General features: G+C 36.8%; 8 protein-coding genes across 10 annotated transcripts; 5 read left to right on the top strand and 3 right to left on the bottom strand.

Moving 5' to 3' along the window:
• Window positions 1-5,798: 5,798 nt before the first annotated feature.
• Window positions 5,799-9,437, bottom strand: LOC114541346 (probable ethanolamine kinase). Its single transcript, XM_028561284.1, has 5 exons — window positions 9,041-9,437; window positions 8,347-8,442; window positions 7,274-7,341; window positions 6,636-6,709; window positions 5,799-6,257 (listed from the first exon to the last, which is right to left on the bottom strand). Exons 2-5 carry the CDS (start codon window positions 8,390-8,392, stop codon window positions 6,197-6,199), a joined length of 249 nt encoding a protein of 82 aa, XP_028417085.1. The 5' UTR covers window positions 8,393-8,442; window positions 9,041-9,437; the 3' UTR covers window positions 5,799-6,196.
• Window positions 9,438-11,139: 1,702 nt separating this feature from the next.
• LOC114541344 (probable ethanolamine kinase) lies at window positions 11,140-19,631 on the bottom strand. Of its 3 annotated transcripts, none has more exons than XM_028561283.1 (4): window positions 19,520-19,631; window positions 18,343-18,420; window positions 17,234-17,376; window positions 11,140-11,735 (listed from the first exon to the last, which is right to left on the bottom strand). In XM_028561283.1, the coding sequence occupies exons 1-4, from the start codon at window positions 19,579-19,581 to the stop codon at window positions 11,632-11,634; spliced, it is 387 nt and encodes a 128-aa protein (XP_028417084.1). In that variant the 5' UTR covers window positions 19,582-19,631; the 3' UTR covers window positions 11,140-11,631. The 3 variants fall into 3 exon arrangements, with proteins under 3 accessions (XP_028417084.1, XP_028417082.1, XP_028417083.1); XM_028561281.1 differs by lacking the exon at window positions 11,140-11,735 and adding an exon at window positions 11,742-15,216; XM_028561282.1 differs by lacking the exons at window positions 11,140-11,735; window positions 18,343-18,420 and adding an exon at window positions 11,742-15,216.
• Window positions 19,626-20,042, bottom strand: LOC114541358 (probable ethanolamine kinase). The gene has a single exon (XM_028561295.1). The coding sequence runs from the start codon at window positions 20,040-20,042 to the stop codon at window positions 19,626-19,628; it is 417 nt and encodes a 138-aa protein (XP_028417096.1).
• Window positions 20,043-23,133: 3,091 nt separating this feature from the next.
• LOC114541357 lies at window positions 23,134-24,839 on the top strand. Its single transcript, XM_028561294.1, has 7 exons — window positions 23,134-23,249; window positions 23,413-23,459; window positions 23,614-23,695; window positions 23,809-23,945; window positions 24,175-24,187; window positions 24,371-24,454; window positions 24,636-24,839. Exons 1-7 carry the CDS (start codon window positions 23,166-23,168, stop codon window positions 24,837-24,839), a joined length of 651 nt encoding a protein of 216 aa, XP_028417095.1. The 5' UTR covers window positions 23,134-23,165.
• Window positions 24,840-29,309: 4,470 nt separating this feature from the next.
• LOC114541355 lies at window positions 29,310-32,217 on the top strand. Its single transcript, XM_028561293.1, has 2 exons — window positions 29,310-29,947; window positions 30,207-32,217. Exons 1-2 carry the CDS (start codon window positions 29,310-29,312, stop codon window positions 32,215-32,217), a joined length of 2,649 nt encoding a protein of 882 aa, XP_028417094.1.
• A 7,800-nt stretch (window positions 32,218-40,017) lies between these two features.
• On the top strand, window positions 40,018-40,969 carry LOC114541354 (putative ankyrin repeat protein RF_0381). Its single transcript, XM_028561292.1, has 2 exons — window positions 40,018-40,098; window positions 40,496-40,969. The coding sequence occupies exons 1-2, from the start codon at window positions 40,018-40,020 to the stop codon at window positions 40,895-40,897; spliced, it is 483 nt and encodes a 160-aa protein (XP_028417093.1). The 3' UTR covers window positions 40,898-40,969.
• Window positions 40,970-41,027: 58 nt separating this feature from the next.
• LOC114541353 lies at window positions 41,028-42,249 on the top strand. The gene is made up of 2 exons (XM_028561291.1): window positions 41,028-41,246; window positions 41,917-42,249. Exons 1-2 carry the CDS (start codon window positions 41,028-41,030, stop codon window positions 42,247-42,249), a joined length of 552 nt encoding a protein of 183 aa, XP_028417092.1.
• Window positions 42,250-58,701: 16,452 nt separating this feature from the next.
• Window positions 58,702-60,560, top strand: LOC114541343 (putative ankyrin repeat protein RF_0381). The gene is made up of 4 exons (XM_028561280.1): window positions 58,702-58,933; window positions 59,485-59,612; window positions 59,704-60,390; window positions 60,465-60,560. The coding sequence occupies exons 1-4, from the start codon at window positions 58,702-58,704 to the stop codon at window positions 60,558-60,560; spliced, it is 1,143 nt and encodes a 380-aa protein (XP_028417081.1).
• The last annotated feature ends 411 nt before the right edge of the window (window positions 60,561-60,971 follow it).

The following is a 60,971-nucleotide window of genomic DNA, read 5'->3' as shown; positions in this document are numbered from 1 at the left end:
ACTATTCTTGGCGCTTTTTTGACATGAAGTTTTTCACATTTACTCGTGCGCAGTCTATTTGGCTGAGTTATGTAAAGTCAACCGAAACTCGACTTTTGTATGTCTGTCTGTATTCCGGGGGGTCACGGCAGTTGCAGGTTGTTCAGACTGGGGGGGACGATGTTAAAATCAAAGGCGCTAGTCCCCTAGAGGGTTCGGGGGCATTCCTCCTGAGAAAATTTTTATTTCTAGGGTCTCTAAAACGCAATTTCCAACATTTTCAGGCAGGTTTTATGACAATCTGAAAGCCACAGATCGGCGATTTTTGTTATAAACCAACAGTTTTAATTCACAATTGCAACTTTCTGTTCTTAGCTTATCTAAATGTGTCAACAAGAGTATCCAACTCAATCGTATCTGCAATATCTCTTCCTATGCTGATATATTATTCTAATGTTATCAGTTTACGTGATCACTGAAAGTAACGTTTAATTCGAAAATTTCTTTATTTACACGGCTGTTGGAAATAAGAATCATTGTACCCCCCCCCCTCACTTTTCTCTTCAGATTTAGAAAAATCTCAAAAGTGGTCTTTAGAGTAACTGGGGAGGACTCGTCCCCAGTTCCCCCTGGCGACGCAACTGGGTCACGGGGGTGTCTCATCCGGGAAACGTACTGCATTTCCGGGGTTCAGATTATTCTTAGGGACATATGTCCCAGCTCTGGGAAGCCTTCGCCCATGTGGATAATGCTTTTCTATGCTTTCTAAAGAGCGAAGCTATGCTATTGGTTGAAACAGAAATGTATTGTGAAGTTTAGCAAAAGCAAATAATTCTTGCGAGGAGCTGCAACACTACCCTATTATTCAGTGAGGGGTTGTACAAGGTAGAGAATGGTAAACATTTAATGGTAAATTGGTAATATTCATATTTGTATTTCGTCAGTTCCAAGATGCGTACTACACAAGCAAGTATATTTTGTTTTTAATGCGGTAACCTCATGGTAAACTGGCATTATTTTATATATCTGCATTTCGTCTATACGAGACACGTTTTCAAATGTGCAGGCTGCTCCCATATAAAATATATATTGAAGTAATATGCGAGGTAATATGTGCACTATAAATATATCGTATCAATCTCATAATTCTCTTGAACTGTTTATATCCTTATTTAAATGAATTAATTAATTTATATGTTTTAGTTAAATGCCATGTAATCATGCTCACTGATTTGTGCTAGTTAGTGCTCGTTTGAACACAAATAAACTTTTAGGGAGCATGATTGAATTAATACGGTTTAAGTTCGCGTAATGTGGCATATTTATCTTCATGTGAGGAAATTTTTTGCATTTTTTTCCTTTGCCAATTTTACCATTGCATGAAACTTTGCATGCAAATATAATCAATACAGCCTTTGGAGGTAGAAATTAAATTCAAATATAGTTTGTTTGTAGGTGATGAAATACCATATGCTATCAACATAATGCTACCCAGTTCTGCATTTCAAAAGTTGATATGGTGAATAACAGCACGTGTCTATAAAAGGGGAACTTTACAAATCCATTGTCTGAATAAAACATCAATGAGCATAGAATATAAGATAAAGTGACAGTAATACCTGCATGATGAAAGCAAAGTTTTTGCCCAGAAATTGTAGATTGTATGCTTAAAATATTTGAAGTGATAATACCATCACATCCCATTATCAATGAGTTTGGCCACCATAACATTTAATTTTTCCAAATGTAATCAGTTCAATGTTAGGCATAATACGACGTCTTTAAATTTTTATTTACTCATTTGCCTTATCTCGTCAGTTTTTATGTTTGCTATTTATTTTAAATCCAGTAATAAATAATTATTCATATTTGCACCACGGCAATTAAGACTTGTGATTAAGAAAAATATGAATACTATATATTTACTATGTGTTACTGATTCTTCATTTTTTGGTTAAATTTTGTTCACTGATCTTTTCTAATGCATTTTGTCTTCAATAATGTCACAATGCTGCATGCAAGAACATTTGAGAAGTTCCTTAAAAATTTTTACAAAAACAACTTGTCTTCAATGAAATTCATTCAGACATTTTAGTAATTAAACTTGCAGAAATGAAGATCTTTGCTTAAGATTCCCAGCAACAATTTCTCCTTCTGATAAGAACTCCTAGTCTGATGAATATTATATTAACTTTGGCGGGCATTGTCGCGGTATATTTTACGAGCTAGAATGATAAATCTGCTGCTGATCTAAGCCAATCAAAAGAATGACTATTTTACCCGTTGCATAATTTAGTTTTTATATTAGAAATACATGCATGCAGCAACCCCTCGCCATTTTAAACGAAGCAAAATATTTCGTGCGCTACCCAGACCTAACTTTCTACGCTAATATTATGAAATAACTCGTGCAAATTTCTCGGAAACAAAGACAGTCGTAAAGGTGAACAGAAATCACCTGTTTGCCCTGCTGCATTACGTTGCAGTTTAAGTGAATATTAAACGTTTCTTTAGCTAAACCTTCAAAGCATCAAAACAGCACAAATAATTATAATAACCATACAAGCACTAAACGTCGAATGTTGTTTTTCGATTATTTATTTTATTCAATGATTTTAGCGACTATATAAGCTGCAAAGTGATATTTGTTTTATCAAAACTCTGAAGTACACTTTTGAGAATTCTTTTTAAAGTTTAAGCGATGATTTAATGCCTTAAACGGTCGGTTAGCTCCTTGTAAAACGACATATACCAAACTCGTACTTGTCAAAATAACAGTGCATTCTTACAGCAAACAATGAATAAGCAAAATATAGACACCTAACACTTCAAAGATTATAAACTAACGCCTGTATTCTAAAAGCTCACTCACACTCAAACTCATTGAGTGGGAGATCCTAATCTTCTCATAACGTTTCCATGGCGGTATTTCCAGCCGAAAAGGGGCTTGATTTTCAGTGATTTACCTTATATCTTTCCATCTATTCAGAAAAAACTTTCTCATTGACCAGCATTAACAAAATTTATATGCCACACTCGATGACTGTGAGTGTGAGTGAGCTTTTTGAATACAGGCGTAAGAGTCTTTCCTATATATTTCACCAACTGTTTCTTTGCGTGATGATCTCTGAATCTTTCATTATTATTTCTATGATTTGACTCCATGATTTCATTTTATATTTTTAAAAAATAGTTTGCAAAATGACGGTTAAAATGCTGACGCTCTCATGCATGCTCTCTTTTTGTCTTAGCCAATCAGCAAGTTGTAGACGACCGTTCTTTCTTCATTCAAATTTCGCGCATGCGCACAACTACCATGACCATTGAACGTCCATGACATTTGGGCAACTTTGGATTCGTCTATGTTCTGTCAGAATACCCGGGTGTAATTCCTAATCTCCGGGCGGGATTAGTACCTTGGGGGACAAAAATTGGCCTTCAAAGTAGCGAGGCAGCATACTATTCTTTACGTGTGCTTGGGGCTTCTCCAGTGTTCGCTCGACCCAGTTTTTTTTTGCGCGACCTATATATTGTCGACATATCGATCTTGCGTCTGTCTATGATGTTTCCATTCTGGGGCAATATTTGAGGGGGGGGGGTGTCAGTGGAATTATTTGTAGTGGGCACGCTAGTAATTGATACAGTTGATATTTTACAGAAGAAGCTTTACAGAAAATATCGGTTGTGGTATGGCTTTTTTATTGTTGCCGATATACAGGGTGTATCAAAAAAAATGTCCCAAATGTAAAATATCCGTTTTTCAGGATATTTTGCAGAATTTGGCAAAATTTTGTGTTCCTAGAGATAGTTAAGACTTATCTGGTATACCTAGGCCAAGTTTGGTTTTTCATTAACAAAATTATGTTACCGGGGGGGTGGTTCCTTTCCACTGATATTGAGAGGGCTTGCGCGCGAAAATGTGAAGCTGAAATTGAGATATTATTTAGCTGTCTAAAAGTAGGAAAGCTTTTTAATAAACTGTCAAAGTTTCAGGAAAAATAATGCATACTGGGAGCAACGCACGACCCCTAAAGGTGACAAATATTTCATTGCGCGCAGTGGATTAAATGCATCGTTGATTTTAGCGTGACCGATCTCAAGGTGGGCAAATGAATAAATTAAAGCGAGAAACTGAACACAAAAACAAAGCGATTTATTCGTGATGTTAATCCTCAGCATGTCCACCATTTCATTCTAAGCAAACTGCGGCTTGTCTGAGCATACTAAACACTGAACAGCGGAACTATTTGTCTGTCCATTCGCCTAGATTTGCCGGTGGTAGCGTAGGCGATTTGCAAGAAAGAATTTCGAACGAAATGGATAATTTGAAACAGGACAGACAAATGTGGTTCGCCGTTCAGTGTTTACCATGCTCAGACGAGCCGCAGTTTGTTTAGAAAGAAATGGTAGAGATGTTGAGGATTGACATCAAGAATAAAAATCTTGTTATTAAATCGCTTCGTCTTCTTGTTCAGTTTCTCGCTTTAATTTATTCATTTGCCCACCTTGTATGAGATCGGTCACGCTAAAATCAACGATGCATTTAATCCACTGCGCCAATGAAATATTTGTCACTTTTAGGGGTCGCGCGTTGCTCCCAGTTTGCACTATTTTTCCTGAAACTTTGACAGTTTATTAAAAAGCTTTCCTACTTTTAGACAGCTAAATAATATCTCAATTTCAGCTTCACATTTTCGCGCGCAAGCCCTCTCAATATCAGTGGAAAGGAACCACCCCCCGGTAACATAATTTTGTTAATGAAAAACCAAACTTGGCCTAGGTATACCAGATAAGTCTTAACTATCTCTAGGAACACAAAAAATTGCCAAATTCTGCAAAATATCCTGAAAAACGGATATTTCACATTTGAGACATTCTTTTTGATACACCCTGTATATACATCAAGGCAATGAACTGTTTAGCGTTCTTTCCAGAGGTGGAGCAATGTGCTTTTATCGGCGCTTTTAACAGCACAAAATATTTCATTATCCGCATGCTCGACAAGTGGATTTAACATATCATAGCATCAAATGTGGTATAAAAACTGCCAAAGTAGACAAAACACTTCTCGACGTTTCGACCTGAGGGCCTTTGTAAGGAGAGTTAAAACATACTAACTCTCCTGACGAAGGCCCTCAGGTCGAAACGTCGAGAAGTGTTTCGTCTATTTTGGCAGTTGTTATACCACATTTGATGCAAGTTGTTTGAAGACGCTGCCACGCTGCTCCCTGGTTATATTAACATATCTTATATGCATAAATGCATGTGTTTTTGGCCGGCTTGAACTCACTAATATTTGATCACTTTTGGAATATTGGATTCGGTTTTCGCGAGATAAAAATGTATAATGTATAATACCGTAATTCAGTGCTTTTCTTGTTTCTATCTCTATAATTATTATGACTCCAAATTAATATTCCCATAAACTCTCTTTAATTTGACTTGAGCAGTTTTTTATCGCCAAATAAGTCAAACGTACAGCGCTATCGCTAGCAGCCACTGCAAATAAAATAGTCCGCTGGTCAAACTCATAAAAGTGCTGGCATGCATTACTTTCACAAGTTCTCGTTGTTGTCTCATACAGACGAGCGATTTTGCTATGGCAAGCTTAAGTACACTTGTTTAAAATCAAGTATATACTTGATTTTGAATAAAGCCTCTTGCAGACGAGCTAGTTTTATATGACAATTTTTTATACGACAAGTTTTAATTGGCAATTGCAGTGTGTATGTACAACAAATTTTCTATTACAATTTTTTTTCTTTGACAATTAAGTTTTTCTTGCTCGTGTGAACGTGCCAACAAGTTTGCTTTGACAATTTAGTTTGCAGTTAGCGATGTAATCGTACTGCGGAAAACATAAGCGCGCTAACAGGCGCCACCAGGCGACAGTCTTTTTCTTGTTTCTATCTCTATATGATTCCGAAATAATATTCCATAAACTCTCTTTTGACGTTAGCACCTTTTATCACCAAACAGTCAAACGTGCAGCGCTAATGCTAGCTGCCACTAAAAAAATACAATAGTCCGCTCATACAAGTGCTCACATTACTATGACAACTTTTCTTTGTTGACTCATTCCCACGATAGAAACGAGCTCGGTTAAAATAGTTCAGTAATAATTTAAACACTCGTAATATGCCGCGTCCCATGTGAATGATGCTATATATATATGAAATGATTGTTAATATGTATGATAATTTTATATCCACCTAATCTATAAATTCAGAAACTCATCTTTCCTACGAAGGTACTCGTAAAAGCGATTTCTGCCGTATCTAAAGAGAAATAAGAGGAGAGAAAGATGCATGTTATTGTATAGGCTCATAAACGCCTAATTTTCGGTTTACGGAAAGCTCCAACGAAGAAGATGGGATTGAAGAACAACCAGTAACAATGGAGCCTGCAGTCATGGTAAATACACAACCCATATAAGGTTGGGTAGATCTCCAGCTTGGTTTGATATTAGCTCAAGCTCCATGAACATTAATTGAACGTCCAACGTCCACGGTCCATGATACAGAATTTGGACAACTTTGGATTCCGCTATGTTCTGTCACAATACCCGGGTGTAATTGCTAATCTCCGAGCGGAATTAGGACCCTTGAGGCGATAGTTTTTAAATATATATACAATATAATAATCAAAACACTTACTCAAGAAAGTCGAAATCAATCATAGAAAAATTTGCCTGAAGTAATGCGTGGACTCCCCAAAACAAATGCGATACCTATAGGTATGTGAAAAACAAATCATTCTAACACAGTGAATCGTTTGTATATACATGCACTGTAATTTTCATGCACTGATTTCTTCTTTTAGATAGATCATAGATGTGAACGAGTAGGCGTTTTTGAACACCATGCAATGTATAAGTTTTATTATTTGCACAGCCGTTACCTATCCGCTCGCTCACATCTATCCAAGAAAAGAAAATCGTCTGGTAAATTGCTGTAGCGAAAATCACAAGGGTAGACGAGATAAGTCAGAGTCATTGTAGATGCAGTTTCAACTTACTCCATTATTAAGCCTACATATACAGGGTGTCCCAAAAAAAAACGCAACCACTTAAATATGCAAAAATATTAATATTGTTCGGGTTTAAGCACCATAGTTCAGCTAAAATGACTTTTAGCACTGTAAATGAAAGATTAAGAGCCATTTTCAATTCCCAGAGGTGCTTATCTATTGCGCTTTAGAGCTGTGTGTTCTGCATATTTAAGTGGTTGCTTTTTTTTTGGGACACCCTGTATAATTTCATTGTGCTGGCTTGATATAGCAGGGAGGCACTTACCAGCGCAAATTGGTTAACATAAACATATAATTTTTGAATTTGTTCTTCAGTGACCACATTTCCTGTACCTAATCAACAATAAACGTCGCTATGTCAGGCTTATTAACAGAAGAATGCCTAATTACTTAAGGAGATGAGTTGTTTCGTAGTCCTATTGCAAAAATGAGCTCAACAGAAGAAGGACGTATCATGAACGAATAATCAGAGAAGTACAACATATATAGATTTTCTTTTCTCCTCTTTTTTTGAACAGCGCGAGCATGGTATGGATACCACAGTAATATTGCAGTACAATTATGTACGGGAATATGGCATATTCATGATTGCTGATAACAATCGTAAACCCTATGATGGATGCATGAGATGCAGAATTAGTTTTTGACAGTGACGTGTTTAAAGGGAGCTATGCATGGTTGTTCTCTCCTAAATCTTCCCTTCCGTTCTGCTCGTTTAAAGAAATTGACCGAATATCAGGGGCCGGTTGTATCAAGCCCGTTTAGCTTAAACGGTGGTTATATAGTTGAAAGCAAAATTGAAAGCAAGTCTATCGTTTTATTCAACAAGCGAACTAAATTTTTTAAATTTTAATAGAGAATACTGGTTACAACTACATACTGTATTCAGTACATAATATTAAAGTTGACTCATTCAAGAGAGATGTGTGTTATTTAATTTTGACTTACCCACCGTTTCAGCTAAAGGGGCTTGATACAACCGGCCATAGAACTTTTTACTATATACATTTTTTGTTCTTGTAAATTAAGGTTATGCATGTAAAGATTTTTGCGATTGTTAAAAAACAAAAAAAACTAATAGATTGGGTATCGCTATAAAAAAATCAAAACAAAAAAGTAACTAATGGTTGAGTACTAACATAATTCAGTATAATATACTATACTATATATTCTCCCTACGTTCTTCAGCACGAAAAGCGAAGAACATGCATTTCGTTCATCTTAGTATGCATGAAGAGATTGCAATATACCCAATCTATTATTGGGTACATAGAAGTCAATTCTCAAATGAAATAATCATATTGAATCTAAAATTTGGTAATTGTGGCGTCTTTTTACCTTGAACTTTTGCTTTCTCCTCCAAATATATTCTCAACCATCTCATCTGAAATTCTTTACCAGGATATAAACTATAATCTGGATCAATGACAACACCTGAAATGATTACGAAAACATTTTGAATATGTGGTGTAAAAGTTGGTCTTTATACACTTCATGTATATTTTAGCGTACAATTTACTACAATCCTGCATGCATGTATTCATTCAACACAAACTGTATAGACAGTAATTTGTAAAGTATATAAAAGGTAATGTAACAACAATGCGCAGCATGATTTTTTTATATTACATCGTCACAACAACTACGAGCATGAAATGTATCGGTATAATCAATGTTTTAAAATGGAAGACGATTCAAGTAACAAAAGAACACCTAAGTTCGGGGGAAAACATTTCTCGTTGAAGGAATGTAGCCTTTTATTAATTGGTAGCCTTTTATTAATTGCGCGTAAATACGTTTAAAAATCATGCGTATAAATTAAAGCTGTATATATAGTTCTTGCAATCTTTATTAAAATATTTTTTTTATACTGGCGCCAAGGCGAAAATTTGCGACTTCATTTTTTCCATGTCATGAAAAATTACGCTTGTTTCCATTTTTGCATTATAGCATCATTATAGCATCATTTTTGCATGAGTAATTCACGAGCAGCAACTTATTCGAACAGAATCCTATATCGCTCCTATCTTACCTCCAAATTCATTAAAGTGGTTTCCAATGTCAAACGCGCTAAAATTATACGCACCATATTCGTAGTCAATAAAAGAAATTTTATCTAAAACAAGAGAAAATTAGTATTAGGGCAGGTTAGGCTGCTGCATGAATCTGATTTTCATCATAAAGTTTTTAATTTTGCATCAGAATTGCATGCAAACTTCAGAACAATGTTTGATTTAGTATGTCTAAATGTAGGTCAATTCAGTAAGTCCATGTATGATTGCCACCTGGCAATATTACAGATGTAGTAGAGAGTTATCGCCGATCGGTTCATATTTTCGCTCAGATCTTCCAACTTTTTGTCAATATCATGCACGTATTGAAGTTTATGAGTTCACGGCAACCAGGTATATAATCCATCGTAATTATCGCTACTCTGGTTTTAGTAAATGAAAGTAATCACCACACAAAGATTAACTTTCACGACCCAACGTTTCGACACTCCGGTCTAGTGTCTTCATCAGGGGTGATCTGATGTTGAAACTCGGTTCCTTATATACTCTCAAAATGACGTCATCTATTAATCAGATGTAAATACTCTTTTGGCAAATAGCTTCCGTCATCCCTATTAAGAGCACAAAGACTCGCATTAATATGCCAGGCTTCCAAACAACGCCTTTGTCCATAACGATCATTAGTGGTAATGACTTTTGAATCGTTCCACCCAATGTTATGGTTAGTTTGACACACGTGTTCCGCCAAGGCTGATTTTGAACTGTTTAAGTTCGATACGGCCTTTTGATGTTCTTTTAAACGTGTGCCGAACTGGCGTTTTGTTTGACCTAGATATTCTTTCTCGCAATCACCACATGGTATAGAGTATACAGCATGAGTTTTCTGTTTAGTCGCTACGCGATCCTTGGGTTTCGCGAAAATATGTCCCAATGTCTGAAAGGGTTTTAAGGCAACTTTTATACCACAATTATTCAGGATCCTCCTGATTGGTTCTGCAATTCCCTGAATGTATGGAACTATAGCAAAACCTGTTTTTGAAGAATCACCCTCTGAGGGATTGCATCTAGTCGAGACAGGGGATTTTAGACAATCATTTAAAAAGTTTCGAGGATAGTTGTTCTCTCTCAGTACACTGAGGACATAATCACGCTCGTTGTCCCTAGCAACGCGATTGGATGGTAATGATTCAGCTCTTTGAAACAAAGTTTTTGCAACAGACTTTTTATGACTTTTTGGATGGTGTGCAAAATTACATGTGCTATGTGAACACATTTTTAAAGTCATAAAAAAGTCTGTTGCAAAAACTTTGTTTCAAAGAGCTGAATCATTACCATCCAATCGCGTTGCTAGGGACAACGAGCGTGATTATGTCCTCAGTGTACTGAGAGAGAACAACTATCCTCGAAACTTTTTAAATGATTGTCTAAAATCCCCTGTTTCGACTAGATGCAATCCCTCAGAGGGTGATTCTTCAAAAACAGGTTTTGCTATAGTTCCATACATTCAGGGAATTGCAGAACCAATCAGGAGGATCCTGAATAATTGTGGTATAAAAGTTGCCTTAAAACCCTTTCAGACATTGGGACGTATTTTCGCGAAACCCAAGGATCGCGTAGCGACTAAACAGAAAACTCATGCTGTATACTCTATACCATGTGGTGATTGCGAGAAAGAATATCTAGGTCAAACAAAACGCCAGTTCGGCACACGTTTAAAAGAACATCAAAAGGCCGTATCGAACTTAAACAGTTCAAAATCAGCCTTGGCGGAACACGTGTGTCAAACTAACCATAACATTGGGTGGAACGATTCAAAAGTCATTACCACTAATGATCGTTATGGACAAAGGCGTTGTTTAGAAGCCTGGCATATTAATGCGAGTCTTTGTGCTCTTAATAGGGATGACGGAAGCTATTTGCCAAAAGAGTATTTACATCTGATTAATAGATGACGTCATTTTGAGAGTATATAAGGAACCGAGTTTCAACATCAGATCACCCCTGATGAAGACACTAGACCGGAGTGTCGGAACGTTGGGTCGTGAAAGTTAATCTTTGTGTGGTGATTACTTTCATTTACTAAAACCAGAGTAGCGATAATTACGATGGATCATGCACGTAGTATTTTATATATACACTCAATCGAGACCACGCGTATCACCAATGTCAGACGATCGTCTTTGCCGACTGGTACGAGCTTAAATTGCAGATATTAATGATCAGATAATTCAGAATGTTGTTGCTGAAACCATGATTTGACAACAGAGGAAGTGGTGGTAAAAATTAATATGGCTTTTATGCAGAAAACGTTGCCTTCTCTTTATTAATCAAGTTGTGGAAGTGTAATCTAAGGATTATATAAAACTTAAACGATTTTATTAAATATTTCCTGTGTATTGTCGTCTCTCATGAAAGGTTACTTCTCAGACTACGTTTACACTACTCCGGAGCGAAAATGTGACGGCAGAATTTGACTGCGTTTACACTTATCCCTTTGAATTCCGGTGCGGTTTCGTGGGCGTTTGTTTACACATAATCGTCATTCACTGTCAACATTCGTGAGTTAACGTTTTCGCAAAAAATTCGCGAAAGGTCGCGTGGTGGCGACATTTTACGATTCTTGCCAGAATATTTCGGGAGAGAGCCCTGCTACGGAAATGATAGACAATGGTATAGAACACGCACCATATTCGTAGTCAATAAAAGAAATTTTATCTAAAACAAGAGAAAATTAGTATTAGGGCAGGTTAGGCTGCTGCATGAATCTGATTTTCATCATAAAGTTTTTAATTTTGCATCAGAATTGCATGCAAACTTCAGAACAATGTTTGATTTAGTATGTCTAAATGTAGGTCAATTCAGTAAGTCCATGTATGATTGCCACCTGGCAATATTACAGATGTAGTAGAGAGTTATCGCCGATCGGTTCATATTTTCGCTCAGATCTTCCAACTTTTTGTCAATATCATGCACGTAGTATTTTATATATACACTCAATCGAGACCACGCGTATCACCAATGTCAGACGATCGTCTTTGCCGACTGGTACGAGCTTAAATTGCAGATATTAATGATCAGATAATTCAGAATGTTGTTGCTGAAACCATGATTTGACAACAGAGGAAGTGGTGGTAAAAATTAATATGGCTTTTATGCAGAAAACGTTGCCTTCTCTTTATTAATCAAGTTGTGGAAGTGTAATCTAAGGATTATATAAAACTTAAACGATTTTATTAAATATTTCCTGTGTATTGTCGTCTCTCATGAAAGGTTACTTCTCAGACTACGTTTACACTACTCCGGAGCGAAAATGTGACGGCAGAATTTGACTGCGTTTACACTTATCCCTTTGAATTCCGGTGCGGTTTCGTGGGCGTTTGTTTACACATAATCGTCATTCACTGTCAACATTCGTGAGTTAACGTCTTCGCGAAAAATTCGCGAAAGGTCGCGTGGTGGCGACATTTTACGATTCTTGCCAGAATATTTCGGGAGAGAGCCCTGCTACGGAAATGATAGACAATGGTATAGAAACATTGGACATCTTGTCGCAGGATCCAGTACATGATAATATAGATGAACGCTACTTGAAAAGAGAAGAAGAGCATGGTGAAGATTATGGCCAAGGGGAAACTGATAAAGAAGCGACTACCACAAATCGTTTGAAAAGAAGAAATTGTGGTTGATCGTATTGACTATTGTAAACGAGCGAAATTCAAAATTATTGAAAAAGTACCTATGGAAAAAAGCATTACTCGATGTGGCTAAAGAGGACATGGCTTTGAAAAGAGAAATATATACGGAAATAAAAAAGTCAGCCAAAGTACAGTGTGATCAAATGAGAATTCTAAATGATATTATCACTGACCCATCGTAAGGGACTGGTAATAAAGTGCAGCGAAATATTAACCGTGCAGTGTTTACACAACGCCATGTAGCGCTCCGTTTTCGTTCAACCACGTTTAGAAAGTGTGGTCGTGGCGCTGCGGCAAAGGTGATGGTTTCGAACAAATCCGCTCCGGTGCGGTGTAAATGCAATCCCGGTTTGATAGTTTTTTGCACCGTTTTCGGACCGATCCGGAGTAGTGTAAACGTAGTATCAATATTCTGCATTTGTTAAAAAGAGACACTGGGTTTGTGTCAAAAACAAATTTTTGACTGTTTCTCGTTGTAACTTTAATTTACAAAAATTAGCAAATTATTGTAATTCCTGTGCATAGTTTTAGATATTCCAAGATAATTACTCTCTAAGTCTGCCTCAAACGTTCAAAAACTCAGAAAACCACCCTTCAAATTTGGCTTCAAAGATAGCGTTTAGCGTCCCATGTTTTAATATCTAGGTTAACAGTAGTCCCCACTGCTTACTTACCAATTTGGAAGGTTAGGTGGAAGCTGTAGTCCGAGGTGGCCCGAGAACGAGGCAAGGTCGCAGGTGGCCTTGAAACTAGCACTGGTACTTGGATTAAAGAAAGATCCATGCCAACCAAAAGATGCTGCAAGCATCACCCATCCAAGTACCGAGCTAGCGAAGCGCGGGCTATGGACGCTGGCCAGAAGATGACATAAACAGATTGACCAGAATAACGCGCTGTTGTTGGATACAAACGACATACCGTACTATCTGCGGGATCGCAAGATAGATTTGCTAAAATAATGCGCTGTCGTTGGATATAAACGACAAACCGTACTACCTGCGGGAACGCAAGATAGATTTGCTAAAATAATGCGCTTTCGTTGAATACAAACGACAAACTGTACTATCTGTGTGAACGCAAGATAGATTTGCTAAAATAATGCGCTGTCGTTGGATACAAACGACAAACCGTACTACCTGCGGGAACGCAAGATAGATTTGTTAAAATAATGCGCTGTCGTTGGAAACGAACGACCACAGGAAGGACAAACGCACACGATATAGGCGCAAAATGGTGTGAGGTGTGAGGCGCTGGCGGCAAAAGAAAACGTCGGGCACGACAACGACCGACGCATACTAACGGAAAAGACGATCGATTAGACAGAATTTCGTTCAATATTTTTTTTCATTTTTAATACCACAATTATTACTATTTACAACTCAAAGAATACATTAACAACAACTAGTGCAGTGCATATATAAAACTTCGTGTTTATGTCAAAAGGTGTTGACAAGGTGCGTGTTAAACTGCCAAACGGGAAGCTACGCCCTCTAGGGTTGCCGCAGGTGCACATGCATATACAATTGATATGCATCACAAATCCAGTGGCCAAGTGTTTTAATCAAATGGTCAGGAATACCAACTGCGGCGGCTGTGGTTGTGGCGCCAATTCGAAAACTATGTCCGGAATAATGTCCGGTTTGACCGATACGTAACATCGCATCTTTGAGCCAAGTACAAAACTTGTCACGCGATAAAGGTTGTCCGTTTGGAAGGGCGAATAAAGGTCCTGGACTATTGCCTCGAAGATGAAGATAACTCATCAGGGCTTGCACGGCGCAAATTTTCGCCCGGGATGCACCAATACGCACAACGTGACCCTTAAAAACTGATCCATTCTGGACACTTTAATATTGATTAATACCACCGTAGGGTTAATGCGCTTATCAACTTGGATATGTCATTCAAGGACAAATTGAGATTAGTATCAAAGCGCGATGAGTGTGTTGTGAACTCGCCGTACCGCAGAAAGCCAAAAAAGCCTGTCAAACAAGCGGCCCAAAATAACGCGTCCATATACTTTGTCTGGTCGATTAGCTGATACAGTTTTCGTAAAACCGAAATCGTAATAGGTAAACGTTTTTGAGTCCCAGTCCCTTGTAATCTCTTTATGCCCCGCAGCACTCGTTCCAGACGAAAGCAGTTCTCTAGGGGGTTTCTGAAACCGTGTTCAATGTGCAAAGACCGAACTCCAGAGTCCAGAGAGATATACTTTAATGGAACTGGCTTTAAGAGAACGAGATAAGTGCGCGGCGAACAACATAAACGTGTGTTCGCTGGCTGGTAGAGGTGAACCGCCGTCGTGAATAAGGCCTGACCAATAGCAAAACTCCAAAAATCTGCGTTGCGATGCTGAATATGTCCGTCAGTAAATTTGGCGAGGCCGTGAAATAGCAAAGAGTTGGTGTAATCCGTTAAATATAGCAGGTCAGCTGTGCTCGCAAACTCACTGGTACCTCCACTGGGGTGGGATGAGCGCCGGGCGCAAGGCGAAAGAACTCCTGCAAGTTAAAACGGGAGAGAAAATCAGCAATCGCATTGGTCTTGCCCGGCACATGCGCTGCACAAACCCGAAAGTTAAAGTGCCTATATCACTTTTGGGTTTTTACGGATTTGAATAGAGCTTGAAAAATTAGTTTATAAGTTCTACAACCCTTTTTGATATAGTTAAATAGTTTCGGAAAGATTTACATATAAACATGACGATTTGCCTAAATTTCCGTCGTGCTCGGGGGCCTGGGACTCAGGAACCGAGTTCTTGTCAAACATAATATAATCAATAATATTTGTAATTTTACTTCGATCTTCCAATAACATAAAATTTTTGAGAAAAACTCGCCCAGTTGCTACAGCCATACACAACGCACCGTTCCCGCATTTTTTTCCTGAAAAGCGCAAACTATATCGCCAGTGAAACTCTTCATGTTTACATTATAAAGACGGCGTGTTTGCAAATCATTCATGGTCCCAGTCCCCCAACCGATATTTTCAAAACTATTTAATTCTATCAAAAAGGTTGTAGAACTTATAAACAAATTTTTCAAGCCCTGTTCGAATCCGTAAAGATCCCACAAGTGATATAGGCACTTTAATATGGCTAAATTGATCTATTGTATATACTGTATTTATACTTTTAATACAATACAGAATAGTTCATCTCATGCAGAAATATTTTTGTATTTGTAAATTTAAACCAGAAATATAGGCATTTTAAATTTTGCGGAGACCAGAAAAAGGGCACGAACCAAGTGCATGATGTTGTTATCTTTAGACGTGCCTAACTATAGTATGTGCACCACGCTCTGGTTATCACACCAGAATTTTATGCGCGTATTGGCCCATGCTGGCCCCCATATGTGACATGCAACGAGCTCTTTGTACGCCATGCCCAACGGTTGTTGTGCGGGTAGCTAGTGTTGGCAAAACCAAGCGCCATTATTGAATACCCCAAAGCCCTGCTTTCCCGACGCGTCGCTGGACAGTTCAAAATCGGGCAGGGGAGCCCAATCAGGGAGGTCAAAAAAATAAATGCCATTCCAGCAGGATGGTAGGAATTCCGACCACCATTTTAAGTCTAGTTGGCAATCTCGGGGTATGCGAATAGACCTCCAATAACGTTTGGAGTCTCGAAGTAGGTTGATGAGGCGGCGCAAAAATGTTCGGCCCGCCGGGACAACGTAGCAGGCATGATTGAGTTTGCCGATCAGAGATTATAGCTCTTTGCGCTTGCAATACGTTATTTCTGCCCACTGCCGAATAAGCGTGAGCAAATCAGACAGCTTGTCCGGAGGTAAGCGGGCTGTCATTCGTAGGGAATCGAGTTCGATTCCTAAGAAGACCAAACACGTCGTAGGACCCTCGATCTTGTCTGGGGCCAGGGGGATGCCCGTTGAATAGCTTGTAACGAGTTAGCACAGATGGGTGACGCCGAGGGGCCTAATGTAAAATAATCGTCCAGGTAATGCAAGAGATCACGAACTAGGTAATTAGTAATAAGAATCCACTCAAACAAGTCCGCCAAACTGGAAAAAAGGTAAGGGGCAGAGCGAAGCCTGGCGAGGTTCTCCGGGAGAAGATCGCCCATTTCGAGGAATTTGTTCTGAAGAATTTTTGTGACCAGCTTCGGAGGAATTGGCGCACGGCCGGGGCCCAAGCTAAAGGCTTTCTCAGGACCGAGGTGGGGAGTCATCGACATGTTAGTGGCATGGAGAGAAGAGAGAGTAGGGGGCACGCAATATAACATGTGGGATGACGCAGCGCACCTGGACAGGAACACCTAACTTCCGATCGAATCACGCGTGGTTTCCCGATCGCTATTAACTTTGGTTTGGTTATTGAATAACCTCATTTATCGGTTTGCCCAACCTTGGCGCGCCGCAACCCGATCCCAAAAAGAGCGCGAAAATAAAATAAACAAAAATGGCTCATTACTACTTTAGACTATTGTAGTTCACATTTACATATAATTGTATTGTGTATAATAATATTGTATATAATTGTATATAAATAATACTGTACCTTCATCCTTGTTGTATACGATATTCTTGACTAGTAAATCATTATGACTGTAACTAAGTGGCACATCAGCTTCACTAAGCAGGTCTTTGAGAAGTTTCAGTTCATCCACCACATTTATCTTATTGAGAATTTCCTTTTCATACCTGCAATAAAAGGTATTTAATTTTTGTCATTCATGTAGAATATGTTTGAATCAGAGCCACTAGGTATTCAGTAAAATACATATAAAAAACAACAGTATAAATCCAAAAATATATTTTCAAATTTCAGATTTATTTCTAGCATTTGAATGCGATGTAGTCAATCACCATGGACACCACCAGGTATATGTTTTTTGATATAGCAGGCTGGTTCTTATTATATAGTATTGTGATTTTCCATACATATGTAGATTGTTACTTTGTACATGCAATAAAGTATTATATTAGTATGATAATCAAAGAATGCAATATTTACAAATTACTAACCTATATTATGAATATAGTAATCATTTTGCTCAATATTGTTATTAAATAGCCTGCTATAGTTACAAAAAACATTCCAGATGATGACTAAACTTTAGTTGATCATCTAGTTGTTGAACTATGCATGTAAAATATAATATTGTGTTCAATACTAGAGTATATTTATAGGCTGAATTATACCAATTAGCCTTGCAGGCGTATGCATCCGTCAAATGATTTTAGATATTCCAGTCAGTAGCAGATAATTCTGATGACCAATTAGCTGCAAGATCCCCACTTCATTTGGGTAAAATAGGCACAAGATTGATAAATATGAGGACAATTAATTTAACCAGCCAAAATAGATTTAACTCTTAATTTATTCAATATAGCTGATAAATATTTATTCACATCAATATAATACTTAAAGCAGATAATAGTAAATTGTCTTTGCATTAATGATCGGAAGAAAGAATTGTTCGGATATACCGTTATTCCTAAAAGTTTTATTAAATCAAGGCCTTTGAATGGATAAAATAAAGACTATATGGAAATATATGAGTGAGTGACATACTACCTCAGCCTTCAGTTTCAAGCAGACGCACCCGTTCTTCAAATCATAACTGCCTAAAATTTCAGACTACAAAATGTAAAACATCTACTTACCAAAAATCCTTCGTAATAAGATCAAGTCGAGTCTGGAACGCTCTCTCAAGAGTCTTAAAAATTAGTTCAAAGATGACTCTAAAGAAATTTAAAACGGAATTATTAGATTATTACAAAGTAGCATTAGAGAAAAGTTATAATATTGACGATCCACGAACGTGGAAATCGATTTGCTTAAAATGCAATCAAGCACGAGACCTGACTAGACCGATAACATGTTGTTTTTAGTTTCAGTTGAGTAGTTTTCTTTGTACATACCGGTATATATGTTTAAAATTAGGGAGCGCAGTAATTGGTGTAAGCTGTTGCGTTTCCCTGCCAGTTGTTTGTGTCGTTTACTTATGTTAATTTGTTTGTACCTGGCAAAGTTAAATAATAATAATAAATATACTGATTTGCATCATGGCTTAAGTCAGCTTTTAAGTGAGAGTGTATTGGGAAAGTAGTTGAGCTGCTGTTGCAGATAGTTGCTGATATTTATGTATAGGCATGCAGTCTAAATTTGTGTGTTAACATTAACTTCAGAAGTGTTTCAAAAAGTTTTTCAACATAGTGGAACAGTGGAACTTATGATGGAGTAACAGCAATTAACAAAATCTTTGTCGTACAACTCTGGTATTTCATGGCCATAACCCCAATGTAAAATGTTACAAAATGCTTGAACATGGTGCTAGTGCAGGAAAAGTAACTAAAGAGATGTGTGTGAAAAGTGTTCAACACTCATCATACACAGGCAATGTAATTAAACCTTGTGTATTGTTATAGTGTATTATTATACAATTATATACCTTCTGTGCAAATACTGAAATTCATTGGTTAAGGGGCGTGTGGCACAATTTCATGAGCTTAAATTGTGTTTTAGTATACTTTCCCTTAACACAAGTTGATTACAGAAGGCGTATAATTAATCAGTAATAGAATCAATTAAGTCCTGCAATGGCAAATTAATATTAATGACATTATTAATATATACATTATTTACTTTTTACTAAAAAAGGTCCAGTAAGAGTACCACTACAGTAAAATTTATACATCAAATCGTCAATATTGTCCAAATCTCTTGATGAAGGCCCTCAGGTCGAAACGTCGAGAATGTTTTTCTATTTTAGGCAGTTGTTATACCACATTTAATATGCATATATATACATGTATGCGATTATTATACAATTAAGCTCACCTTTCCTGTTTCAAATCATCTTCGAATCTCTCAGGCAGAACACTAAGAAACTTCCCAATCATTTTAAAAACACAAGGTTCGCTAGTTTCAAAATCGCTTGGCAACTCTATCGCGTGAACGTGGCTAATTTCTTGGCAATCAGTTCACTGAAATGCTTGTCCGACATTTCCTCTGTTTCCAGTGTTCGACCAGGAATGAAGCCACAGCAATATCCGTTCTCAAAGGTGCCATACAATTTAGGAGCATATCCCTGCGAGTGTAGAAACTCCACATTTATTAGCTCTTGCTTTCTATCGATGAATAATTCTGTTTGATTTCCATATAGTCTGAACATTATAAGATCGCTCTCTGAACCATTTTGCAACATGCAGCCAAATAATTTGTTGCTAATGCCTTCGGTAAATTTCGTAAACTTTAGTTTCTTTCCAGACCATTCTGGCTTTATTTCATATAGTATTCTGAGGATCCTTGGTTCGCTGTTTTCAAATGGAATTGCAAATTCAAAGTGTCTTCTTTTACACATTGTTGTAATGGCGACGAAATTTCACTGGAATCATTGATACTGTATCAATATTGTTATAATCTTGATAAATGTATCAAATTACTTGGTTGTTCTGTCAGGTGTCAGCACTTGTAACGAAAATCAAATTAATAATCCAATTGTATTTACCGTGCAACATCAGACCTGCTGTAAGACGATACATATTTCTCCGGGCCTCTCGTTTCCATTGCTTGCTACCTGTCGGAAGGTATACTATGTCATGAAAGATCGAATTACATCACAGTTAATGATGAAGAATTTAAGATGACTGTTTGCCGGGCTGAAAATAGCCTGCATGCTAGGCTGATATCAGCCAAGGTTAACCTGGGTTATTTCAGTATTATATTTTGGCGCAAAATGTTGAAAACTATTCAGGAAACGGCTCCTCTACCCTTAATCATTTTAATCCTTTCCGGGTTTTATATTATTAATGAAATAATTACATTCATTCCTTTGCTTTTTCAGTCCGATTTGGGTGCGTGGAAGGTGCCCCCCCAATTATCGTCTCCCGTACACCACTGAAAATATTAGAGAGGTTAAAGATACCCCGGTTTCGATATACGGGTGCGCGGGGATACGCCATAATTGTTCATTGGAATTTCTTGTCAGTTTGCACGTTTCATGATACAAATCATGCTCACCTCAAGAGGCACCCGTTTCGCCAGAATTCTCCTAGTATATTGTCTAAAAGATTGGTTGCAGGCGGCAGTTTTATAGTAGGCAGGTTACTAACCCCGACCAATCCAGAGAATTGATTCTCTTGTACCAGTCCTAATGGTGCTGGCCGAGAAGATAACAATATGGCGAAAGCTCTAGGAGTGAGGAAAATTTCTCGCTTTAATTTGACCGTTGACTGATCGAGTAAATATAATTTTCTATATATTTTATAAAATTCCATGAATGATATACGTCTGAAGATAATTTAAGATCAAAATATGGGTCGCAAACGAAATATAAAGCGACGTTTACCGGCTATGGAAGTTGTATCGTTTGGTGGTAGTTCGTCGACTTCTCAATCGACCTCAAAAAGACGAGTTACGCTTACAACTCCATGTTTACTTGAGACGGATCATGGAAATGAGACTCCAGAGATAATTTTGCCATTGGAGGACACACTAGACGACCATGACGTTGGAAACGAAGCTGACGATGAAGAGGATGAGGATGAGGCTGATGATCACGATGCGCATGCTGACGAAAATATCAGTCAATATCGCAAAAAGAAACAGCGAGCAGCTAAGGGCTGGGAGAATGTCCGTGATGAAATATTACGGGCAGTAATTGAGTCTGAATGGTTACCAGAGGGTTGTTTATGTACAAACTGCAGAACAGCACCTGCAGTGTTTCGTTGTCTTGGCTGTGGAGCAGGTGTTTTTTACTGTGGTTCATGTGTGTCTGCTGTACATAATAATTACAATGTTTTTCATGTTGTCGAGGAATGGAAGGCAAGTTGACTTTCAGTATTTCATTTATTAAGAACTTTGGTGTTGAAGTTAATGTCTGTTGTTGTTATGTTGGGTCACAGTTCACAAAGGATTTTCTTTTTTGCTATTTTAATATCATCCAACATGGTGCAATTCTTATTGTAGTTTTAAATCCTCTGGGAATAGCTGCACACTGCCTATGTGAAGTGCACTGGGCCATTAATAACCCAAGAAATTGTCTTGCAATTCTCTAAAATGCTCTCCCACTGTCCTGGTCTCCAGTGTTTCTCACATGCTGACATGACATAGTTAATAAGGCAATTACTGGTTAACAGTAGCTATGGGGACAAAATTAATGATAGTACATAATATTTTGGCAAGAAACAGAACATATGCTACCCCAATGTTGTGGTGTATGTAATTATAGAACTATACAGTAAAAGGCCTATTGTATACTTGTGCACCATCCAACACTCAAATGCATTTTGTTAATTGAATGGTTTCTATAAATTTATCAGGATGGAATGTTTCTACCTATCACAATGGTTGGCACTGTGTTAAATCCTCGTCCTTTACACTCATGCCAAATGTTGGAGACAAAAAACATTACCGTAATAAGTGAACATGGTAAGGCAAATGTGCGAGCAAGAATACTGGTATTTGTTAACAGTATTTATGTTGTAGGATGTGAAGTTTGCTTATCAATTGTCACGCAATGCATGTCGACATTAGGCCCCCATAAGTTTGAATAACCAATAGGTCTACACCTTTGCCATTGTTTTGCCAGGAAAGAGTATTTGGTGTAACTAAGGTGTAACTAATTATATCTTTGTGTTAAATGTATTAAAATTATGTGGAGAACAATATACTATTTATTCAAATTGAAATCCAAGAACACCACATTTATATGCTACGTGGGCGCATGTAACTTGAGGCATGCATTCATGATACCTAATTGTATCAGGAATGACATTTGGTTATTATTTATTTTTTCTAAAAAAAGAGATGGGAGATTAGCTGTACACAGTTGCCACATGATTTTTATGACAGTCACATTCAGTATAACCCTAATTAAATATCAACAAAGCAAGTCTAGTAATTAGCAATATACTTAAATATTGTTATGTATGAAATCTTCTTTGGTAATCCTTAAGTATTAATACAAACAGAATGTGATAACAATGATTTATAATTGTTTTAGGATTAAGCTTACAAACTCCATATTTACTAAAACCTATTGTTATAAATGAAGTTTATCTGAATGTGCAGATGCATATCTAAAGTGGCTACACTGTGCTGATGAGCTCCAATTAGAGCGAAACAGTTTTTAACTTGTTGATCAATGCAAAATATGGCCTAATGGCTAGATAAGATAAGATAAGATAATGAACTATTCATTGGCAGCTATATAAATATGCAGTATTTTGTTTCACATATAAACATTATACACGTGATGTATAGTTGCCATTGTCCCTGTTTTTAATATATTGGTCTTGTTATAAAGGCTTATTTCTTAACACAATAGATGTCACAATAAGTATTTTTTGAAGGAACTCAACATCAGATTGGTGTAGTTGCATGCAAGTGTGAACCATTTTCTGTGACCCTCGCAAGATTGCGACTTTGGCCAACCAGCTCTAAACAACCATCATATGCATTGACCTTTGAGCTTCTGGATTGGATGGAGGCAATGTTGTTGGAGTGTCAAGTGTCTTTAAATGACTTTTGCAAGGCATTAAATCATAAACTACCTGCCTATGTTGTTGTAAGTGAAATAATTGCATATTGTGTACCAATGTAGACATCATGATCAATTTTATAATTAAGACACTATAGTTCGCAAAGTTCATTACGAACAGTTTGCTGGGTGCATGCATATCACAAAGATATTAACAATAGGGAATTATAACAAAATCTCGTTTATCTAGAGGAAGAACATATATGCCTTTATCATTGATTGTTTTGAAGAATACAGGTAAAAAACATACTGTACATGTGCATCTACATGCGGAATTACGGACGACTTTTTATATCTGCAGTCAAAGTCTGAGTCAGATTTGGTAGAAAAAGTCATCTGCATGGTTTCCTTTTTCTTTTCTAGCATGGATAAATTTTCGCTTTGTTTTTAGATATTTCAAACATAGATTACGTACCTTACAAAGTGTTTGCGAGGAAAGGGATTATGGCAATGTTTGTCCTGCATGTCCTTCCGTGAGTGTTAAAGTTTTTGAAGAACTTTTCAGTGTTTTACGCTACTGTCAAACTTGAACAACTAACCCTAACCTTCGACATAAATATAAAATATGCTTTATAATTATTTTAAGGATTGCAGTGATTTTAAAGCTGGTAATGTATTACGTTCGACTAGTCAATATAAGGCATTAGATGAAACAGCAGTGTTTGGCAGTGCTTGTAGACATGGTTTCCCGAAGCATTTTCTCAACCTAAAGCATGGGGAAAGGTTTGTGGAAAATATTACCATTATGCGGATTTATTATGCCAAATATTGTTTGCATGTCATGCAACGCCAACGGAACTTCATGTGACTACTGTAGACTCATTGTAATATATAAGATCACTTACTTACTGTGTGAACTTCCAACATTAATTAGTTCTATTGTCGCCCAATTCATTGTTCCAACTCTGGACATTTTTCTGTTTATCAATTACATGTTAAATAACTACTTTAGAATTGGATATGCAGTATGGCTTTTAAAAAATATTGCAAGTGAAAATGAAGGAAAGAACATTGAAATAAAATCATGTATGACATTGCTTGTTTACTTCAGAAGCACTTGAAGGTAAATCGTCTGAAACTATGCAACCATAGTTTATCTTAATACGGTAAGTTACGTATTGTTTTTTTTTACTAATGTATCGATTTAGGCATCAGCTGAAGATGATTTGCTTCAGAGAATAACACTGGCGGTACCTGCATTTCATATATATGGACACAAAGGTTCTTGTCAGGTACATCCATATATATGAACTCCTAATTCTGCGTCATGGCTTATTGGAGCGCTTCACTATATATAGAAACATTTATATAGTCGACAAAACACTCGACTCAATATTATATGCATCTACTGCATGAATAATGTGGAAGTATGTGTGCTTAATGTGTTCATTTAATATCGTCATTTTTATATAGCTTCAATTCAGTCCGAGGCGAGTCAGTGGTTTTGGTTTGACGGATGGAGAGCAACTAGAGCGTTTGTGGTCATATCTTCGCCGGTTTGGTAAAATGACGAAAGAAATGCGACCATCTCATAGAGTAGATGTGTTAAGTGATGCCATTCTTCATTATGCTCAACACTGCAAAGACACCCTGGGTAATCATAGATTTAATGAATGAACTTAGCGAATAACTTGTTGCATCGATGTTTTTCTCATTTACTACAAGCCAGCAGCTTCGATTCAGCACCATTAAAAGTAGATGCATATTATTATACAGTATCTTACACTTTTACAAACTTTTACAGTTCCAAAGTTGATTAAAGGGTAGGGCACAGGTTAGCTAGGGAAATGTTTGCTGTATGTTGAACTTCTTTTCTTCAAAAATGCCACTGCTGATGTTAGAAAGATGCATGCAAATTTAGTCAGAGATATATACTCACTGTTTGCTCCCTAAGTTTTGTAAAAATACTGGATATTTTCTTGCACTTTTGCTGTTCGGTGAGCTGTTCTGGATTGTTTTCTTCCTCTCTTGCCATATCAACATATTTTAATTTATCATCCTGGCTCAGCTCTTTAAACTTGATAGATGCCACCTTGTTAAAAGTTGTGATGCTCTCTTGTAAGTGGCTTTTACCTTCTACATGCAAAAATTGATAATTAATGTTAAATCATTAATGTTACACATTCTGTTCAGTTAAATTTATAAATATAACACAGTATATATATATATATATATATATATATAATTATATATATATATATAATATTATATATATATATATATATATATATATATATATATATATATATATATATATGTATATATATTTATTGCTAGAAACAACATATCTACAAACCATCTGTGGCTGCATATTCTTTTTGAAAAATATTCCAACCACTTATTGTGCGGTCCTTGCGGGGAATACTTCTTGCTGTGCTAATCATGGCGGTATTGACACTACCCGTAAGAAAATTGTAGACCTTTCGAAGACCTAAAAAGGTCTTGACTAGATCTTTAGAATTGTCTGTAAAAGGTCTTGAATAGGTCTAGATATCGATTACGGTAAATGTCTTGAAAAAGTCTCCGCTGTGATGTTAATTTGACAGGTGAAAAGACCTTTTCGAGACCTTTCTGTATTGGGAATATTTTCACGATAAGTATCTCGAAAGGTCTTGAAAGGTCTTGGAATGTCTTAAATCCTCTTGAAAGGTCTAGAAAGATCTACTAAGGCCTTGATAGGTCTATAAATGGTCTAGAAAGGTCTTTTTCGAACCTTGCAGGCTTATATGCATGCACGCGTATGCGCTTCAAAATGCATTAAATGTGTCCAGCATAAGTAATTTAAGAACACAAAGTTAGTTCAATGAATAATCTATTATTTAAAATCATAGGTACATAAAACGACTACAGTAATATCGAATAAAATAATATAATAAGTACAATGAGTATAGATACATTGATTAAAATAACACATCCCTCATATCCATGTCATATATTGCGTACCGCGACTTCCGCGGTAAACTAAAATTATAACAATTAAATCTAAATTGTTCATCCCTACTTGTTTGGCGTCGGTTTAACAAGCCTTTTCTTTAGTTTGGTTTGTGCGCACGTACATTTGTTCGTAAACATTTTGTTTAACTTTGAGCTTTCCAAAGGAGCCACGTTGAATATTTTGGCGGACGCTAATAAGTATCCTGTAATGAAAAATGGGTATATTTTTATTGAAAATGCAATACAGAATACAAATACAATACAAAACACCGCTATTTTATTAGACTATTCTAAAGATATGAGACTATTCCAAAAATATTTGCATTATAAAATGACTACCTTTAATTGCCGAAACGATTTTTGGATCCAGCACTTTTTTCCCCGTTGGAAGAACCCGATTCCCAAACGCAACAGACACGGCAAGCGTTTCCTCTGAGAAAAAGTGATCCATTAAAACATGAAACAACACCTTCAAATCTGACCCTGCTTTGTGATGGCATTCGCGAAGCTTGATCGTTGGAATAAAAACGCCAGACCCTGGACTGAGCTCTTGCTTCCCATTACCTCCCTCAAAATGCGAAACCGCTGGTGTTGTATCCACGACATCGGAAGAACTGTTTTTTGAATCCGTAGTCCTTACAGTTGGAGCCTAAATTTTTAACAAGCAAAATTAGAAGTGTAAAACTGGTGGGCAGTGCCAGATTTCCTCAAGAAAAACAAGAATAATTATCTTCTGAATTTGAAAAACGATTTACGTACCAATGACAGTGGCGGTGTCTCGAATTTCATCGTGTGGAAAAATCTCCATTACTTCGTCACTGGCACTGTAGATCACATCTGAGCTGGCTTTTCGAATTGATTTTGCTAGTGACTCGAGATATGCGGCGGTTCCAGGTGGGGCATTTAGCAAACCTATAAATAAAAGATTCATAATTACTCTCCGAACAAAACGCAAGAATGACATTTCCAAAACTAGTCTGAGCCATTTTCCAACTGTGCGGTTCAATTTTTTTTCTGAAATACCCCGCTGCAAGCCTACCTTTTAACTGAGTGACAGTCGCTTTCAGTTTTCATTCTCTTTTTTTAACTCGTCACAATTGCTGCATTCGAAAGGAACACCATCATCATGACCAAGACTTGCATCAAATGCACTTGTCCAATCGTCATCGCAATCATATGAAAGACGTATGGCACCGCTTATTTCCCGAGAAAGTGGCAAGGGTACTTCAGTCTCACTCTCTTTCACATTCAGTTCTCGGCGTGCTGTTTTGCTGGTTAACGGCGTGAGCTCCGAGTATTTCTTCGTGTTGTTTCGGTATGGTGTAGATGTGGACATGGTTGCCGTGGGATGGGAGAATGGACTGCTGATACAAGAACTTTCAGCTCGATCATTCGTTGGATTTGCAGTAGACCACTTCAAAGACTGTAGGTCATTTGAGGGGGAAGGGGTAGCGGCATGAGAGCTTGGTGGTAAAGGAGCTCTAATGGGCGTCTTTATAGCAGAGTTCAATGACTCCCTGTTGTCAATTGAACCGTTTTCATTTGTGCATGTTTGCTCATTGTCATTCTCCATTGCTTGAAACATTTCGCGCGCCATAAGTTTCGCACTTTCAATTTGCGCATTCTTCAAGCTGCTTTCTTTTTTCTTCACTGCCTTTTTTTCCTTCTTTTCTGGCACAGTTTTTGAAGATTTCCCCGCTTTTTCTTGATCGCTGATCTCTTCCAAGTCTAGCTCTTTCGCTTTAGCTGTCTTTGTTCGTTTTCTTTTTTTCCCCGCCACATTATTCGACTCTATTGCTCTTTTCTCAGCATAACTTTCACAGAGCAACTGAAGAGACTCTTCATTATCTAAATAATCGATAAGTATAACTACTTATAAATACAACGACAGATGCATACGTGAAGAATAATGTATAGAATATACTTGTATATATGTGTATGTATAATGCGGCGTTAAAGTGATTCGAATAAAAGTCGAAATACTAAATGTTCACTACCACTATGAAGTTGGATAAGGACCTGAAAAAACAAAAATGCTTTTACACTTTGAAATAGTAAGGTTAATGATTTTCAACAAAGTGCGTCAGAACATATAGCTATATTAAAAACAGGCGAGGCAATTATACCAATTTTGACGCCAGGATGTTTTTCAAGGCCTTGGCAGGAAACCAACTGTTTGCGATAAGGCGTGCATATGAATCTCGCCCTTGTAGCCATAGGCATATTTATTCTTTAGATATGCCGCGTAGCTTTCTTAACCATTAAACATACAGACAAATACAGGGCAATGTGAATAAAAATAAATTCTTAGCTGACCTAGCTGACTCAAAATAGTTTCTAGTATAATAACCATTAACATATGTCTTTATACAGTTTTATTCCAAATCGAGCAACACAAACCCCCAAAAGATAAATATTTTAAAATAAAAACTTTTAGTAAAAATATCATAGCCTTGATATCTATAATTTATATAACTGAAACGCGGGGGAAAGGATATGGTTAAGGGAGCCTTCTTAGTTTACCTTATACGACAGCCAGCTAGGCACTACAATCGTTCATGAAACCACTAAATAACTGGTTCGTCATTGATTGTCCCCGCATTCGGAATTTCTACATTTGCATGTTTGAGGATTTGAAATATAGACTTACCGGAGATTTGAATTACTTTTGCTTTATACCAGCTCGAGGTGACAAGAACCTTCTTCTTCATCACCCTCCACGCAACAAGTGAAATTGCGCCCAAAATAGGCTCTCCAGATATGTCTTCATACCTTACAACACTGTACTGTTCGTCTTCAATCCAAAATACTAAAGCAAATTTCCTTTCAGCCATATTAAAAAAGATCAGTGAATTGATTTAAAAACACGAGTTTTGTTTTAATCGTTTGCTCAGGCAGTCACGCTACTTTACTTCAGTCGAACGAAAATTTCAACTGCGCGCATCAAAAGGAGACTTGAATTCTACCGCTAACGTGATTGATCAGCCAATCAAAGCGAAGGATTACCAGCACACAGCTGGCAGATCTCCGATTTCAACCAAACCCTTATCAGATCGTGACATGACAGCTATTCTGTAATTGGTATCGAACTTTAATTGTTACTTGAGAGCTTTGAACGCAGGTTGTTTTTAAAAGTTGCAATACTTGGCAAAAATGTCCGATATGGAAGCGCAAGCTAAAAAAAGAAGAAAGACAAGAAACGAGATGGTTAATGAAATAATTATGGAATCGGTAGCTACAGAACAAAACGTCATATCGATTCAGAAGCATTTTGCTGAATCAGTTTTGTCGACGCCGCAGTCAAATCGACCTTTTTCTGAAATTGTACACTCATCCCACGACGCGGACGAAATCCATTCCCTTTCTAGCGAGTCCAGTGGTGAAGAGATTATACAGTGTACAAAAATGGAGCAAACTTTACAGTACATGAAAGAAGCTATAAACGAGGACAACTCCGTGACACCAATGGGATCATGTGAAGCTGAATCATTTTCTCGACTTGAGCCAAATTATGACATTGAAGATAGTAGCAGTTATCATTGTACTTCAAGGAATGATGTACTGTTATCGAACGAGAACGATGTGGATGAAGAAAATGACTGGGTTCTTGACTACTTAGACAAGATACAGGAGGCCCTTCAAGAAGAAATGGACAACATCACGAAAGACGTTAACGAAGAAGTAGATGATGAGGAAGTTTGGTACGACTCGTTGGACGAGATCAGCAACTTTCAAACACAACAAGGTACTGTGGACAACGATTATGAAGAAAATGCTGACTCCAAACCACTGTATGAAAATGCTCCGATCACAGTTGGGGTTAGTGCTTTACTAATTATGACATTTGCTATTAGGCATATGATATCTGGTAAGGCATTACACGACTTGCTAGTGCTAGTAAGTTTGCATTGTGGGTGCCAAACTATTGTTTCAAAACATTATATACATTCAAAAAGTACTTTCAAAATTTAAAGAGCCCGCTCAAATTCCATAACTACTGCTCTAAATGCAACGTATCTATCAGTAAAGAAATGCCACGTGTCCTAACAGCCTATGCCTTCAAGACTTGACCGTCCCAGGAAATATGAGCTTCTTCATAGAAATTTCTATCGAAGATCAAATACGATCATTGTTTGCGAAAACAGGGATTTGGAACTTACTTAACTATCGCTTCTCGCGAGTTAAAAGAGGAATAAATAATATTGAAGATATCTACGATGGGAAACAATATCGAAGATTTTTCGGGAACGGCGGAATACTTGACGATCAAAGGAACATTTCGTTAACTTGGAATACGGATGGAATACCAGTATTTAAATCTTCAAAAGTTGCAATATGGCCTCTATACTTTGTGGTCAACGAACTACCTTACGCGCAAAGAATTTCGAGAAGTAACATGATCGTCGCTGGTTTATGGTTTGGCAGCAGCAAGCCAAATATGCTAACATACTTAAAACCCTTCCACTCCAGTTTGAAAAAATTAGAAACTAATGGAATTCGAGTTGAAAATCCAGAACAAGGATCTTTTGTAAGCCGAGCGATTTTGTTAGCTGGAACATGCGACCTCCCAGCTAAATGTATGGTATGCAACTCAATCCAATTTAATGGTCAATATGGCTGCCTAAAATGCAAGCAAGCGGGGGAAACATTTCGAACTGAAAAGGGAGGGATAGTACATAGCTACCCATTCAAGCAAGATAATCCGAAAGGCCCAGAGCGGACTCATGAAGAAACTCTAGAGCATGCCAAACAAGCAGTTACAGATGGCAAGCCATGCAATGGTATTAAAGGTCCATCATGGCTCGCAGGCCTGAAACACTATGACATTATTAAAGGAACTGGCATAGACTATATGCACGCAGTACTTTTAGGTGTTATGAAATTGCTTTTAAATTTGTGGTTTGGAACGAATCGCAATTTCCCCTTCAGCATATCTCATAAGATAAATCAAGTTGATAAGCGTCTTCTTTCAATTAGGCCACCAGATTGTATATCACGATGCCCACGTTCAATAGAAGCTCATAGAAAGTATTTTAAGGCTTCGGAATTGCGTTCTTTTCTATTGTTTTACGGACCAGCTATACTTCTAACTATTTTACCAACCGAATACTATGATCATTTTCTTCTTCTAAGCGAAGCGATATACGTTTTGTTACAGCAATCTATTACAGTTGATGAGATAGCGCATGCTGAGCGGCTTTTATTCCATTTTTGTGTTATGTTTGAGACATTGTACGGTAAAAGATATCAAACAGCAAATATTCACTGCCTTGTTCACTTGGCAGATAACGTGAGGGAATTAGGACCGTTGTGGACTCACTCCTGTTTCCATTTCGAAGACAAAAACGGTTTTCTCTTAAAAACTATTCACGGTACCCAGCAGATTCATTTTCAGTTGATATCGGCAATTTCTATTTCTAAGCGTATACCAGAACTCGAGAAAGATTTTCTTTTGGATGGGACTCATGAATGCGAATTTTACCACAAACTCACGGGAAAAGTTAAATTAGCTAAAAATGAAGTACAACTTTCAACAGAGTGCTTCGCAATCGGTGGAGCAAGTTGGCGTCAGCTTTCACCGGTCGAATTTGATATGTTTTCAAAAACATTCGGTTCTGTCCCGCCAAATATGAAAGTGCAAACGTTTTCCCGTATTAGAAAAGCGAAGTGTATTTATCACTCAAAAATGTATAAACGTGTTCAAAGCAGAAATAGTTATACAATTAGGTTTGCGGATCAGGACAATGAGAGCGGTTACGGACTTATCGAATATTTTGCTCAGTTTAAGCCGGTGTGTTTGTGTGTTGAAGTAGAATGTAAATGTCCTAATTTCAATTTCGCCGTCGTTTCTACTCTTTCAAAAATCAACATGAGCCTTATTGATGACGATATTACACATGCCACAGTTCCAAACATTATTGTAGTTGCACCAACGGAAACTAATAAAATTCAAATTATTGACATTGCAAAAATACAAAATAAGTGCACATACATGGAGTTTTGTGACTCCCCGCATCACGTATTTCTTGCACAGTTTCCTAACTCAGTCGAGACAGATTAGAATTTAATAGTATTTTATCACTATATTGTACAATATTCATTAAACTATTGGTATAAATAAATGTAAATAAATGTGTAAATAAATTATAGGCTTTTAGCTGTCGTTTAATTATTTTCAAAAATGAAACATATCGTATGAAACAGATCACTGCTTACATTCACAAATTTGCTTTATACATAGCTTTTAATTATAAGATAGGTTTGGCCATATGGTTTGGCTCATTGCTAATAGCTGCTATTAAATTTAACACTTACATCACTCATCACATAGCATGAGAGGTTACTCACAACCTCACAACGCCTACGCATTTCATTGTACGCAAGTTGTTAAATTATACCGCGGACAAGAAAAACTAAGGAAGCATCAATATAAACCGAGATTTTCTAAACTGTTAAACTTACGCCTTTTATATAATGGAATATTCCTTCGAATGAAAATACGGTAAGGCTATGCATGATTTACTCTAAAGTCTAAATATTATATCTGTCTTGATATGACGATCGAGTGTGCATGCGGCTGTGCGCGCATATTATTTAACTTGAAATGATGATAAACCGCATCTATATTCATCATACGTGTTGTATAATACGATAAGATAATTACCTGAAAAGTAGCGATATTTGACTATAGTTCCTCTTACGCATGTAATCAATGAAAATTATACATGTGCGTGTAAAAAATAGCGTATATAAAATCAAATATAGGTCAGCTAGACCTTTCAGCTAGCGCAGTATATGAAAATTGTCTAGTAGACATACTGTAGACCTTTCAAGACCTTTTCTCAAGACAATCTAATAACATTCACAGCGTAAAGGTCTTGCAAGACTTTTGGTAGACTTTTAGTCGCAAGTCGTTGTCTAGGAAAGGTCTATGAAAGCTCTTCAAGACCTTTCATAGACTTTTTAAGATCTAAATAGACCTTTCGTTTTCCTACGGGTAACTGTGTTTGCTGCTGGTTCTCTGCTGGTTGCATTAACCTTCCTTTTATGCACCTGCTTTGTTATCCAGTTCTGTGACAAATGAGAATTAATATATATGTTGTATATAAATATTATAATATTTTAATGATGAAACAATTAAATACAACTGTATTATTTTAAAACAGGCTAGTACTCTACAAATTATGTATGGGAAACATTACTTTCTTATGATATATAACTTCATCTTTACCACACTTAATTAAGTAGCTATTCATCCTGTTAAATAAGTCTAGTGTTTAATATTAGTACATTTATGCAAATACAATGTAGCCTGTCATGAATAAAAAATTAATTATTCATAAGTGCAATAATATAAATGATATTATAATGCTTTTTTATTTTACAAATAGAAATATGCACTGAACATGGTTGACTGACCTTTACTTGCTTTTCACTTAAACCAGTCTCGGCAGAAGTGGCAGAAATTTGGCTAAAGAAATTCCTTCCCACACCAACCATACCATTGTTGAAATAAGCAAGCAAAGTTGCCTTTTGGTTTTCAGTAAAAGACATTATTGAGAACGATCGAGTAAGACTGAGTTAAATCTTTTTATAATTGGTTATCAGATAGGTACTTTTTGAAGTACTTTAATCGCAATTTAGCCACGCGCGTTTTAAAGCTCGCACAAATTCAAGAGAACGGGGGCGAAGAGAATTTATTCATCGATAAAAATATTACAAATTGTTGCAAAAATGATAAAAATCGTAATAGTTATACGATGCTATCGCAGACATATATTGAACAGGGGGATAAAGCACAGTAATAATTTAAAGGGTAATGTTTGTGTACAACCTAATGATCTCTAAATTTTATTGAAAAGTTTTAAAAATGTATTTAAAATATCAATGAACGCACGTGTTACTAAGAATGAATCAATGTTTACATGTGCATTAAAATGTTATGACGCATATGACGCACTTCCTATAAGCAGCCATGTTTCGTAGGCAGATTGGTCGGGGTTAGTAACCTGCCTACTATAAAGACTGCCGCCTGCAACCAATCTTTTAGACAATAAACTAGGAGAATTCTGGCGAACCGCCTGCAAGAGGCTAAAGTCTTCTGGAAAAGAATTGTCGAGTTAATCTTCGAAAAATTTGAGAAACCCTGATGGAAACTTTCATTGAACAAAATAAGGCTATCCGTACCCCTATACACCAAAACCGGGATATCTAGAAGCATTGCATTGATCAAAGCAGTGCACAACCGCCGGTATAGATAAATAAAAATGGGCGCCTTGGTATAGTAAGTAAAAATTACAGCCGCTGAAACTAGGTGGCATATAGTAATGACATATTGGCGGGGTTTTTGTACCCGCTATTGTTTGTGCGCGTGAGCGAAAATTGAGCAATGGTTATGCGCATGCACGGCAAGTGCCTGGAATGTTCAAAATGGCTTGAATTTCTTGGTAAACGTCTGCTTAACCATTTTCAATAATCGAAGCTTCCCTCCGGCGCTATATTATGAACCAGGCATATATGATTTCCTGAGCTCACAATTGCCGGGTGTAATTCCTAATCTCCGGGCGGAATAATTGGTACGCTCGCCGTCTCTGATACGTAATGATGCGATATAGTGTTATGGTTAGGGCTTTTTTAAAGGGTGTCTAAAAGCTGGAGTGGAACATAGCAAGATATAAGGCAAAAGGTATGATATATATATATATATATATATAGATAACAAGAAAGACAAACTGGTTTATTCCATTAAAACTTTATTACTACAAATTTGTTTCGTATGGCAAGCAAAGCTTACCACACTCGTCATATACCTACATGATTTCGAACTCGATATTTGTTATCTTCATACTGATTTATATATATAGATAAATATTAGTTACATGCCGTAAAGATAGATAGTGCGGTACTTCAGTGGTGAAGTATTTGTCATCCTTGTATATAACTCCCATACGTTTCACAATTGCCACAGCGGAAGGGGCGATTTGAAATTAATTCAATAGCGACTGCGTATATAGTTTATGGTCGTATATAGCTCCATATATTATCGTGATCGAACGCTATATATATATTCTCTGTTTCATCTACCTCGCCTTATTTCGTACATGATTAGAAAATGAAAGTAGTGAGCCCTGACTAAAGGCTATTAAAACCTCGATCAGTGTTCTTCCTTTCGAATATAATTGGAATTTCGATATTCCATATTTGATGTGACCTCAGTTGTAAAAGTATTTGACCATATTTTTGAATGATGGCGACAGATTCATTCAATTTAAACTGAGTGAAACCTTTAAACGACTTATCTAGAATTGTTGCTATAATTATAAGCGGCTGGTACATTTCACTATATATATAAGAGTATTTCTCGACTTTAGTGAGACATGACATTTAGTCATGTTTACAATATGCATTACAGTTCTACTTGTATAACTTCCTCCACAGTTTACAAAAGCATTAAAGAAATAGTATTTGAAAGTTAATGGTTTAAACGTCAGCCTTTCAAAGCCAGAATAAGAATTAATCTGTCAAATGTTGAAGCACAGCGGCCATAGACATAGTATAAGCCAGTATAGGACATATTTTATGTAAGGTAATGGCTAGGAACCAACTAATGATTGTTACGGATTTGTGATTCAGATTAATAGATAAATATGTTTTATTGTCTTCAGCAAATTGCATCGTGCTATACGTAGAAACAACATAGTGTATGGTTTTGTCAATGTTTCTTCCGTTTTGACAGCGGTATATACTTCAAGACAGATACAGAACTATCGAGGAGTTGATTATCTATAGAGCGGGCAATTTCAGTATTTACTGATATATGTACTATAACAGCTTGATATCAAATTGCTAGATTTTCATAAAGTTACATATACCGAAATCTGAATCAGTGCTGTGTCGTATTATTCATCATCTACATTATAATAATATCCTCGGTATTTCTTAGCTTTACCTTGTCGATTTACTTTGTTTCAGAGAGCATTTGAATAAATATTTTAAGGGCATTCTCAATTCTCAAGTCAGTTTAACAAAGAACTTTGAAGCTAGGCAATGACAGATCTTTGAACGGATCACGATTTTCGGTTGCTTGTCGACACGAAGTGGTTAAATTAAATTAATAAACAAAATTACCATCAATCACTACAAGTTGTCCCAAAAACTCTCAAACTATTGAAATCATCCACAAAGATGTAATGCATATGGTTAGAGTTTCAATGCCTAAGCACCATGCTGGGACTCAAAAGTGCATGACTGTGTAAATTTTTGACATGAGCATTTTTATGGATGCATGCAACGACAGCAAAATTTGTTTCTACCCGAAAATGATTTTTTTTACTAATATTTACAAATATGGATAGCAGTATTTAAATAAGCCTTCAGGTGTCAGTAAATTGTTAGATCGAACAGAGCGAGGACGCTAAACAAACTTTACTAAATTCTATTCTATTCAAGTTGGTGTGCGCTAACCAAATTTATTCTGCTGTATTGCAAGATCAGGTGTTATTCATGCATGTATGAATTCATGATTATGTAATTTGCGCGCATTCTATAATCTGTGTGATCCCTTTCTAAATTGTGTACTTCGAACCCGTAACTCATAACCCATTAGCTAATTGATATCGCATACCCGCAACCATACCATGTTACGGCTATAAAATGGCACATAAAAACATACCACAATCTAATTACCGAACCTCAATTCCTATCGAGAATCAACCATTGCATCAGCATTGTATCATTTCACTGGTATTAAAGTTACTGTTTATGTGTGATCTGCGTACGGAGTTCGTTATTGCTGTGCATCATACTTGAATCGACTCTTGGACTTTGCACCCGTTAATAATCGAACATGACCAGCGATAAACACAGTTGATTCAATTAATTACATATTTTTTGTAGAATAATTATATTCCCGCACAAAAAAAATTTATTTAGGTTTTGCTTGTTCCATGCATGCGCACAATGCACATTGTTTGCGAGTGTCCAATAATCCTCAAGCTGTTTTAGCCTATTGTAATTTACCCTGCGAAGCTGTTACGCTCCTTAAATTAAATTATACATACAAAAACTAATTTTTATTATTTTTCGTGATTTCCGCCTTTACCCATACCTGAGACTTCACTTGGGCTTTTAGGTAATTTGATTAACAATCGTTTAAGAATTAAAATGCTGCTTAATTGAATAAGAAATGCGTATTATTCTTTTTGTGGACCAAAGATGGCATAGAGAGGGCCAACAATGATTGGATGTTTCAAAAAATTGAGAGAAAATGAGATGAGGTTTTATATGTCGAACGAAAAGTTGGAAACGTTTTGTGAATCCAGTTTGTATGCAATTAAATTAAAATCTGCGTGCATGACCAAGGGCTACTCTTGTAAAGGAAAATGGAAAGAAAGTAGAAGTAAAAACCAGTGGACCGTCCTTAATCAATGGTGGAGTAGAGTTGAAGGTAGGACATAACACAAATTGACACTTTTCTAATCTTTTGTATGACCTCTTCTGCGTTTCAAAACAGATTACACTTTTGTTGGATAGAGTGAACCAGTTTTGTTAACATTACTGATTCAAACCATTGATTAAGCACGGTCCACTGGTTATTGTGGGTAGCCTGTTCGCGGGCTAACCACTATGCTACACGCAAAAAACGATGAGGGATGATGCATGTTTGTCCGCCGAGTTTGTTTATCTACGAAAGAGACTGGGCAGAGCCGAAATTTTGTCAGCCTGATCGGTGTAAACTGGCCTAAACTTTCAGATAAATTAATCGCAGAAATGGTATTTCATTGGTATTTCATTGATTGTTTTTATGTCTACTTTGTTATAACTGTATCCAACTAGCAAACTAGCCCATCTTTGCGCATGGATTAGAACGTAAAACTACGCATCATGCAGTTGATTTCCCCGCCATTATTGCGGCCTGTCATTTGACATTGAACAAAACTTGAAAATCTTTGCCAATGCTTTGGAGGCTACCCACATGTATGCATTGCATACCTATTTTTACTTTTGCTTTCTTTCCATTTTCTTTGTAGGAGTAGCCCTTGGTCTCGCAGATTTTCATTAAATTAAATACAAACCTGATTCATAAAACGTTTCCAACTTTTCGTTCGACACATATAACCTCATCTCAATGGACCTTTTGCATAATAGACCAACTTTTGTTTTAGGCAACAAAAGGAAATTTCTGAAAAGTGCATTCTAATTTTAGTAAAATTACCAAGTTTGGATGCACAATATTGTAAAGGGGGAAAATATAACCATGCGAAGTTGGCAATTTTGTATATTTTTTACTACGGCCTGAAGTGTGTAACTAAATTAGTTAAACGCTTCCGGCAGTAGTAAAAAAGTATACAAAATTGACAAATTCGCATGGCTAAATATTTTCCGTAATACCTGACATTTTGCGCCAAACGCGGCGATTAAACTAATTTTGGTATGCTCCTTTTAGCAGTGGTGATTTATTTCCTTCTTGTTGCCAGATCGTAAGTTGGTTTATCATTCCATTTCCCGCAATATTTCGAGACATCCCAACATTGTTGGCCCTCTTTTGCTATCTTTGGTCCGCATCTCTTATTCAACTAAAATACCACGAGAATTAACGGAAATCTATATAGGATGCATTACTATTATAAAATGCGCAAGTTCATATCAACTCACACGATATCGTTATTGTAAATTATCGTAATATAAGAAAAATTGTCGACTAGACTCAGACTTTTGGTCACCACTTTATGTATCAGTAATATGCTTAATTACAGGTCTTGATACAAACAAAGAAGTAGCTAAGAAAATCAAGTTCAAGATTGGGTTGTTGCAAACACCAAGAAATATCACAGGATGGCAGATCTGCTACCAATTGTTGCTAATGCTGAAAGCAAAACTACTGAAGTCACTGAAAGGTGGACAGTTTTGAATTCTGCTGTGAAACGAGGTGAACTTGACACTTAAAATCTCTAGTGGAAAATGGCGCTGACGTAAATAGCAGGACTGCTGGGAAACGGACAATTCTTCACTCTGCTGCCGAAGGAAGTGAACCTAACATTGTGAAATACCTTGTCGAACATGGTGCTGATGTGAATGGCATGACTATTGATGGTAAAACTGCTCTGCACTCTGCTGCTGAAGGATGTAAACTTGAAATTGTAAATATTTGGTCAACATGGTGCTGATGTGAATGGCGTGACCATCGACGGCAAGACAGTCTACACTCTGCTGCTGAAGTAGGTGAACCGGAGACTGTTAAATATTTAGTGCAACGTGGTGCTGCGGTAAATACAGAGACTCGTAAAAGGTGGTCAGTACTGCACTCTGCTGCTAGCAGTTGTGGACTTGACGTTGTAAAATTTAGTCGAACAAGGTGCAAACGTGACAGGCCGGAGTACTTTTGGGTGGACAGTTCTGCACTCGGCTGTTAATTTGAATGTTGATCCTGATGTTGTGAAATATTTAATCGAACGTGGTGCAAATGTACATGAGGAGAATTCTGAGGGGATGACTGCTTTGCACTTTGCTGCCGAAAAAGATGAACCTAAGATTGTAAAATTTTGGTCGAACGTGGAGCATATGTAAATAGTGTGATGGTGACGGGATGACATTCTACATGTTGCTGCTGAAAAGGTAGATTTGACAATATAAGATATTTAGTAGAACATGGAGCTGATGTTAATGCAAGACTACTGATGGACGGACTGTTCTGAACACAGCTGCTGAAAAAGGCGACTTGACATTGTAAATATTTAATTGAACATGGTTCTGATGTAAAAAGCAAGACTAGTGAGGGTTGGACCGTTTTGCACACTGCTGCTAAGAAAGGTGAAATTGGCATTTTAAAATATTTCGTGGAACACGGAGCTGATGTGAATGCATGACGTCTGAGGGTTGGACAGTTCTTCACGCTGCTGTTGATGGAGCTGAACCAGATATTGTAAAATATTTAGTTGAACAGGTGCTGATGTGAATGGCGTGTCTGCTCGCGGTAAAACATTCTTTACTTTGCTGTTGAAAGGGTGGACCTGATATTGTAAAATATTTAGTCGAACATGGTGCTAACGTGAATGGCATAGCTACTAAAGGAAGACAGTTTTGCACTTTGCTGTCGCAAGGGTGAAACTGAAATTGTAAAATATTTAGTGCAGCATGGTGCTGATGTGAATGGCATGGCTACTGACAAAAGGACAGTGCTGCACTCTGCTGCGGAAGTAGGTACACCTTGAGGCTGTGAAATATTTGGTAGAACACGGGGCTGATGTTAATCGCACGAGTATTGATGGGACGACAATTCTGCATTCAGCTGCTAAAGAGGCGTACTAATCATCGTAAATACCTAGTGAACATGGCGCTGATGTAAGGAAGAAAAAAACCCTGAAGGACAGACAGTTCTGCGTTTTGCTGCTGAAAAAGGTGAACTTGACATGGTGAAATATTTAGTTGAAAATGGTGCTGATGTGAATGGCAAAGATAATGACGGGTGGACAGCCCTACACTCTGGTAGTGAAAGAGGTAAGCTGGACATCGTAAACTATTTGGTCGAAAAAGGGGCTGGTGTAAATGACCGAACTACTAACGGGTGGTCAGTTCTGCACTCTGCTGTTGATGGAGGCGCACTTGACATTGTGAAACACTTAATCGAACGTAGTGCTGATGTCAACAGCAATACGTGTGATAAAAGGGCAGCTTTACATATCGCTGTTGAAAAAGGTGAACTTGAACTTGTAAAATATTTCTCGAACATGGTGCTGATTTAGACGCTAGGAATATTCATGGGCAGACAGTTTTGCACACTGCTATTGCAAGTAGCGTACTTGTCACTCTAAAGCGTTTAACGTAACAGTTCAAAATTTATTCTCTAAAAAAAGCTGAGTGACGAACCTTGAAATGGCTAACAATTCAGTCAACTTAGTTGAAATTTTATTAAAAAAGAAAATCCCTGTGAGGAATCCCAGAACATTTCTTGTTGAAGGAACTCTAATTAGTCTTTTACAGTGGAGTATTCTTTTTGGTCGCAATGAAATGACCAAACTTCTGAAAATGTCCGTAAAACATCACGAAAAATTGCAGGCGTTGAAAACAAGGAATTGCAACCAGCTGGAAACAGTAAGAGGCGATAGCAGTGATTCTGTTAATACCTAATAATTAGCTTTCATCAAAAGCAACAGATAGATTACTTTGTTGCCAACGGCGTAGCCAGAACGATAATTGGGGGGTCCATATTCATATATTCGTGATACGCAGGGTTAATTTCTTTTCAAATCAATTGTCTTTACAGTCTGTTTACATGAATATATGAATATGGACCCCCCCCCAATTATCGATGCTGGCTACGCCAGTGTTTGTTGCCTTGTCCGAACCGGGTAATATAAAACATGTTCTCTCATTAAATTCCATTTCAGGCGCCATTCGTCACCACTGTTTGCCAAACATACGAGTTATTACCTTAGATATTGTCTCTCTTCATATATATGTTTTGTTTTATAGCCGATCTCTTTGCCTTGGCGAAGATTTTGCCATTTTAGCGCTTATCGTTACAAAAGGCGTAAACAACTGGCAAAAGCATCTCTCTCAACAAAGTCGCAAAATTCCGGTCTAGTTCAAAAATTAAACTTCCATTCACATACCAACAATGGAACATAAAATTTATGGAACATAAAATTTTGGAAAAATCGTATTTTGTTTGTATTGCCCATAGATCATTGCGTATTTTATGTGGAGAACTTCTTTCTTTCCTTTGCTCAAAATAAAACTATATTCATCTATTGTTTTTCAGAGTGCAGTACCGATACGGGCATTTGTTGCGGATAAGGTATTTAAAATTGGCGACGGTTCCTGTGGTTCATGCGTTTATGTCGGTCTTATGGCTGATGAAAGCGAAGTCGCTGTTAAGCGAATGCCAGTGCAGAGGTGCGAAAGAACCGCTGAAAACGAAAAGGAAATCCTGAGTCTCCTTGAAACAGAAAAATCTCCATTTGTAGTAAGCTATCGAGGTTTTTACAACGACGGAAACTTCATGTATCTCGTTATTGACCTCTGTAAGAAAGCTTGGAAAAGCTTGTTGATTCTTCCAGTATTGAACATCTTCAACAACATGGGCAACGAATGATTAAGGAAATTCTATCCGGCCTTGAATTTCTCCATGCAAAAGGATTCTGCATAGAGATCTTAAACCATCAAACGTCTTGGTTGATATCGAAGGATGCATGAAATTGGCGGACTTTGGAATAAGCCGCGTTTTAAAGGAGGAAGAATCAGGTGTTGAAACAGGTGCGAATGGTTCTATCGGCTGGGTCCCTCCAGAAGTAATTGAAGCGAGAAGAAGAGAAGAAAAAGGTCCCTTCAAAAAACAGTCGGATGTCTATGTAGCGGGTATGATTTTCTTCTTCATCTTAACTAAAGGTCAACATCCTTTTGGCGGTACAGATGATCGAATGAGAAATATTGCGAGGGAGAAACCTGTGAATTTGAAGAAACTTAGTGAGCGCAAGGCTCGGAAGTTTGTCTCCTGGCTAATCAAGCATAAGATTGATGAAAGACCTTATGCCACCGATGCTTTAAATGGTCCTTATTTGAGTGAGATTTTTTCGCCTGGTATGAGCTAGAATGTAATGCGATTACTCATGACGACGATGACGTTGCCCAAATTTACGTCTTAGTCAAAACGTTTTCTTAATATCTTGCGTAAAATAGAGTTCGTGGCGACGATATGCGACAGCAAGAAACGATTCTAATTCATTATCGTTGTATTCGACGACTGTCATTCGCCATTAGAATTTTTCAGATTAATTTAAACTTTGAACGGACCCGAAAATAATAAATTTCGGTTTTATCCGTAAAAACGAAAAAACGTTGCCCTTCACTATTCTAGCTCGGGAAACGTTTTACGTCTCCCGAAAGAGTTCATGTCTATAGCTATGTATCTGTAGCTATGTAAAAATAATTCATAGTTGTTTGGTTGGTACAATTTATATTATTCACTGTTCACTACGTCTGATATCTATATAAATTAATAGCGAAAATCATTCTTCCGCAAACTTTTGCAATTAAGCTACTGTACTCAACAAAGGAAATATTGGTATAAAATAAAGAATTTATTGCTTCCTGCACTTGAGACTTAAAGTAGATTAAATATTTTAGTTTGACGCATGAGTAATGTCCCTGGAGAGCGGAGATGAGGGTCTGCATATATCAAGAGCAGAATGTGCTCTTAATCCATTCTGTTCTTCGCTTCGACAAGGTCACTACAGATCGAATTCGACCCGCGAATTTGACCCGCCCTCCTTCCCGTTTTCTCACGCGAGCTTAATGTCATTGCATACTAGTATATTCGGTTGGGCGTTTAAATTAGCCCACCCTGTCTGTGCGAACTACTTAGTAATTGAATTTATTGTTTGTTGATTAATGATTAATTTGTTGTTAATTAGAAATTAATAAATCGGCATGTGCGTTATACAATTGCGCACATTGCCAAAATTATTTCAACTCTGTGAGTGGTTTTTTGTACGAGATCTAGAGCGCAGAAAACAGAGCTCGTCGTGACAAAGTACCTTTTAGATATGAAGCTAATGAAAGGGACCGATAAAAGAAATTAAAGAATGTTATCCAGCTACTTGGTTTCACGGGATAGTTTCTAATTCTGAATCTTTCTATTTTTCTTCATTCTGCGGTTTTGTTTCTGCGCGATAAATTTCGGAACAATTATCTTTTTCGCGGGTGGAGCACTGGAGGGATTTCAGTAATTTTGTACTTTCGTTCCAAACATGAGAAGAATAGTTTCTTTGGCCAAACAGTTTTTCCGCAAATTTAACTTGTAACTTACTGTTTTCGCTGCGTTGAAGGTTTCACTTGAAGTAGTCTAAAAAGTTTCAAAAACGAGTAATTATCTTCCACGTATTGTCTTATGTGACCATTTAATATGATAAGGGGTGATTGGCAAATTTCCATCAACAACTAAATAAAGAGTTCTGTTCCCTCCGAAAAATCTATGACCACCCGCTTGTTAGATATTCGAGAAAAATAATAACACCTCCCTCTACACACACATACACCTACAGCGCCATTGATGTAAAATAATGGGATCCAATTTCAGCGTAGTTCCTGAATGCTATACACTCTGTTTTGAACAGTGGTGGCAAAAATAGAATGTAAGAACTATAGTTAATTAATAGCAAAGCACTGCATTTTGTGTTCATGCTCCTTTTGGATATAAATTTGTTGCTTTTTACGGTCCCTTGCATGATTGCATTAATCGTAACATGTAAAATTTCATGTACTAAAACTCTAGACTCTTTTCTGAATCAACAATTTTAGGTAGTCCCATTTTCACAGTTGAAACCCTCATGACCAACACCTTTTTTACGTCCACGTCCGATTAAAAAATCAATGGTCAATAAAATTCATAGTAAATTGTTACAAAACAAAAATCTAGAGATCCTATTAACGAGGTTCCTTATTTCCGTTATGAATAACCACTTTTGATTGTATGTCATTGATATCGCACTCAAGTACGTTTTCGCCGAGCCGGTGCAGAGAGCCGTGCAAAGCCGTGCAATACATATACACGCAAACAAATTCAATTGGCGTATTATTAAAATAACACGAATAAAAACGCATGCAAATTGAAGACAAGCACACAAATTAAAATAATGCACCAACAAACGCTGAAGACAGTGGAATAGGATATGGATACACTCTTTCTTTACAGTAGCCATACAATAAAATCTTGGCCATAGCTTTCCACTGATGCCTTTAATAATCGTGACGGATTACTGGGACCTTGGTAGATACTTCGACGGTTAGAGACTGATAGAAAGGTGCCAAAACTCAGTTAGAACTTCCCGAACGATACCCCTTCCCTCACCTTCCTGTATAACACCGCGCGCATCAACAACTTTGAAAAATTTAAAACTTCTAATATGGTTGGATCCGAATGACGCTGTTATCATGTCCTTTAGTAAGGTGGAGCGGTCAATCACTAGATCTAACCTATCGAATTGGTCTTCAGGCATAGGCTTTTGGGCTGATTGCACAATATATACTGCCTCTGGTTCTGTTTCAATTAACAGTGGTTCAGTAACACCTGAAACATAATCATCATGCAATTCTTTTATGTAAATAAAAAGAGAAGAAAAAGTCGGATGTATACATACTTTTTTTCTTCATCTTCAGATTATTCATGATCAATTTGGGCAAACCGAATCGGGAATGCATCAGTCTGAAATAGGTCATCTCCCTTTGGGTTAGCTTCAAGAGTTACTTCCTTTGAATTAGCTAAGGTATGCTCAGCTTGAACCACATTAATGTTGAAAAGACTAACTTGAAAAGGATAATTTCGGACTTGACTGGCTAGAAAAGGATCTGTTTCAAAAGGGTCTGCTTGAACAGGGCTAGCTTGCACAGTATTGTCTTGTACAAGTATTTCTGCATCATCATCAAATTATTTGCAACTAAATTTGAAAGAAAGAAACAGGAATGGTCCCAAAGTAACTGAGAATTGTCTGAATCAGTATGTATGGAATTATACCTTGTATAAATTTACTCTACTGTATCGTCGCCCAAGTTCTTCTTTACATTTTTCCAGAGTGAAACCACAGACTTTGACTCATCAAGATCTCGAAGATGCTTATTGTGGGCAAGCTGCTTACTGACTTCAACATTTTTTAACTGCAATCGATGAATCAGATTTTCAGACTTTGGCAGTAGGAGGCAAAAGTTTGAGTCCAGTGACTGTATTTCATTGTTTTAGCAGCATATATTAATATCCTACAGAAAACCTTACCGATAAGTGAACTAGAAAAAAGTAAATAAGTAAACAGAAAAATACATGCTGTACAACAACTATGAGATGTTATGATATTCATTTTTACGTATTTTAATGTGCAAACATGCATTTACATGTCATTGCTTAGTTCCCTCTTTTTGCTCTTGAAATGACCTTTATTCTTGCTCGCATAGATTCCATAGGTTTTTTAATGTCACACGTTCAATACCTTGCCAGCATTCGTTGACCACTGCCTCAAGTCAGCCTGGCTGGCGGGTCTGTGCCTCGCCCTCTTCCGGTTAAAACGGTTCTACAAGTGCTCCATAGGTTTTAGATCTGGAATATGAGGTGGAAAGCCATGACAACGAGATCACCAGAATGAGTTTGCTTCTAAAAGATTTCTGGCACATAGAAGATGTGCATGTGCTTAGGGTGATTATCATGTAGTTAGACGTGCGATCATCTTTGTACCAGATGAAATTCCATGTCCTTGAAGAATTGGATGATACTTTTCTTTAATTAGGATCCTATTATATCTTTCAATATTGCCAAACCGAGCATGACCAAAGCAGCTAAAAGTTTGCTTGAGTAGGATTTAGTTTCTTCGAACCGTCCAAGGTTAGTTGCATACAACCTTTTAAATTCTCACTTTTTCTGCGACCTTACGAGGAAAGAATCCTTCAATACTTAATGCAACTATTTGTCCTTGTGCACCATCACTTTGCCCTTTTTCCCACCCATCTTGGGCAGTGTAAAGGAATGAGAACTTTATTTTGTTATAATTTAGATCATTAGGACCAAAACAGTGTGCAATTAATATAGTTTACAGTACTGAAACACTAGCACGCATGTCTTAACTCGAATACGCTGCCAGGATTTAATACTGGAATTCTACAACGACTGGACTCAAACTTTTGCCTCCTACTGTATATATTTATATATATATATATATATATATATATATATATATATATATATATATATATATATAATATATATATATGCAATTCTAATTACACTGCGAGTATCTATCTATCTATCTATCTGCGGCCAACGTTTTTGCAAATGGGTGTATATATATATATATATATATATATATATATATATATATATATAATTATATATGTATATATATATACACCCATTTGCAAAAACGTTGGCCGCAGATAGATAGATAGATAGATACTCGCAGTCTAATTAGAATTGCATAGGAATACATTTGCATGGGATTTCAATCATATTACACAACATATGCAATTCTAATTAGATTTCGGGTATCTATCTATATATCTATCTGCGGCCAACGTTTTTGCAAACGGGTGTATATATATATGTATATATATATATATATATATATATATATATATATATATATATATATATATATATATATATATATATATATATATATACAGCCAATACAAATATCACAAGCTAAATCACAGTTTAAATTGCTGGGGCCGGCTGTTCAATGCTAGCTAGGTTAGGGCTAACGCTGGGTTAAATTTTCGTCACTGTTTTGGTTTATATGTTTCTTCACCGCTGTTTGTTTCAAGTCTTCTATTCACCCACAAAATATTTATTAAAAAACATGTTCAACTTCATAAGCGAATGATAAAAAAAATGATGCAAAAATTTGAGTTAACCCAGAGTTAAAGTATATAACCGGCTTTTGAACAACTGGCTCCAGATTGCCAACGCACATGGATTGCCGATTTTACAAATTTTACATATTGATAACTTCTTAATAACAGGTAATTCTCATGAATATATGAGGTGTAAGTCTTTTCATTGGAATAAATACTTATTGTCCTAAATTATTCAAATCTTATGAAATGAAATAGGATATAGTTATTATTAGGATAGCCAGGATCGTTCAAGTTGTTAAAAGCAAACTAATAAAAATTTATTTATCATGTTTTAATTCCTCTTAATGATTATATCAATATTAATTATAATGACAAGTGACATCACGACGAGGGTGCTTATCTTTGAGAATACCTGCAGAAAGATTAATTATTTAAATAAATAAAGTCTTGATTCAAATTTGAGACGCAAAAAGCTTGATAAAAACGATGATCATAAATTAATTACGGTGCCAAAATTCAATCTGATTTCTCATCTTAATAATTGACAACCAAAGCACCAGGCATGACAAATAATTTACACCACTAATTCTTAACTTTTATAAACATCAACATCCGGCTCTGCAAAGGTTAATTCTGATAACGCTAATAATAATATTGCGAATGAAAACTTTTATGTTGATGATATGTGAATTTTGGTAAAAATAAAACGCCATATCCAACGTTCATGACAACCTCGTTCCTCGAGCCCGCAATTCCCTTGTTGAGAAAATAAACCTCTGAGATAATCTAAACCGGGGGCAGAAATCCTGGCTTCCGGTTTGTAACGTTTTTTTTGTATTTTCAAATTGAAACGGCGTGAAGGACCAATCAGAATAATTTCTAATTTCGACTATCCCAAAGGAATCGCGGGCTCGGGGAACGAGATTGCGTCCAATGACATAAAATCACAAACCATGCGCCTAATTCGTAATCTCCGGGCGGAATTAGTAGCCAGATCGGCTCGGGAACGATGTTTATCCAAGTGGTGTAGTATATAGGCATTACGACTATAATAATGGTGGAGTATAGGCATTACGAATGTAGTACTGAGATTTTTTGAGGTCGTCTAAAAGCGGATGTAGCAAGATATAACGCAAAAAGGTATGATATAGATGTAAATCACATCAAGGATGATAATATTATAGTGCAGTATTTTGTATTTGTAGTCGTAGTTTTAGTCAGCTTGCTTGTGCATGTGAACATAAGCTCTGCCACATCAGAAAGATGGATTTGAAATTAGTACCGCGTCGTCGTATAGTCTTATGTCGTGAACAGTGTATGCTTTTTGTTTCGTACAGACTTTATTTCATATAATAGATTGGGAAATAAAAATAGTGACCTTAGCTAACCTTGTCTTCTCCTGTAAAGCATTGCATGATCAGTCTCTACCTTCCGTACAGCCAGAAATAGGGATTTCGATATTCAGTACTTGAAAATGCATGTCGCATTGTGAGAGTATAATGTGAAAGACCACATTTTAATTCATGTAGGGAATTCGATTATGTTTTGTTACAAATATAATAGTCATTCTAATACATATCATATATTCTAGCTGATATATAATAACTCAACTCACAAATATAATACTTCAATATAATACAGTGTTTTCCATAAAATACATGGTTTCAAATAATTATAATTCTCGTTGTCTGGTGATGTCAATCTATGATCGATACATTATACGGTGATAATATAGATAAAATAAATAAAAATAGCCGTCGAGCAACATGGCCGATGAGGCAACAAGTCATCTTATAGGCGGATTTAAGGAATTTCTCTTTCGGTTATACACTTCGGGTTCACGAACAATTGAGGTTGAATCGATTCACTCAAGCTTTGAAGATTACTGATCTAGCTTGGGAAATCATGCAATTACCTATGCATGGCTATGCATATTATAAATGACTTATATATTGGATGGTTCCTATAATCAGTCTAAACGGCTAATTTACATTATTAGTAAAATTACATATCAGTGCCGACTTCATTTAGTCATATTTACAATATGCATTTACAGTTCTCATGCCAACCTCTTCGGTTTAAAAAATATTCGATGAAATAGGTTAGCATTTGTGAATTCGTCCTTTCAGGACATTTTCCTTTCCGGCGCGTAGACTGAAAACAGTCTACGAGTTTAATTGGCCATATATTTGTCCGTGATTGCTCTATGTGGACAAAAACATGTCTGTTATGCCAAAAAATTAATGTTAAAATAATGAATACACCAAATTTCGTTTGTTTACATTTGAGGTATATTGAGTTATTGTCTTTTAAAACAGGGAAATAGGCATTTTCGAAATATCATACCGGATGTTGATCATAACAATCACCCCTGCGAGTTTGCATAGCTATATCTTTGCGCAAATTTAAAATATGGACACAGAAATACCACCACTCGAATCTTTGTATAATAATGCATCTATATATATGAAATTGTGCAAGGTCGTGTAATAAACAAACAACGTTTATGGGCATATTCGGAAAGGTATCGACTTCGGGACACAATCGATATCCTCCGGTAAACTTTACGTGCTAAAATCTCCGAGTTCCTTTATCCGTAGAGACCTCAGAGCTTCAACAATCGATTCTACATTACATAATGCTCTAGAATCGTGAATTTTATTGGTTTACAGCAAGATCCCAGCCCACAATGGCTATGAGTGACGCGCGCAAGCTCTGACGCCCTGCTATTGTTGTTGTTTTGCAATTGCGAACATGGCACTGTCGATTGACGAAGTTTTTGAGCGTTTATTTGAAGAACAACCGAATGCTAACGAGAAAGGCCTGTCTATAGTGACGAAGAGGATGACCTAAGCCATCTTTTAACTGACTCGGAAAGTGATCAAAGGCAAGTATATACATATTTTTTGTGACAGATGTTGTCGCGTCATGGTTGAAGGAGAAAATTTACATACGACGCAACTGAAATGTTGACCTTTATAGCTCATGAGAATTCTGCCTAAAATGAAATATCTAATTACAACTATGTCAAATGTATACATAATTCCTAAAAAATGGTAAATTTTAAGAATTTGGTGATATATTGCCACACATATCAAATGTTTGAACCGATCTCAAAATGTATCAGCCTGACGCATTGCACGTGGAATAGCCACATGGTTCAGGCATTTAAATTTTGCATTTTTGTCTCAATTACAGTAAAATAATACTATGGGAATGTATGCTGACGTTCTTATTCTGATTTCGTAATGAGCAGAGTGAAGAAGATCAAGATAATGAATTAAGAAGATGATGTTGAGGAGAGGGGGGGTAGTGATTTAGGAGAGGGTGCTAGTGTGAGGAGCCGATCCCCTATTTGGCAGCAGAAAGCTGACCCTCCTATGGTTGCATCTACCATTAGGGGCAGAGGTGGTAGGGTTGGAGAGAGAAAGAGTACAAGTTCTTTGGCTGGGAAACCTATCTAGAGGGAGAGCTAGAGAACCCAGAGGGAGAGCCATGGAACCTAGAGGGAGGGCTAGGGAACCTAGAGGGAGGGCTAGGGAACCCAGAGGGAGAGCCAGGGAACCTTGAGGGAGGGCTAGGGGTGGCAGGATTGAGATTGCACCAGACTATAAATCATGTAGTCATGCAGATGTTAAAATAACACCCCTGCTTTCAAACCAAGGCAGCTCTAAGGAATTCATTTTGTAAGCCCTGTCCTGAGAGGAGGCATGACAACTCCCTTGGAATTTTTTCAAGTTTTCATTACCTCTGAGATGATAAAATCTGTTGTAGCCCACACCAACAGCTATGCCTACATGAAGATTTTAGGTGGGGGCCTTTAAACATATCTTACCACTGAAGGAAGCTGGGAAGCTACGAATGAAGAGGAAATCAATAAGTTGATTGCAACTTTAATATATTTTCGTTTGGTTCGTGTTGATTCTCCAGTGGGAAAGTATTGGAGCAAAAAGTCCCTTTATCATGGTCTTTGGGCTAGGAAAATACTTACACATATCTGTTATGAAGCCCTTATGGCATTTCTGCATGTGGTAGACCTTGCTTATGAGACCCCGGTGATAAACTGCGCTTGATGAGTTCCTTGCATCATTCAAGGAAAGATGCCATCTATTGTGCCAACCTTACCAGAATATTGCAGTAGATGACATACATTTCTTTCAAACATATGTTTTTTCATTTGTGATGAGCTCTGTTTGATATAAATACATGCATTTTATTTTCAATAAAGGTTTTTCTACTCTGTGTACAAAGTCTGTCTATTATTTGAATTATGAATGCTTCGCTACATCTACAATCTTAGCGCTGTGTTTGAGTGTGCTTGTTTGTAAGATTGCAAGCTAAAGGAGTTTAAAAACTTTTCTTTCAATGTGCAGACGATAAAAATACCACTTATATATAAGAATGTGGGCAGTAACATACTGGTTTGTGGTATAGGAAATGATTTGCCAAAGTTGGGCATTGGTTAGTTTCGAACTTCTAAGTATGAACAGGCTGTGGATTGCAGAAATATGTGGAAAAAGTTAAATTCTGAAAGATTATTACCACCACTACTGTATGTAATATACATAAATATATGACTGTTGCATAGTTTCAAAATTGTGGCGTAGCCAGGACGATAATTGGGGGGGCCCATATTCATATATTCATGTTAACAGACTGTAAAGACAATTGATATGAAAATAAATTAATCCTGCGTATCACGAACATATGAATATGGGCCCCCCCCCAATTATCGTTCTGGCTACGCCACTGAATTGTGGCATAGTTTCAAAATTGAACCTATGCAAATGTGTCCGATAACCAGGTTTTAGCCTTTCTGAGGTGTAAAATTCCAAAATTATAAAAAAATACATGCTTTTTATCAATTACCCTGAAACTTTGCAGAAATTATCCCAATATAACAAAGTAACTTTTCATCGAAACGATACTGTGACAATTCACATTGTTTAGCCGTAACTAGGCAACATTCGAAAATTATCTCAAGTGTTTCAATGTAATTTATGCAAATTTATGCATTTTTTCGTCGCAAAATTGCCTTTAAATTGGAAATATTTTCTTTAATGGGTAGCCAACGTTATGAGCTTTTGAATGATGTATTTTTCACCGGCAAACACAAAATGTACGCCGAGAAAATCGCATTAGAATCAAACGCTTCATTTGTTATGTAATTTTGTCAGCGGGTGAACAAGTGAAGATTAAACAAGAACAGGAACTCTTTAGTAATTTGTGGTTAGTCGTCGGCGGATTCAAGGTTAGGCGGAATAAATTACTACCGGGACTGAATAGCGTTTTTCGTATTGCTGGGCTCTGGAGAGGTGCTTAGCTGCGAGCTTGCTAAGGGGAAAGACTTATGCTATGACTTCCCGGGAAAATTTTGAAATAATTATATAAGCCTTTAAATGGCCTCAATGCCTCTCAATTTAAGGGTTACTAGGAAATATTAATACTTTTATTACTCGATGTTTTTTTTATTTTGACCAAACATATTCCACTGAACATAACTAATTTCAAACCATTTGCATGTAAAACTACTGCTGCACGAGGTTACTCATAATCATGTTCCACTCACGACAATGTAGTAAAAAAGTATATACGGCATAAAACAGAAAATTAACAAAAAACAGTTTTATAACAGTCCTAACATTATTATCGTAAGAGCCTCCATGAGTTCCTTGCAATGGACGATTCCAGCTATGGACTAAATTTTGGTCTAAGCAGGAAGAACGAAAACGAAATCCGACGCAACAGCTAGAAAGAGCGTCTTAGAATGAGTAAAACTGCAAAGCTTGTTTACAGTCCTGAAAAGATCGCAAATTTGTACATATCATTTTGTGTTACGCACGGGGAAAATAAACACTTTCGGCTCAAATATGGTTATTTTAACGTAACGTAATATAATATAAATTATACATATTACATACTCCCTATAGGGCTTTTAAGTATGTACAAACAAATAATAAAAATTATATTTTTATCTATACTATTACGTTTTTGGCTATACTACATTTAAATGAATATATTTACAAATAGAAGCAATTAATACATACAAAGGTATATTTTAATACTTTTAATTAAGAAATTGAGTTTCCGGTAACATTATTTGCTAACATATATTTATTTAAGTGCTTCTTAAATGTTCTAAAAGCTTTTTTAAATCTTTGTCCAACATATTCCAAATTTTTGTTGCTCTATAGCAAAAACTTCTTTGAACTGATGTTGTTTTACAGGGGGGAATGTTGCACGAGTTCGTCTTTATTCCGGGCCGGTGTTCATGTTGTGAACTTCATTCCGTTTTAAAAAATGGTCGCATAAGTACGGTGGTGCAATTAAGTTCGTTCATGTATTTGTAATCACTTGTACTGTTTCAAGTTTTTTTATAATTGCCGATGTATTAGACCACACTGTAGAGCAGTATATAATACAATTTACTCATCACTAGGGCATTGGCAATCGTGTTGACGGTTTCGCTATTGAAGCTGTCCTTTGCTCTATTTATTTGCCATAGTTTTGCCATGAAGATGACATGACGTGCTGTATGTGATGATCATAACTTAAATAACTATCCATGAATAGCCCAAGTTCTTGGCGTAGGGGACAGGTGTGATCTGCTTTCCCAGGAATGCGATAACCAGCCCGTCAGTGAGGTTTCCGATTACCTGTTGATTGCCTATATAATTACTGGCATTAATTTTGGCTTTTCAGGATTAATTAGCACTAGTTAGTTTATGAAGCACCATGCTGCAACCCTCTTAAGATTCTCTTCTATGTTGCTTTTGCCATCAATTATGTTCGTGATTGGAAATGATATGAATAATTTCGAATGATCTAGAAATAATTCTAGCTTAGCTGTTTTCAGTGCTGTTAATGGAAGGTCGTTTATATAAATGCAGAGCAGCAGAGGCGACAATATTGCCCCTTGTGGGACTGCGTAAGTGATTAATAGGGTTTCGGATACTGAAGTGCCAATGCGAACGTACTGCTTTCTGCCAGAGAGATAGCTTCTAATAAGAGAGGTAGAGCATAAGGACAGATAGCTCTTTGTTATTCATAGCATTCAGGAAAAAATCGCTTACTAATATATATCGAGGGTTTCAGTAGAATGGTACTTTTTGTTTCCGCTCTGGTGTGCCTTAAGGTGGCCTGTCCGGTACAAAAAAGGGCATGAATTGTTTTAATGCCGCTTTCTCACATATCTTGGAGATTACATTGACTATTGAGAGGGGACGGTTGTTGGAAGCTATTTCATGATCCCTTTCTTTTAATACTTGTATAATTTCTGGTATTTTCCAAGGTTTTAGAAACGTATTGCTTGTAAATGAACAGTTGATAATATCTGCATGTCAATTGGGCCTAAGATAACTTGGAGGCAATCTTTGATATAATAGTCCTCATATTGATTTTATGTTTATTATGCGTTTAATTTCCGCACAAGTAACTGGTATGAAGTGAAATGACTCTTCGGTCGGGCATGGTCGACTCTTGGTTTCACAAGCCGGCTTACTGGATAAATAATTGATGTTGTTATCTAAGCCAAGCTGCGTAGCTGTTTCGGCAGCTGTTATCCCTACTGACTGCATGGAGAAAACAGTTGAAATTGTTGCCAACCTCTTCCTGGTTTTTGCTGTATATTAGGATTGTTTTGTCTTTACCCGGAATGCGGCTATGAATTATATATAGTATACTGTCCAAAGTGATCCACTTTATCTTTATGTGTGTTTACTACAATGCGGACGTATAGTCCTTCTCTGCGACTTTTTAGATGGGTTTGTTTGATTTTTGGGCTGTTTTAAAGTCCATCCAGCCCTCCATCTCTCGAGTCTGTTTGTATCGACGGTTTAGCTGGTCCCTGTGGATAATTTAATTGTTTTATAACGTTAGCAGTAATCGTCGAATCTTAACTTCTCTAACTGGAGCATGGACAGCCAAGGTAGTAGAGAACATCACTAAGTTTTCTGAGTTTGGAATTGACGTTGGGATCAGAAAAGATAGAAATGAATTCTTGTGATCTTGTACCTTTGTTTCATCGTTGCTATCATATGGTTATCAAGTTAGACAGTTTTGCTTTTCAATGAAGCGTTTTTGTGCTGTTTTCATTAATCTTTTCGACTGCTTTCGTCGGGGAAATATGGAAACTCTTTCTTGCCGCGCGACATGACTCAAGAAGAATACAGCATAATATTCTTGCCTAAAATTTGAAACAAAATTGAATAACCTACAAAACATTACCGCCGCGCGCTTTGCAATTGAAACCTTTGCCAAGCGTTACTTAGTTATATAAGCTGAAGAACTGTGTGTATACACAGGAGACTACTTTCAAACTCACTGAACAGCCCTGGCTAGTCTTACTTCACACAAGATGGCTATGGAAAACATTTTTAGCATCAAAGACTTCATTCCCCGTGATCTTCGATTACTTCTTGTTTATAAATACTTTTTTTCTGTTTATTTGAGTAAATTTAGTATATTAAGTTACTTAATTTATTATACTTATATTTTATTATATATTCATATTATATTATATTAATTATATTGATATATTAAGTATATATAGAAAAATATATCGGTCCCCCGGCAAACGGCATGAATCGACCTACACTTTAGCGATGCTATACTCATTTTATCATGATAGCTGCAGCATCGTGGACTTTGCAACAGCCGTACAATTGTTTTTTTGAATTTGACACGCATAATTATACATTCCACCCGAAATTAAGACCCTTCGGCCCTTTAGAAACTATCCTACATTGTGTGGAGTGCTAAAAAATCTTATGATTGATATAATCCATTGTAGTAATATGACAAATCAATTCATTGAGGATCATTTACGTCGCATCACGACATACATACAAGTGCCTTTATGATCAGACAACTTGAAATACGAAAACTCGGTAGGCCCTATTTACTCCGGCGCCAGCGACGGAGTTAAAAATTCGCCCTGGTTTTGTTTTGTTGTTTGTTTTTAGTTTTCGTCGTCGTAAGTATGAAATGGCGCGAAACATTCTAGTATTTTAAATGTGTTGATGACCGTATTTATCTACGTCCCATGGTCTTATCTCCCAAGAGTTGTGGTGCACATCTTTGGCTAATTTTCCGATGCGCGATTCGATTTCGCTCGCATGATACGGCAATTCCTCCAAGAGGAACAAATAAACCGTAGATTAGATTATATTTAATACATGTAGATTCTGGTCCTATTTTAATAATATCGCTGCTATTTCGCCGTTTAACAAGATGATGTGGTCGTGTATGGACGCGTTGACACGTCGTAGTTTGTACATTGAAAATTTAATATAACTATATATAATGCGAATTCCCAAGGCAAAGTGTAAGACAAAGCGAATGTATCATGCGGTTTATTTACATTTTTGAACTATTGAGCTTCTATACTTTTTAAACTACGATGTGCTTCTGAATTTCGCGATCAAACATTTAGGTTCGCAAGGCATCTAAATGCGAATATGAACTGTATTGTTTATGTTCAGAAGCTCTATATTAAAGACTGGCACGTGCGCCAGAGTAAACGCCAGAACAGGCGTCCTGTTTTTAATAAAAACTATTTGTGTTAGAACATTTTAGGCACGCCATTATGACTGATTTAATTATAAAAAATTGATCTTTTTTGTGACACCTGGGATGCAAAACAATACACGAGCGACATCTGCAGCTGACAAACCAAATATCTGAATAATTAAGCCTAATATAGTACCATAACTTTGCAATTGTTTCACTGCTTGATGCAAGGATATTAAAGGGCGGCCTGGAACATTATTTGGCTAATTTGTTCCATAATTTGGGCTACCCTATACTCAAATAGAGAAAGAGGATCAGAATGTTTCTTTGCTCAATGGAGTATGGCACGATATAATGCAATAAGGTAGGAAACAAGCAAATAATCGTAACGGATTTAGGTTTGGCTTACTGCCATTTTTGTCTCTAATTATATAAATAAATAAATTTTATAAGTTGCACGTATGCCCAACTGCATGGTTAGAATTCCAACGGCATTTTGTTTATGCTTGTTGTCATACAAGCATTCGAACATGGCGTAAATTTGGTGATTTGTGTTGTCCATTTAACTATAATTATAGTATACTATAAAATAGCATTAGCCTTGTGAGCATTTGGCTAGTCTTGGAAACGCTTATCAATATTTCACTCTCGTGAGGCGTGCAGAATCTCAGTATTCAATAACTGATGCGATAGAAGCGCTCTTTCAAATAAGTTAACCTAGCATCAAATGTGTTATAACAACTGGCTAGAATAGACAAAACACTTCTCGACGTTTCGACCAGAGGGCCTTCGTCAGGAGAGTTATAGTTTATTGTTTTATGTTTGTAAACAATTCTATGAGGCCAAATGTTATCGACGGTTGACGGACAAATGTTATTACGGAATTGCTATCGACGTTCTACGCATGACGTAAAAACCTGAAATTTGCTGTCGTATAAATAGAACGCGAATGACGTCAAAAACTACCATTTTAAATGGTAAAACCGCGCCCATCAAATTATTCCAGTTGATCAAAACAATTCCTTTCAAATAATAAAATGGATTGCAGCCGCGAAGGATGATGCTTGTATAATTGTTTCGATTGATCATGTTGATTAAACCGACTCTAGTAATTTATGCAAAGCCTTGTAAAATGGTAAGAGTGTAGTCCAGCTGTGCGAGAGGACAAGCCAGCGGTTCGGATTGATCAAGTTTATTAAATCTAACCCATTTTACAAAGACTTTGCAAATGGTAATACAGTGCGGTAACACGGGCGGAAAGGTTTGTAAAGCGGTTCGGATTGATCGAGTTTATCATATTAATTAGACTGAGTAGACGAAGCAAACATGTGTCAGCATCGTTGCCAACGTAGTATAGGTCATCATTCCTAAATTTTTCCTAAAATGTGCATGTTTAGTGTATTTATTTGATATTATTTTGGTATAAGAGAGAAAGATTCTGAATCCGCTGATGCCGTTCCTGCGGCCGCAGTGCATAACAGTTTAATTACCACTCTATAAATAAAAAAAAGGGTGTCCCACATATTACGAGACTCGTTTATCGATTTTACGATTACTACGTTTGACGGAGGTGAGGACCGGGGACTTTGCGATTGATGTCAGCCGTTCATGGATTAATTATTTTGTTCTTTCTATTCAAGAAAAAAAGGAAGTTCCAAAAATATTCTGAACGATATCAGTTTACTTCGAGACGACACCTATGCAAGATTCTGAAAACATTACTGGAACCTTCATTGAAGACGTCGTAGTCAATTTACCCAAACCAAAGCATACGGCCATGCTATCCACCGATGCGAAGCATAATCGTTTAAAGACGTCGGAAAAAGAGGAAAATTTCCCTGAGCTGCTTAACACTGCTAGAGATAAGCAAAATGTCACCACCGAACATCAACTTGGAGAAAAAAGCATTAATGAAAACGAGACACTTGCGGGTAAGATTGAGTTTTCGTTGGAAGTAGCAAATTTCGAGGCATTCAAATATAATTATATAGGACAGCACCTATACAAGCACTTAATCCTGCTTTATGTCATCCTTTGGATATTTTTCGAATTTAGTTGTCATCAATTAGGTAAATTCTAGAAGTTCAAAGGGTCCTTATTTCAAGTGTAATTTTACACATGCACTTCAAATTTAAGCCAGGAACCGTTGATGCCAAAATCATTTTATCGGTCACGTTATTTTATGGGAAATCCGTCAAAATCTTTATTAAAAATTTCATCAATATAACAGTAAGGTTAACAATATTGATAATAATAAAGAAACAAGACAAAAATGAGCGAAATAAACAATGTTTAATGCTCACGTGATTGATATTTATATATTTGTATAATCTTATATATTTGTATATCTGTATAATTATATATAATATATATATATATATATATATATATATATATATATATATATATATATATATATATATATATATATATATATATATATACATATATATCGCTATAGCTGTAAAATCATCTCTTACAGGCATTGATGGGAAACAAGAAGCAAAAAAATTGGTTCAACGTGATGCGTCTGCCAATAACGAAAGCAGGAATGCAATGACAGTTCAGAACACAGCTCCTTACAACTGTATTATTGAAAACGGTGCTCATGTAAACCACAATGATACAAAATGGTGGTGGTTCTGCACTCTGCAGCTGTTTATGGTGAACCTGATTAGTTGAACAAAGTACTGAATTAAAGGTAAAGGATGCCAGTCGGAGGACAGTACTGTACAGTGCCGTTAAAAAAGGGCAAACTGATGTTATTAAATATTTAGTTGAGCATGGAGCTGATGTAAATGGAAAGGATAATGACGGGAGGACAGCTCTACACTTCGCGGTGGAAAATAGTGAAACTAACACCGTAAAATGTTTAGTCGAACTTGGTGCAGATGCAAATAGCAAGGATAACGTCGGGTGGCCAGTTCTTCACTCTGCAGTCGCTCATCGTGAACCGGAGATTGTTAAATATTTAATCGAACATGGTGCTGATGTTAATTGCAAGGATAATGACGGATGGACAGTTCTGCACTATGCTGTTAGAAAAGGTGTGCCTGGCAATGTTAAACATTTACTCGAACATGGTGCTGATGTAAGTGGAGAGGATAATAAAGAGTGCACAATTTTGCACTATGCTGTTGAAGGAGGTGAAATTGATATTGTAAAATCTTTAGTTGAACATGGTACTGATGTAAATGCCAAAAATGCTAGTGGGAAGACAATTCTGTACAGCGCTGTTGAAAAAGGGGAACCTCATATTATCGATTATTTAGTCATGCATGGAGCTGATGTGAATGGAAAGAATAATGATGGGCGGACAGCTTTACACTATGCTTTTGAAAAGAGTGAACCTAATATTGTTAAATATTTAGTTGAACATGGTGCGGATGTGAATAGCAAGAATAAAAGCGGGTGGACAGTTCTCCACTACTCCGTTGAAAGAAGTGAATTTGACACTATAAGATATTTATTGAACACGGCGCTGATGTAAATAGCAAAACTATTCTGGGGTGGAATGTTTTGCGCTTCGCTGTTAAAAAAGGAAACCTGATATTATAAAGTATTTAATCGAACATGGCGCGAAGGTAAATGACAAGGCTGTTTGCGGATTAACAGTGCTGCACTATGCTGTTGAAATAGGTGAACTAAACATTGTAAAATGTTTAGTTGAAAATGGTGCAGATGTTAATGGCAAGGATAGCGATGGGTGGACCGCTTTGCGGTATGCTATTGAAGAACATAAATTCGACGCTGTAAAATATTAGTTGAACATGGCGCTAATGTGAATAACAGGAATACTCGCGGTGGACAATTTTGCACTTTGCAATTGAAAGAGGTGAGCCTGGCATTGTTAATTATTTAGTTCAACATGGCGCTAATCTAAATAGAAAAAATGCTGGCGGGTGGACGGTTCTGCACACCGCTGTTGAGAAAGGTTCAGCTGGCATTGTAAAGTGTTTAATCGAACAT

Source organism: Dendronephthya gigantea, unplaced genomic scaffold, assembly GCF_004324835.1.
Source record: "Dendronephthya gigantea isolate DGI-Jeju-01 unplaced genomic scaffold, DenGig_1.0 000282F, whole genome shotgun sequence".
NCBI classification, from domain to species: domain Eukaryota; kingdom Metazoa; phylum Cnidaria; class Anthozoa; order Malacalcyonacea; family Nephtheidae; genus Dendronephthya; species Dendronephthya gigantea.
This window is presented reverse-complemented; position numbering and strand designations above follow the sequence as displayed.

What these genes read in the sequence shown, in the direction of transcription:
- LOC114541353 (XM_028561291.1), top strand. Translation starts at nt 41,028, where the DNA reads ATGGCTAACAATTCAGTCAACTTAGTTGAAATTTTATTAAAAAAGAAA. An exon ending in ATTGCAACCAGCTGGAAACA is followed by an intron (nt 41,247 to 41,916) that starts GTAAGAGGCGAT and finishes ATTGTTTTTCAG; the next exon opens with AGTGCAGTACCGATACGGGC.
- LOC114541344 (XM_028561281.1), bottom strand. Translation starts at nt 19,581, where the DNA reads ATGATTGGGAAGTTTCTTAGTGTTCTGCCTGAGAGATTCGAAGATGAT. An exon ending in CTTATTACGAAGGATTTTTG is followed by an intron (nt 17,377 to 18,342) that starts GTAAGTAGATGT and finishes CTTTTATTGCAG; the next exon opens with GTATGAAAAGGAAATTCTCA. An exon ending in CGTATACAACAAGGATGAAG is followed by an intron (nt 15,217 to 17,233) that starts GTACAGTATTAT and finishes TTTAACTTGCAG; the next exon opens with GAGTTCTTTCGCCTTGCGCC.
- LOC114541355 (XM_028561293.1), top strand. Translation starts at nt 29,310, where the DNA reads ATGTCCGATATGGAAGCGCAAGCTAAAAAAAGAAGAAAGACAAGAAAC. An exon ending in AATGCTGACTCCAAACCACT is followed by an intron (nt 29,948 to 30,206) that starts GTATGAAAATGC and finishes GTGTCCTAACAG; the next exon opens with CCTATGCCTTCAAGACTTGA.
- LOC114541343 (XM_028561280.1), top strand. Translation starts at nt 58,702, where the DNA reads ATGCAAGATTCTGAAAACATTACTGGAACCTTCATTGAAGACGTCGTA. An exon ending in TGAAAACGAGACACTTGCGG is followed by an intron (nt 58,934 to 59,484) that starts GTAAGATTGAGT and finishes CATCTCTTACAG; the next exon opens with GCATTGATGGGAAACAAGAA. An exon ending in TTATTGAAAACGGTGCTCAT is followed by an intron (nt 59,613 to 59,703) that starts GTAAACCACAAT and finishes ACTGAATTAAAG; the next exon opens with GTAAAGGATGCCAGTCGGAG.
- LOC114541357 (XM_028561294.1), top strand. Translation starts at nt 23,166, where the DNA reads ATGGAGGCAATGTTGTTGGAGTGTCAAGTGTCTTTAAATGACTTTTGC. An exon ending in GATTGTTTTGAAGAATACAG is followed by an intron (nt 23,460 to 23,613) that starts GTAAAAAACATA and finishes CTTTGTTTTTAG; the next exon opens with ATATTTCAAACATAGATTAC. An exon ending in TTTGTCCTGCATGTCCTTCC is followed by an intron (nt 23,696 to 23,808) that starts GTGAGTGTTAAA and finishes AATTATTTTAAG; the next exon opens with GATTGCAGTGATTTTAAAGC.
- LOC114541354 (XM_028561292.1), top strand. Translation starts at nt 40,018, where the DNA reads ATGACGTCTGAGGGTTGGACAGTTCTTCACGCTGCTGTTGATGGAGCT. An exon ending in TAAAATATTTAGTTGAACAG is followed by an intron (nt 40,099 to 40,495) that starts GTGCTGATGTGA and finishes ACATGGCGCTGA; the next exon opens with TGTAAGGAAGAAAAAAACCC.
- LOC114541358 (XM_028561295.1), bottom strand. Translation starts at nt 20,042, where the DNA reads ATGTGTAAAAGAAGACACTTTGAATTTGCAATTCCATTTGAAAACAGC.
- LOC114541346 (XM_028561284.1), bottom strand. Translation starts at nt 8,392, where the DNA reads ATGAGATGGTTGAGAATATATTTGGAGGAGAAAGCAAAAGTTCAAG. An exon ending in ATGTTAACCAATTTGCGCTG is followed by an intron (nt 6,710 to 7,273) that starts GTAAGTGCCTCC and finishes ACATACCTATAG; the next exon opens with GTATCGCATTTGTTTTGGGG. An exon ending in ATTGATTTCGACTTTCTTGA is followed by an intron (nt 6,258 to 6,635) that starts GTAAGTGTTTTG and finishes ATTTCTCTTTAG; the next exon opens with ATACGGCAGAAATCGCTTTT.